At 37.9% G+C, this 72,089-nt stretch overlaps 1 protein-coding gene across 1 annotated transcript; it reads right to left on the bottom strand.

The window, feature by feature from the left end:
* Positions 1 to 38,447: 38,447 nt before the first annotated feature.
* Positions 38,448 to 60,946, bottom strand: LOC145991456 (methyl farnesoate epoxidase-like). Its single transcript, XM_083127461.1, has 9 exons — positions 60,876 to 60,946; positions 52,908 to 53,017; positions 49,052 to 49,300; positions 46,928 to 47,346; positions 44,254 to 44,359; positions 42,004 to 42,184; positions 41,243 to 41,357; positions 40,281 to 40,419; positions 38,448 to 38,641 (listed from the first exon to the last, which is right to left on the bottom strand). The coding sequence occupies exons 2-9, from the start codon at positions 52,990 to 52,992 to the stop codon at positions 38,460 to 38,462; spliced, it is 1,476 nt and encodes a 491-aa protein (XP_082983587.1). The 5' UTR covers positions 52,993 to 53,017; positions 60,876 to 60,946; the 3' UTR covers positions 38,448 to 38,459.
* Positions 60,947 to 72,089: the final 11,143 nt, after the last annotated feature.

The raw sequence follows: 72,089 nt of genomic DNA, 5'->3' as shown, positions 1-72,089 counted from the left end.
ACCTTCAGAGAGTAGTGCTTATCATTAAAACTTTTGAAGTGGCGTTCCGTCGCAATATACTCCGTGGTGCAGTTTTTAGCATACACTGTTGCCAAGATTTCACTGCGTGCTTTCTAACGATATGATCAATGCAAGTTCTTGAAAGAGTCAAAATCAAACCAAGCTACCAAAGGATATCGAATTCCGTACAGATACGAGAACAAGGGAACAAATATTCCACGGAGGATGTTAAAAATCTGAACAAGCTCGAAGGTAAGTCTTATTATTTAATGTAATTGCTTGTTGCTTAATATTATTTATCAAAGGCAAAACGTTTGAAATATAGGCAAAATGTATAATTTATTTACATGTTGAAGAAATATCTTCTGATGTAATATCAGTGAGAATATCGCTTGACACTCCATGACTTTTTTAACTTCCAAACGAAGTTGATAATTCTTTGTAAATGTAAAATCAGAATAGAATGTTATATTTTATGTTAGGCATAATCCTAATAACTACCGTTTTGAGATCATTGCTATAGCATAAAATATACGTAGCTTAATATAGATTATATCTGATATCATTAAATCAATATTGCATAAAATGCTCTATTTTCATTCCTGTAAGTTAATTTCCAAACCTACGAAACTCGTGCTATTCACATGTACAACATCGGAATGTTTATTACAAATCAGTAGTTTGTTTAAATGTTTTTTACTTTGCCCTTGTACATGGTTGAAACGAATACTTGCTGACCTATTTTCTACAAGAGTTTTTATCTTTCTATTTTTGAAGCAGCTCGCAAACATTCATATGTATTAAGCAGGTCAGGCTAAGTTAGGTTTGATTCGAATAGATGTAATGTGAGATCCCTGAATGTTTGCAAGTTTCGGACACAGTTCTGTTATCTTCCTTTCCAGAAACACGTCAGAAAACCGGTTTTGTAAACTGTATTAAGCTCTTCTGTTTTCTTGTCCTTTTATAATTTAGGACGGCTCATAATGAGAGTGCATTTCGTCCAATAACTTCATGCTGTATATATTTAAAGTGTAAAAGTACACCTTAACAGTTATGAGACTAAAATCTTACTGTCTATCGAACACAAGTCTGTATGTTTACTGAGAATTTCCAAAAGAGTACCGGTATAGATAAATGTTCCCATACTTGCAAGTACAAGGGCAATAATTTAATTGTGGATGACACAGAGCTTCATAGAAATCATAATTTGTCCTGATTATGCTACGTATATTTGGTTCAATATCAGATTGGATTTCAGTAGCCGTTTGTACTGAATAGTTTACTTCGAATACCAGTGAGTTTGACGCTTGACTAGTTTTCCTCTCAGACCTATGACTGATTGATTTTGCATGGATGCCTATTATTAACATTCCATGCAGATAAAAGATGTTTTTAAGTTTTTTGCTTCTTGGCTGGTCTACTATAATGATTCAAATAAAAATATAGTAGGAACTGAATTTCCATTTCATAATATATTTCTGTTATTCTACCTCCAACTTCTGCTCCTTGGAACAATGATGATGAATAATGATTTGATAAAATGGATGATTGGAGCAAAGATAATGATTAAATACATACATGAAACCAGAATTCGAACCTGGAGGAACCTCACTTCATATAGCGTTGCAATCATCACTCTACTATGAAAATATTTCTAACAATTATTTTGCCAATTTCTGTTTTAGGCTCATCATATTTAATATTCATTATAAAGTTATATCATTAAAGTGAGCTCATATCGTGAACCAAACTGCCCTTTAATAACATGACGATATCGTTAAGCATTATAGTGCCAATTGGATCCATTATTTTCAAATCCATTTACTCAACATCTGTAAGTTCCATTATTAACTCAACTTGTCTAAGGTTGTAACAATGTAATATCAATATTTTTTAAACATATTTTGTAAGTTTATAGTCTCATATATATAAATGTTAAAACTATTTTTATTTGTTCCTTTTGCAGATGAGCATTTGAGAAACTAATCGAAGTGTCTCCTACCAATAGTAAAGAGCACTCTTGAAATTTGTTCAAAAGGACAATGGGTTTGACCGACAATAGGAGTTGCGTACCATGGCAGTTGGTGTATACGCTTCTACAGAATATACTGTAAATCAACAAAGTGGACTGTTTGAACTTTACAGGGAAGAGTACATACATTTTTGCTTGCTAGCGTAGACACTTGATTGAATGGTGATGATTTACTAGAAATCAAGAGTCCAAAATATGCTCAAGAAATTATGTTTCAAGCCTTAATAATATCTGAAAGCAAGTGGTCATCAATTGTAAATTGTATATTAGGAGAAACAGGAGAAGAAAAAAAGAGTTCCAGGGGTGTGACTTACTTGTCATGACTGTCAAGCATTGGTACGCATTCATTGATATTCTTGCCAGTTTAAATTTTTAGAGGTATTTTCAAAAATCCTAAGAAAATAAATTTCTTCCTGAATACGATGATGATTTGCAGAAAGCATATCTCTCAGACAGTGGCGGCAATTATGGGGAGGGCAGATGGGCCCACTTTTACACCAATACTAAACAAAACATCATCTACCAATGGAAATTAAAGTGTCCTTGCCCTCTCCCAGTTTTGGAACCCAATCACCAACACTGCTCTCAGAGAACGCAATAATGTTTTGCAGGGTACGATAAAGAAAAATAATAAATATGCATTGAAACAACAAGGTAAATATGATTTTATATATATCCCGAAAATCTAGTTTTAGTAGTCCCTGTAAACAATTATTTTGTAAGCTATGGGACTTCTATTCTAATGGTATTTATTACTGTATTGTATCTTCCCTCGAAATACGTTCTTTAAATCTTCTTTACACACAGAAAGGCTAATTGGGACTGGGCCTACAGTTTAAAGTGGGATCCAAACCACTATATACAGTCACCAGCAATAAAAATGGGACACCTATATACACCTGAAATACCTGCATCCCTGCAATGCGTTATGCGTGTTGCCTAACTCAACGGCAGTGACAGAAATTGCCATTGAAAATTTGCTATTACAATTCACTCATCGCCGTAGATTTAGACAACACACATGACGCATTGCAGAGAAGGGAGAATTTCAGGATCTAGTTGTCCCATTTTTATTTGACGATCTCTGTACACTCACCGTCTATCGAACCTGGGACTCCTGTATTACAGGGCGATTACGTTACCACTTTGCCAAGGGGGAGGCTCAACTTCCCTCGCAATTCATACCAATATGTTGCTGAACTCGATGATTATCAGCAGTGTTTGAATAGTTACTCTTTAAAAGTAACTCCGAGTTAATCACTTGAGAAAGTAATTCGCATATAATTACTGTTATTACTATTCTTTAGAAAGTACTTGACATAGTTATTATTACAGTTACTTTACTCTAGATTTGTTTCATTTCGTAAGACGTTGTTCGGATCATGAGTTGCAAGCGCGATGTCCTTTTAACCACCGATGACCACTAAATGCTAAGCATTAAGTTTCATGAAATTATAACTTATTTCTTACATTTCATTTACAAACATTGAGGCAATAAAATTCACAGTAAACTTCTGTTACAAAGCAATGACCATTAACATTTCGTTTCATTTTGTTGAGCAAACCAAAAATTTTCAGAATTTTTGTTGAACTATAAAATTACTGTGTCAATGAGAATTGTTGGAGATTATGTCTGTAATCTTATATGGTAAGTGTTCTAATACAAATAAACTTGGGATACATTCTGGCTCTTGACGAAAAAAATACAAAATTGTCCTAGTCTCGAGATTTTAATAATCATCAATTGATTGATTGATTGATTTGCTTTATTTTACTTCGCCTTTTGTGCCACTTTTGGCTAGTTTACGATGATGGAGATGAGTGGATATGATGAAATTGATGAATGGACACACACGAACATCCATGCCCAGGCCAGGATTCGAACCCGGGACCCCTGGAGTCGTAGCGCGATGTGCCAACCACTCTATTTTTTATTGTCTCATTCTGATATATAAGTTTGGAATTACATTGTTTTTGACATAAGTGTATTACTGCTATTACAATTTGTATTTCTATCTGGTTAACCTTTACATTTTTGTTTGACCTAAATTAAGTATAAAGCATTAATAAGAAATTTGCATACCATTCCTTCCTTGCTTGGAGGGGAATTTTTTCGTATTGTTCTTGCAAGAAGATACTGAACTGTTTCTGAAAACTGCTGTCGTCATTGTGAAATATATATAATAAGTATTCTGTTATCAACCATTGTACTGCTCGTTGTTTTGTTGGTGGAAAAAAAATTGAAATCAGGAAAAACTATATCTGTATCCGTAAACTTTGTAAATGAGGAGCGGCATGTACGACTGAGCATTGTTCGCAATTTGTTCCATGCCGTGGAGGAGTTTCGACACTTCGTTATCCTGTGGGCTAAAGAGTCAGGCACGTTGCATGATATACAGTTAGGAGAGTCACTGATTCCATATTGAAATGTCCTATCTCTTGTCACTATAACACGATGAATCACTTTGTACCATATTGATTGGCCAGCTTTTGAAAGGTGTTTGGCGGAGACATTTTCCCATATTTGTGGCCAATTATGTGTATTGAAATCCCTGACTATTCGTGGTACGGCGTGCTTGAAACTATTGATTTCTCTATATAACTTTTTAACAGATGGTGTAATAGTCTCATGTCGTAATAACTGGTAGCATACCTGTAAAGCGATGTCCTTATAAAACAAAAACCTTTTGGGGATACTTTGGATATCGATGGGAGCTTCTAATGGAATGTTTCGTATTATCGTCTGTATACATGCTTGGGTCGTTGACTCGTGCAGTGAGAAAGCTGTTTGAAGGCCAGTCTGTACAAACAATGATCTTGCCTGTGTGTTCACGTGTATTAGTCCCAACCCACCTGTCTTCTCTGATAACGTGACCTTATTTATTGCCACCCGGAAAATTGTATCGTGCCACAAAAAGCAGCCAACAGCTTTGTTGACCTTGGCTAAGTGCTGTGGTTTGAAGGGCAGGATTTTTGCTACATACCAAAGTTTAGAGAGAGCAAAAACGTTGATAAATCTTACTCGTGCTTTTAAACTCAGAGAGCGCGTCTTGTTCACTCTGAGGACGTAGATTGCCCTTTCGCACGTGAGTTTACTATTGGCTTCGATCGTTTCATCGATATTTGCATAGAAGTTTATACCTAAAACTTTTATTTTCTTGTCTACAGGGATCTCTGTATTGTTTGTGAAAGGATTCTCCTTGCCAAGGGGCATCAGGAATGACTTTCGATTGTTTGGTTTTGCTCCTGATGTGAGCTCAAAAGTATGTATTTGGCTTTTAACACTGTACAGATCTCTTTCATCCTTGAGAAAAATCGTGACGTCGTCCATGAAACTGCCAACTTGTATAGTGGTGGAAGCCATAGAAATACCCTGTAAATGATGCTGGATACTAAACAAACAGGGGGGCTATTGTGAGGACGTACAATGTGCTACTCAAGGGACTACCTTGTAGTACACCCCGTCGCATTTTAAAAATTTGTCAAGAAACCATTTATTTTGAGTTTTAGCAGCATATGATTATATAATGTTTTTATCCAATTCATAAAAGTGTCTCCGAAGCCATATGCTTCTAAGACTTTGTACAGATATTCGTGACTCACTCTGTCATATGCTTGGGAAAAGTCTAAAGATAGAATTGCCTCTGACGCATTCTTATTTTGTTTGGTAATAATTACGTCTCTTATTGTTTGCAGCAAGTGATGTATACTTTGAGACGTATTACAAGCGAACTGTAAATTGCCAATAAGTTTAACCATATATTTTTTTAGACGCTGATTTATGCACCTACTTATAAGTTTGATGTCACTACTCAATATTGAAATTGGCCTAAAATATGTAACGAATTTTGGATTTGCCTTTTTGGGAACTAACACTATAACTCCCGTGCTACTGGTCTTCCCTATTGTCCCTGTTGTCAACACTTCGTTGACCCATTCTGTTAATTCGTCTCCTATTAGATCCCAGAAACATTGATAGAATTCTGATGGTAGTCCATCTTCGGCTTTAGTTTTATTCCTCGGAGCTTTGAATACTGCATCATGAACCTCCTTTTTACTAAGCGGTTGTGTGAGCTCAGTTCTTTCATTTTCCATCAGTGATGCAGGGAGGTAGTTCAAAAAATTACATTGCGTTTCTGTGGGATTGAAGGCTTGACCAAGAAGATTTTTATAGTATTGCAAAAACCTGTCGTGTATACTATGAGGGCTGGTGACAACTTCACCGGAATCTAAAGTTAATTTATGAATAACGTGATTCCTGGCGTGTTTATGTTTTTGAAGAATGTGACTTAGTGTGGCTTGCTCGTCAGGGTCTATAGGAAGAATCTTGCTCTTTATTATTGCTGCAGATTTTCGTTTCCTATGTAGGGTAACTTCGGTGAATAACGCCAGGCGGGAAATAACGCCATTTCAAAGTTTCAACTCTGAAAACATGGACGCATGTAAAGTTAAGGTGTGACTCACCGTTGTGCCATAAACAATGATGCCTGGTAGCATTGCTGATAAGAACGGTTGCCATTGTCGAGCCTTCATTTAAGAGAAACACTTTGAACAGTGTAGACGTTTGAGTGGAGTTTCGAGGAAAAAGGGTCCACATTTTCATCGCGCCGACAAAGGTGAGTGTTTTTCTATTGTAGGATTAGATTTTAAATGTTAACAATGCTGTACGTACACAATACGTTTATTACGTAAGTGAATGATGTGTGTACGGTTTTCATGGTCAGTGTCGTAAGTTTAGAACAGTTGGTTAAACTACAGTCTGTTGTTTCGGGAAATAACGCCATCATCGTGTCGGGGTATAACGCCACTCAATTTAAACTCAGATTTGAGGAAATATTGATTTTGAAAATAGGTTTATCCTTGCTCAGTTACTTTCGAGGCGTACAGATATTTATTCTCGGCTAATTTCCTCTTTCAGATGGCGAGGAAATGTAGAAATATTCGGGCCAAATGGTCAGTGGATGACTTGAGGCAAGCTATGGCGGCCATCAAACAAGGGATAGAAGATAGCATGTGCAGCACGTTCCTCGCTGAACTTTGAGGGACTGAGTATCGCAAAAAGACAAAAAAATACTTTTTTTTCTAATAACTTACTACAGTAATTATTTTTCCTAGTACAGTTTAGTAAAGAAAATGTGAATGTTTTACTTGTAATTAGGATAATGTGAATGTTTTACTTGTAATTATGAACATGGCGTTATTACCCGACAGGTCTGGAAATAACGCCATTTTGCATTAACACAGAATTTAGAATTTTATTGCTTTCATTATAACAGTGCAATCAATATTTTATTATTACACAATAGAGGAAAGTTCATTCTCCTATACATGTAAGTTTCATGTTCCTAACAATAAAAATGTATGAGTTCTAGAACGAAATGACCAATTGGTGGCGTTAATCACCGAAGTTACCCTATAGCAAGTAATTGCGCTTTTATTTCATTTGCATGGGGACGATCGAAATTACCTTGCAGTGCTAAACGATGGAGATCATTCAAGACTGCATACAAAAAATTATATTTGTTTCTTTGATCTCTACTAACCTCTGCACTGAAGAATTTACTGACCTGACGAAATTTAGGCTTAACTCGAGTTTCCCACCACTCGATTACGGTCTTTTGCTCTGGCCGAGAGGCCTTGAGTTCGTTCCACGTTTCCATGATTTGCTGGACATAACTACCATTGCGTAATAATGTGCTATTTAAAAGCCAGTATCCCCTACCTTGTCGGGGTTTGACCAAATCAAAATTTATTTTGAGAATTGGGACACTATGGTCACTAAAGCAAACTGGAAAATTTTGAACACAAATTATATATTCCTTAAATCTTGGTGCGACATAAAACCTATCGATCCTTGATGCACTATTGGAGGTGATATGTGTGTAACCTTGACTTTCGCCGTTGGCGTGTATCCAAGCGTCACGCAGTTGTAACCCCTGCGTTAATTCATAAAGCGCACGTGAGAAGTTGTATCCTGGATTTTGATCTTGTGAACGAATTACGCAGTTAAAATCTCCCACTAGTATAGTGTCTAGTGTGTGGGATGTCTACTCTGGCCCTACAACTGTTGAAAAAAAATTTCTCTTTCCCGTCTGTTTTGGCTTCCTCACGGAGCATACACATTACAGAGAAACACTGAGCCTAATTTGGCACTTATTTGTCTGCCCGTGAGATGGGGCACTACATTACGTAAATCCAAGTGTCGCCTACATGCTATGGCAGTCCCTTGTGCAAAGGGAGTAAAATTGTTGTATACTTTAAACATGCTCAGTACAGAAAATTCGTCTATGGCGACCTCTTGTAAGAGGGGCACATCAATAGACGATTTAATGAGAATGTCATTGAGAGCAATTATTTTGGTCTTACTTTGCATTTGATTCAAATTTATAGATGCCAAGGTAAATGTTTGCATGATTATAACTCTCCACAAAAGAAAATTAAACTTACTTACATTCTTCAACATTACTGATCTCTAATTTCTGCCTATATTGCATTAACTATGTTTTCCACTAAATATATCTGGGGTAAGTTTGTTACTCGTCGAAGGTTTCTCTTTAGTTACATTTGCTGAGTTACTTGCTAAATTAACCTTTGAAACATCTTGGTTTGGGGTACCAGGTTCTACTCTAAATTCGTTATGAACTATTGTGGAACTTAACAGTTACGCATTTATTATTTTTCTTCTTCTTTCTACGTAGCACCATGGACTCTTCCGCCACTGACCGTAACCTTGATACAGATCTTGACCGTGATTTTCTAGGAGAGGTAACTACGGGGAATTCTGCCTCCGCGAACAAAGCACTTGGGGGTGGGGGCGGGGGTATGTGATGCATCTCCTCTGAAGTGGTCAATGTTGGCTGCTCCATCTCTTCCCTTCCTGTTGGTGCATTCTTCACACTAACTTCGTGTCTGGTACCTGTCTCCTCGTCGGTGATTCTGGGGCGATCCGTGTTCCCTCCATTGTTATCTCCTGACGCAAGGATTTCTGCAACTAATGGAGCTGAATCTTTTGGTTTAGTCCGTACGGGTAGCACAGTTGGTTCATATACCATCGGTACATTGTCAGCGGGTATATTAACCGACCCCCTGCGGGGCTGGTTCCCTGAGGATCGACGCTTAGGGCACTGAGCAACTACATGATCCTCCCCCGAACACGCGAGGCACGTACGCACCTGCCCAGGGTATGTTACCCAATAAGAGTCTCCATTCATTGTTACATATGAGGGTATGGGTTTACGTAGTATCATTTTAATCAAGACACGTCCAGTTCGAGTAGGGTAAATGTGATCTGCAGAGTATGTCTCGTCTTCAATTTTTAACACTTCCCCATAAGACCTCATGACACGACTTATCACTTCTGCACTTAATTCAATTGGGACTACACGGATTCTGACGATTACATGCCGCTGGTGGGCCCATTCTACTTCAACTTTATGATCACCATCTACGTCACTGTAGATTACCTCAGCACCAAAATCATTTAGTAACCTTTCTCCTACCACTTTTGTCGCAAATTTCACGTACAAACACTTACGAAAGTAATCTATTTCAAAACTGAGCACTTGGTTCGTAGGCACTTGGTAGACATCATGAAACCATCGATGAAAATCCAATGACGTAGGTCGCGTTTTGACCTCACGGAAAACAAATTTCAAGGTGTTTTCTCTTTGTGTATTCATCGTGAACTATTTCATCGTATCTTCACTGCCTCACGGTAATTGTAGTCAAAACCTCGCTTGCACTCCAAAGGAAAAAAGAACTAACACAACACTAGCAAACCGTATACGGCCCTAGCTAACTCGGACAGTTCGATCACTAAGCCTTCTCAAGCGAAGAGCGGAGCTCGCTACGAACTGCTTCCTGCACAAGCTGCAGGCAGACTGAACCACTCCGCCACGGGGGCCGGCTTTAATAATCGTCAATTTACCCATTCTTTGAGGAGAACATTTGGTCCAAGTTAATATTTCTTTCCATGCAGTAAAGTAATTGATCCAACTTACTAATTAGGTGGAAAAATAACTGAGTTACAATTACTAATTTCATAACGTAAGTGGCCGCGGTGGCTCAGTCGGTAACGCGTCTGACTACCATGCTAAAGGTAACGGGTTGGATCCCCGGCCGGTTAAAATCCGGGAACTTTTCTAACGATGGAAGCGGCCCCGACGCCCACCCAGCGTCGAATAACATGGGTACCTGGGGGAAACCCTGGGGGGTAAAGGCGGTCAGGGGCGTGATGCTGATCACATCGCACCCACTTACGACCGGATCAAGAAAGTGTGGAGCATTACCCCCACACCCCCTATACGCCTTCATGGCGTGGTGCTATGCACAGGGGAGTACTTTATCTTTTAAGTAGTTTACAGTGACTGTTACTTGAAAATGTTACTGATACTTCCAAAGAGTCTACATCAGCTGCAGAACTGAAACCCAGAATAGACCAAATTCGTAGAGAACTATGAAACAGGACATTGTGTGGTGACATGACATGCAAATAAATTAGATGCGCTACAAACTGTATTTAATATTGAACTATTATAAAAATAATAAAATATGTCTTCTATTGTGTATCCAGGATTCTTCTGACATTTTTCTTTCAAAATCGCGATATTAAAACTCAGTAAAAATAAGGGTGCAGAATTACATGTTCATTCACTTGAAGGATAAAAGATTGAGGATCGTTAGAAAGCGCTAATATTTATAAATATTTACAAGATGATCACTGAAATTCTGCAAATTTATGAAGAAAATCTGCTAACGTCACCGATAAAAGATATAAATATGTTCAAGTACTGTCATATAAAGTGAATTCTACAGTCAATGCAGCATTCGCTTCAAACGTAATTGCAAAATGTTTTCTATTATTTCAATTACTCTTCTTACTTTATGCATTTCGTGTTTGATTTAACTACAGCTATCTTTGTATGTTCTCTTCTGCTTTCGAAATATTAAAAAAGAAAAATACATAATACAATACTAGGGATTTTATATTACTATTACGACTATTACTATCTTGTATTGCTGATAAATTGTTGTATTTTTTTTCAATAAGAACATACAACTAAAATCTCATGATAAACAATTACGTTGCTCCACATCTACTTAGATTTTTCAATAAAATCTGCTAACCAACGTGACGTCATATCCCATCAAGGAGTACCCTAATCGACCAACCTGTATGTATCTACCTTGATTACGCGGAGATCTGGCAACATGGCCCTCGGTTGCCATGGCAAACGGTGCTGCCATCTGTTATCGATAAATTACCACAAAATTGCCTTTAGTACGGCCTTAACTTACAAATAAAGAGATAAAAGTCATTATTAAAATAAAAAGTGCTTCCTTCATTCTGTATTGTACTCGGCTTTTATTACACTTATGACATCACCCTAGATTTTGGTACGAGAAGTGCATCAACAGGTCTTGTAATATGTTTAAATATGGCAAAATTTCTCAACAGTAGAGACGAAAATCTGCCAACACGATTTCGTTATTGTAAGATCATCGATGTTAAAGACTTTATACGTTACATCTTCTGATATGTTTTAATATGATGGAAGATGCAGTTAAAGAATAAATAATAAATAACTTGTAATAACCCATCTTCCATATTGAGTAGAAGTAACCAACAAAATGCAATTGAAAAATATCTTTCTGCACTTTCGATGCCTCCAGTATCTAGACACTCGCAGTATTTTGCCTGCTATGAGAATCATCGTTGTTTTCAGTTCCTAACAATTACAGTCCCTTCACTAGCACATGTGATATTCAAGCCAAATAACTTTCTTCATTTCTACTTCGGTGTTGGCACGGAAATTAAGCTATTGCATGTTATGACCAGCGGCTGTAAAATCAACAACCCTGCTACAATCTGCCAACAATTATGTAAATAACATCACACAGCACTTTATTCTTTTGTTTCCACGTAGGCCAGATCTGTGGAACTCGATTTAGTTGGGAAAACCGCTCTTCTATGCTCGCGTGTAATTCAGAGAGAATAAGCGTTGGAAGAGAGGCGGAGAGGAGGGAGCAGTGTTGCCAGAGACTTAAGAACGAAATACACGTAAGAAAATATTTTTTGGCCACAAAAAAGCATTCATGGGCAAATTTGTGGAAATCTTGAAACTGAAGAAATGACGTGGTTTTGGAATTGATAGTTTATATGGCCCTTGCGAGATATTAAACAATTGCTGATTACTAGGGCTCGAAATTTGAGCACCTATAAATTGCCAAAAAAACAACTATAAAAACACTTTAAAATATCCAACAAAGAACCTAAAAACGGAAAAAGGACGTATAAATGTGATCCAAATTAATTAATAACTTCAGTTTTAATTACATATTTAATGCATAAAAATATACAAAATTCTGGTGGTATGGAACACACAATGCGAAAAAACAATATGAATGAAATGCATCTTCTTTCAGACATTATATATTTTTTAGATTAACATAATTTGAAAAATCATATTTGAAGAATCATATTTGGCCTAACGACACTAGGGTTACAGAAATAGGACTTCGGAAACATTACCTTAGTTGGGTAAATATATATATTATTTCTTTACTACAGAAAGAATGTTTAAGAGGTGATGAACTGATGATGATTCGAATTGAGAATGGGCAGTAAAAACGTAGTCGATAGAAGGTGAAGTTGCAAAAAAAGGCCGTTAAGACCTAACAAAAGGCTAAAAAAGGACCAATAAGACAAAAAAACGCCGAAAAGGCAAAAAGGGACAAATAAATCCCACCCTTTTCTGGTCTACAATGACCCAAAATTAACATATATTATGTTGGGCCTCGTCTTCGGAAACAAGGAAAAAAAAGATATTTCCTCAACTTCCGAGACCTACTGATTGCTAAATAAGCTTTTGTTCATTTGTTCGAAGATAATGTACTTCCGTGTGTTACAATCTTACTATACACTCTGTCCCAGTATTTCTGGAGCAGGCGAACAAAAATAAGTCTCTGCGCAAGTAACGATGCGAAAGGGCTCCACCAATGAACACTTGAGAGGAACAAGGTTCCGTGAACGGGGAAAGGGGGGAGTGACTGCAGTTACCAGTCCCCCCAGCAGCGTGTACTGCTTCGCTCTGTCCACTCGATTTCCACCCTTCTCTGCCGCTATGCGCGGCCTTGCTTCAGAGATACCTGAGATAGAGTATACGAATTGTCCAACTGGAATTTTGGAAGATGTTTTGATTCGAAATTAAAACTAGAGTACCCTTATTTTATTATTGAACTATGAATTTAGAAAGTGCGTATAGTTCAAGTTCAGTACACGACAATAGCAACCTAGTTAAATGTACATCAGACAAACTTTCCTTTTACCCTCGATACGATAATATCACTAAATGCATGGCGCATTGAGATATAACCGTGATTTCACTGATGATAGTAACTGAATGCAAGTCAAGCATCAGAACTAAGGACTACTTTTAAAAGAGTAAGAGAAATGTGAAAGTTTTTGGTCGTTTGCAACGCTCAGGGGCTACGCAGAGCCCTACACAAGGAGCTACACCTTACAAGATGGGGGGAGCGAGGCAAAAGTCTACCCATAAGTGCAAACTTCTTTCCAGTCGGAGAACACAGATTCTGGATATCTCAGGGCTTGCTGGGTGTAACGTGAATAACCGTGAAGCTCGAAATGAAAAACATGAATATCCTTCTTGAGTGTGAGCAATGGTCATTTATATTTTACCCCAAAAAGTGAATACAAGGTATTTACAGAAATGTTGTGTTAAATGATAATCAGTTCTACCCCCGGGTAAAGCATTGACCCGTTAACAAACTTATTACGTGACAAAATAATTTACCTTATATTTACTCTGGTGGTTGCATACAATTTTATCCCTGATAGATTAGAGTTAATTACCGTACCAGTTGGATCCAAATAGCCAGAGTTTATTTCAGTTAGGGACCTCCCGTTTTCATGCCACGTGACAGTTTTATTCAACTTAGGCACCAATAATAATAATAATAATAATAATACAAACCTTAGCCTCATGGGAACAACACACTACTCTACTTTATCCCACTTGATACAAATACGCGAGTTCCGTAATGTACTAATAATTATCCGGGGCCACGTGACTAATTAACAAAAAACAATTAACAGTAAAAAGGGTCCCACGTGATTACATAAAAGAAAACCCCACGTGACCAAAAGAAACGCCCTCTATCAAAATTGCCAACTGGGGGGGGGGGATAGAAATAGAAGTTAGAGAAACAGGATGCACAGGGTCCGCGGGTACCTTCTTTTGGGCGTGAGCCCGGTGACAAGCGTCGGTACCTCCCAACGAATCAGGACGGACGGTGTGCGAGAACCTGGTCGGGGACTCGTCCGAGGTTTGAACCTGGAACCAGGATCTACGGGGAGAACCGGTCGGGGGCTGTCCAAGGTATGCACCTAGGAACCGGTTCGTGGGGGACTCATCCATTTCAGTTCCTTGGTCGGAGACCTTCCCGGGGTTTGCACCTGGGAACCAAGGTACTGTTGAAGAAAGGACCCGGTCGGGGGCTTGTCCGAGGTTTGAACCTGGAACCGGATCAGTAAGGGGGAAACATCAGTTAGGGAAGATCTGGCCGGGGACTTGTCCTAGACCGAAGTCTTGGGACCAGATCTTCCGATTCTTCCGCAGTTGGCATCTGGCAGTCAACTGAGCTCTCGGCCCGTCTGCGCTGCTTTTATAACGTTTGGGGGTGGCGCATGGGCGGCGAAAATCCTAACTATGAGTACGCGTTGCCAACTCACTTTAATCAGAGATACAAACCGTACGTTCAAAATTCTCTCAATCCTACTCGGTAAAAATCCCTAAACATAAAAATAACTAAAAGCACATTGCATTGTACCGATTCTATACAGAAGAAAATAGACAATTCTTTATCAGTTCCAAACCAACAACAATGGGAAGAGCACATTCTTTGACCGAAAGAGAGATAACATAAATCAATAGCATCCTTCTTACAAAACTAACATGTGAGCCATCGACAGTGTGTCGGCAGAATGTTTTTAAATATATATACATCATTATACCAAACCATGCCACACTTTACCATACCACCATGTATCGGTGGGCACGTTACACGTTTTAGTGAAATTGTGTGGCACAGAAGTAACATCAGGTCAGTTACTCCGTAGCATCTCCGAGAGGTATTTGAGGTTACCGGCGGTACTCATGGCAGCGCAATTGATGTAAAATATCAGTGCATTTCAATTTACAATTACTAGTTGCAAAGTTTCTTAGAATCGCCGGAGGAAAGCGAACTGCAGTTTTATCAACAGGCTTAGTCTCTCTCTCTCTCTCCACAATTTGTCATTATGTTAAAATAAACTACAAATAAATTCACACATGTGTCTCTTCAATTTATATGTGTAACACTAGGATTGAATGTTTCTCAACGATAAAAAGTTATTGCTGGTGTCTATGGAGTTACTTGCCTTAACGCGCTACCACTATTGAGGCAAGAGCTTTAGGTTCGAATATGGGTAAAGTATGTATCATTAGCCCCATCCAGTTATAAACGAAAGGTGGGGGTTCAAATCAAGTTTTAGGCAGGCATGGATGTTTGTTACACAAAAGAAAATCTGAAAATAAATTTATCAAAAACAACTACGAACATGAGGGTGCATTGTTGTCGTTTTTCCGGCCTAGAGGTCGGCCAAAGGATAAGGACGATAAAATTCCTTATTCGTTGGTCTTCGATCAAAATCCAGTGTAAGTAATGATTGTTACAAATGAAAGAATAAGGACACTGGTTTGATCCTAAGACAAGAAATTGACTACATTTAATACTTACGACATCTCGCCGCACAGAACATACATCACCCGCATTACAACCAATGAGCAGCGTTGAGCGCTGATAAACCCAGTCACTACTAGGTGACGAAAATTGAATATAACAAAAAGAAACACTAGTTCGTTGCGGAGTACCTGAAACAAATTGTTGAAGCACGAAGAATGAAGACTGTTTTCATTTTATCTATCGGAGCAATGGACTGTTTTTCTCTTGCGAGAAAGAAAATTATTCCCAACTAATGGGTCGAAGCACTGCACGGGAACTGATCTTCGGGCACCGTATTCGGTATTATTATAAACGAATTACTGCTGACAAAAAGAGGCCAATTGGCATACTTTATTTTCAATTATATTACGCATCTTTTGCTGGTTTAGACATCATAACTTACTTGGCAGAGTCTACTAACCCACAGGCATATGCAGACTTCATAGCGTTTCTTTTTATTATAGTGTTAAGATTTTGTCTATACTCTGTCCCAGCTAATTGTAGAGCAGACAAACGAAATCAAGTCTCTGCGCAAGTAGTGATTCGAGAGAGTTCGACCAATTAACATGAGAAAGAAAAGAAGTGCATAAAGGGAGCAACGAGCTATGGCTACCAGCAGTTTTCAGCAGCGCGCACTGCTTCGTTACGCCCACTCATATTATCCCCTTCTCTACCGTTGTACGTGCCGTTGTTTTACAGACTCCTGTGATATAGTAATAGACTCGAAGATTTCATCAGAAGTTTTCGCGACGAACTACAATCATCCGGGTAAACTGCCCAAGAGACAGTCTGGGGTGTCAGTACGTATTGCTGAAATTACCCACTAGTCCTGGCAGAAAGTGTCGTAGAATCTAGATTGATGACTAGTGCTCCTTTTCTATCCAGATTTTCTGACTCGTAGGTACAGTCACCGGCAATAAAAATGGGACACGTAGATCCTGAAATACTCTCCGTTATGTGTGTTGCCTAACTCTACGGCGATAGCTGGATTTTAATAGCAACTTGTCAATGACAACTTCTATCACCGCCGCGGATTTAGGAAACATACATAATGTCTTGCAGAGAAGCGAGTGTTTCTGGGTATAGCTGTCCCATTTTTTTTGCCGGTCACTGTACTTCATATTTCCATAATTGGAAGGATCTTTTTGGAAGACACCCAAATGTCAACTTCTCTTCAACGTATTACACTCTGGATTACATTTTGGAAACTCTGGCGTCTGGACTCACAGCCAGTATGTAGGGCTTCTATTTTATTCTGTTCAAGTGTGATTTTGATTATCCTTTCATTTATTTCATCTCGTCACCATTCATCCTTATCTTCGAGATTAGGCAAAAGTAGCAGAAAAATTCAAGTAAAATATCAAATGAAATACAACATTTACGTAATTAAAGGCTAGCTGTTAAAGAGCCAGACTAAGAAGCAACCAAACGGTCAACGGTTACAAAGGCGGAAGAAGATGGATGGTCATCTCAACGGCTGAGGAGACGGAGGAACCTATAGGGGTAATACCTCTATACAAAACCTTGGTCCATCTGGCTCCGGATGGCAGCACCTTGTAAGGGCCCCTTGCCAGGGTTACGGTGAAGACCTCAACGGCATCTGTGGCGGAGAAGGAGATCTTCGGAATGGCAGAGATGGCGGAAGAGGCAACCCACCCTCTTGGGAGAAGAGGGAAACCACTGCCTTGTGGAGACGGGGAACTTCAAAGGCTAAGGGAGTAAACCCCGAAAGAAATTCCTAGTCCCCAAGGTTGGGGGTTGGAGTGAGAGACATTAACACTACCCCTAAAACGTAGAGGAGAACAGCTAAGCTATGCTCACTGCAAGCCAAGAGGCAGAAAGGAGGCAGCCCCTCCACTGGGCTAAAATGCTGTAGGCCAATCCCCTGCACATTTAAACCTACAATGATTCAAAGAAGAACCAGAGAGCAAGCCGGACAGATCACGATGACGACGAATTGGCGAGGATATGGCTCAGTGAATGTTGGAACATGGAATGTAAGGGGTCTAAATGGGAAAGAATGTGAATTAGTAAGAGAGATAAAGGAAACAAAAGTGAAATTACCTTGCAGTTACAGAAACAAAAAAGAAAGGTAATGGAATTGAAGAACTTGATGAAAACTTTCTTCTATTCTACATTGGAGTATCAAAACAAGGTAGTGCAAGATCAGGAGTGGCATTCTTGATACATAAAGATAGAAAGGAAAATATCAAGGCATGGAAATTTATAAATGAGAGAATAATGACAGTAGACATTTTAGAGCAGAAAGAATTAACACTAGTGATTGTATATGCCCCTAACGAGAATGAAACTTCAAACAACAAAGATCAGTTTTATGAAATACTATAAAGAACTATTGAAGACATAGATAAACAAGTTATTATCCTAGGAGATATGAATGCCAGAGTGGGAAATAAAAGTGATCGATGGGGAAAACTAATAGGAAAGTATGGAGAAGAAGTTATAAATAACTATTGTAACTCTGCATAATAAATGATCTGATTATCACCAACACTATGTATATACATAGAGACATACACAAATATACTAGAGAAGAACCAAGCAGAAATGAAAAATCTATAATAGATTGCATCATTGTGCGGAGAGAGATGAAAAAGTTCATAAGAGATGCAAGAGTTAAAAGAGGGCCAGAAGTAAACACTGATCATAAACTTCTCATATTAGATATGACCATAGGGGTTAAAAGTAAGATATCAAGGATGAATGGAGGAAAGAAAACGATAAATTACAACATAAGAGAGAAGATAAAGGTATACAAGTTGAAAGAGAAAAATGTTCAAAAAGAATTTAGAAAGAAAGTGAAAGAAGAACTAGCGGATGAGCAAGTAGAAGAAAGAGAAGAGAACTTAAAAAACTCTGGAGTAAATGGAAAGGGGCAATAATATCTGCAGCTGAACAAGTGTGTGGATCATCTAGAGTAGGACGTAAGAAGAAGATAACAAATTGGTGGAATCCAGAAATAGAAGCATAGGTAAAAGAAAATAAAGAAAAAATGGAAGAAATACCTGTCCGTGGGTACTCTGGAGGCATTTGAAGAATATAGAAAGCAGAGGGATAAAGTAAAGAAAGTGGTTCAAGAGGCAAAGGATGAAATGTAGGAACAATTTAGGAGAAATATGGAGCAAAATCATAAAGAAAATCAAAAACTTTTTACGAAGTTTTGAAGAACATGATGAAACAAAAAGATTGCCCTTTAAAATTTATATATGATGAAAATATGAAAATATTAACAAATTCTGAAGAAATAATGAAAAGATGAAAAATAAGCCTTGGCTGGGTTACCTTTCCAGAGGCAGAGCTGAATGCCACCAGGCGCGTCCCCAGGTTTCGGATAGGAGGACGGCCAGGAGATATGTTTGCTAGCTGGAAACAGTCGCGGACAAGCAGCAGCAGGATTGGAAGAGGCAGTGAGATGTGGAGTGGCAACTGCATCTTGGTAAATATTGCAAGGCTCCGAAGAAAATCCTGCGATGTGGCGAGGAGAGCCGCCACTAAATAATGTCAGCTACTGCTGCCTTGCAGTAAGGGGAGGGATTCCAAAAGGCTAAGGGAAGGAAACCCTGACAGAAAACCGAGGGGCAGGAAGGACGCCGAAGGCACGCTAATGCCAACCTACCTAGGGGAGAAAACCCTATACAAATTGCGGTCCTCCAGGTTACAGGTTGGGCGTGGGGCCGACAACCCCACCCTGCAAAAAAATAAAACCGTTGTGAAACCAATGCAACAGCCTCGGATGATGGATGATGGATGAATATAATGGAATTCGAACCTGGCGATCTTTACGGACTAATGATTTATCACTTGCAACATGGAATGTCAGGACTTCGTTAAGACCTGTGAAAATGAATGAAGTGTCAAATGAGATATTAAAATTTAGGTATGATCTGTTTGTACTTCAGGAAATTAGATGGCAGGGACAAGGAAGAATTGATAAGCCAGGGTACACATTACTTTATAGTGGACCAGAGAGGAGGACCGGACAATCCGGTGTAGGCTTTATAATAACCAAAAAGATGAGGAAAAGTCTTATGGAATTTGAGACAATTAATGAAAGGATGTGTAGAATACGGTTGGAAGGAAGATTTAGAAATATAACAATTATAAATGCACATTCGCCTACAGAAGAGAAAGATGAGAAGAGTTCTATGACAATCTGGAACAAGCATGTGGAAAGATCAAAAAGTATGACACGGTAACCGTATTGGGCGACTTTAATGCTCATATAGGAAAGGACAAGAAACAACAAGGGGTTGCAGGCCGGTATACTTTACATGCAGAAAACAATGAGAATGGGAACCTTCTTTGCCAGTTTGCTATCAGGAACAACATGATCATAACAAGTATCTGTTTCGAACATAAAATAATTCACTTAGGAACATGGAAGGCACCTAACGGAACAATAAGCCAGATCGATCATATACTGGTTAATGCACTTCATGCCTCATCAGTTATTGATGTGAGAAGCTGCAGAGGACGCAATTGTGATAGCGACCACTACCTGGTAAAAGTAGTAATGAGGGAAAATTGATAGCGGTGCAAACAAACGAGATGGCCAAGAGAAAGAAGTGGAATATGAAAAAAATGAAAGACGAAGAAGTTATTATTGAATATGTAAGTTATGGTACTGAGTAAACTAAAGGAGAAAAAGAATAACAGACTTTGAGTGGTTGAGGAAGAATGGGAAATAATAGGAGTGATAAAGGAGGTAGCACAAGAAACTTTTGGAGAAGATAAAACTAAAAGGAATGAGTGGTTTGATGAAGAGTGCAGACAGGTTATAGGTGAGAAAAATAAAGTTAGGGAGAGAATGCTACAGAGGAAAACTCGAAGTAATGCTGAGAGGTATAATAAATTAAGAAGGAAAGCACATAGGGTATGCAATGAAAAGAAGAAAAGATTCAAGAAATAGAAGAACTAAATCAGTAAAGTGAAATAAGAAAATTGTATAGAGCAATAAATAGAATGAGGATGGGATTTGAGCCAAAAATAGAAGTATGTAAGGATAAGAATGGGGAAGTAATTGTAGAAGAGAATCAGATACTCAACAGATGGGCAGAGCACTTTAAAGAGATTTTTAATAAAGTGGAAGACGAAGAAAAAGAGAAGTATAATAGGAACATAGGAAATAGGGATGGTCATGAGGTACAAGTACCTAGTATTGAAGAAGTTGAATTTGTAACGAAGAAAATTAGTAATAATAGAGTTCCAGGTGAGGATAAAGTGATAATAGAACTTATTAAACTTGGTGGTAACGCATTGTTAGCAGCAATACATAAATTGATTGTAATGACATGGGAAAATGAAACAATGCCCCATAAATGGAAGTCTGGAATAATATGACCAATTTATAAGATAGGTGATCAATTAATATGTTGAAATTACAGAGGCATCACACTTCTTAGTGTGGTCTATAAGATTCTGTCAGTATTGCTCAGTGAGAGAATAAAATGTTACACAGAAGATATACTGGGAGAGTACCAATGTGGATTTCGCCCTGGCAGAAGAACTACTAATCAGATTTTTATAATTAGACAGATGATGGAAAAGTTTTATGAAGATGATGTGGATTTGCATTTTTTATTTGTTGACTTCAGGCAGGCTTTTGACATTGTTAATCGAAATGAACTGTTTAAGGTACTTGAAGAGTATAGTATACCCCTCAAAATTATCAGACTAATAAGAATGACTATGAGTGGTACTACGGCACGAGTGAAAGTTTGTAGTAATCTGAGCGAAGAGTTTAAATTCAACACAGTAGTGAAACAAGGGGATGGCCTTTCAGCAGTATTATTTATTCTAGCATTGCACAAAGTACTGAATGTAGTTGACCAAGAGGAAACCATATTTAGAAAGTCCAGTCAAATATGCAGATGATGTTACAATCATTTCTAGAACAATGCGTACTCTTAAACAAATCTATGAGCAAATGGAAAGAGAAGCAATAAAAATAGGGCTCACTGTAAATGAAAAAGTACATGAGAATGTCTAAACCCGAGATCAGGAGAGCACCTCAAGATCTGACAATTGGAGATGATACGTTTGAGGGAGTTACTTGTTTTAAATGTTTGGGGACAATGGTATATAGTGATAATGATATGAGTAAAGTAATAAAGGAAAGAATACAGGCAGGCAATCGTGCATATTTTGCAAATAAGCAGTTGCTTAGAAATAGACTGATCACAAGAAATACAAAGCTTAAAATTTATGAGACTCTGGTACGACCAGTTGTCACTTATGGATCAGATAATTGGACTTTGAAACTGTCAGTTGAAAATACCCTCAGAATATTTGAGAGAAGAATATTAAGAAAGCTATATGGACCTGTCAAGGAAGATAACGACTGGAGAATAAGATATAATGCAGAACTAGATTATTTAATAAAAGGCCAAGATATAGTGAGATTGGTCAAAGCCCAGAGAATAAAGTGGTTGGGGCATGTGGAGAGAATGATCGAAGACCGGATGCCAAGAAGATTGTTGAAAGAAAAGCTTCACCACGCAAGAAGAAAGGACTTCGATACATAGACGACGTAGCTGCAAACTTGCGGACAATGAAAATTAAAGGATGGAGGAGAAGAATTGATGATATATGGAGATGGAGGCTGATTGTGGAGGAGGCCAATGCCCACCAAGGGCTGTAGAGCCAGAAAGAGAGAGAGGTGAAAATAAGAAAATATTAACAAATTCTGAAGAAATAATAAAAAGATGGAAAAACTACTTCCAAAAATTATTAAGTAAAAATGAAAGAAGAAACGTACCAAATGAAGAGGAGGAGGAGGAGGAGGAGAGAAGGCCGGAAGAACCAGATATCCTAGATGTAGAGCAAGAAGTAATTACACGGGAAGAATTAAAGAAAGCTATTAGTAGAATGAAACCAGGAAAGGCAGCTGGTGATGATGGCATTGCACCAGAAATGATCAAGTATATGGGAAAGGAAGGCGAAGATCTGTTGATCAGAATAATAAATGTGGCATGGATGAAAAAGAAGATAGTGAAGGATTGGGAAATATCAATACTAATGCCAATATAATATAAGAAATGAGATAACAGGGAATGTGGAAATCACAGAGGTATTTCAATACTCAGTGTGCCTGGCAAAGTCTATTAAAGCATTTTGGACACTAGACTAAGACACGAAATAGAGGATACATGAGAGGAGACACAAAGTGGATTCAGACCAGGTAGAGGTGTCCAGGATCATATATTTACAATAAGGCAAATAATAGAGAAAGTTATAGAATACAATAGAGAATTATACCTATGCTTTATTGACTTGGAAAAGGCTTTTGATAAGGTGCCATGGCAATGGCTATGGAAAACCCTAAAGAAAAACAATATAAACAAAAAAAATAGTAGAAGCAATACAAAGTTTCTACAAAACCAATAGATGCTATGTCAGAACTGGGAATAACGGATCAGAGGAATTCATAACAACAACAGGAGTAAGACAAGGTGATATTTTATCCCCATACTTGTATATCATTCTGATGGATGATGTACTGAAAGAAATAAAACCAAAATTCAAAGTAGGAAATTGGAAACTGAAAACTGTAACTGTATATGAACTTTTATATGCAGATGATATTGTATTGTTTGCAAATTCACAAGCAAACCTACAAAGAAATTTAGAAATAATAAATGGTAATATACCGCGTGAGGCCTAAAAGTACCACCTGAAATAGCGAAGAACCCAGAAACAGTAGCGATGTGAGGTTTGCGGGAAACAATAATATCAAATGGGGCTCGTAAATCGGAGGTATGGGGTGGGTCGAAAAATATCGACAAATGGGGCATCTGGAGCAAAGTCACATTTTTTAAAATGGAACGATATACAATAACATGCATAATATAAAAGAGCACACGCAGAGAAACGCAACGCCGTTGGTCTCATGCATCTACTGCACGTAGGAACGAAGATATAGCCATGTGAAAATATGTAAACAAACTAACAAGTGGCCCACTTGACCGTCAGTACCACGGCATGTAAGACTTCTCAGGTGCCTGACAGAACTGCCTTTACGCAGAGCAAGTTTTGATATCAGGTCCACGAGATCGTGTTAGTTCATAGCAAGAAGTCGTAGTGATAAGAGCGAAAATTATGGTGTTCACAAACATAGAAAAAGCGGACATGATCCTGATTTATGGGGAATGCCGAAAGAATGCCTCAGAAGCCTACCGTGTGTACGCAGAGAGATATCCGGACAGACGACAGCCATCTCGACGTCTGTTTGGTAAGTTATTTATTAAATTAAGAGACACCAGAAGTGTAACACCACGAGCACGTGTGCGGAACAAGCCAACTACAGGTGAGGCAGGTGCAACAAATGTTCTCGCCGCACGTTAGCTCACGTGAAATTGCCAGGGATGCTGGGATGAGTCAGCGAAGTGTATTGCGCATTCTGCACACACACAAGTTTCACCCATATCATATCTCCCTCCATCAGGAACTTTACGGCAATGATTTTGTGGACCGTCTTCGGTTTTGCACATGGATGTTACGACACGACACACCCGATTTGTCACGTATCCTCTTCACTGACGAGGCAACTTTTACCAATCATTGAAATGTCAACCTAAGGAACATGCACTATTGGTCGGTGACAAATCCACATTGGCTTCGCCAAGTGGAACGCCGGAGCCCATGGAGTGTGAACGTGTGGTGTGGTATAGTGGGTGAACATCTCATTGGCCCTTTTTTTATACAAGGGACACTGAATGCTGACCAATACATACAGTTTTTACAACATGAACTGCCTGTACTATTGGAGGACATACCACTTCAGACAAGGAGGGAAATGTGGTACCAACATGACGGGTGCCCAGCTCACAGTGCAAGACGCGCTACAGCATGTGTGGAAAATACATTTCCAAATCGTTGGATTGGACGTGGAGGGCCTGTCAAATGGCAAGCTCGTTCCCCAGATTTGTCACCGTTAGACTTTTTCCTGTGGGGAAAGCTGAAGGACATTGTCTACCGGGATGTGCCAACAACTCCAGAGGATATGCAACACCGCATTACTGCGACCTGTAGGGACATTCCATACGAGATGCTACATTCTGTGCAACGATCTTTGCGTGGGCGCCTCGTTGCCTGTATCGCAGCTGACGGCCACCACTTTGAACACACACTTTGACAGGTTTTCGCTTCTTACACAGTGGTTCTTCGACATTCTGTCATGGTCATTTTCATTATGCTGTAACACTGTCAAATACATGGTGCTGACGATGTCTACTGTATTTTTTCTTCCTTTAACACGTTCTGTCTTCATCTTGTCCAATGCTTCCGACATCTCATACTTGTACATGCCGTGGTACTGACGGTCAAGTGGGCCACTTGTTAGTTTGTTTACATATTTTCACATGGCCATATCTTCGTTCCTATGTGCAGTAGATGCATGAGACCAACGGCGTTGCTCTTTTATATTATGCATGTTATTGTATATCGTTCCATTTAAAAAATATGACTTTGCTCCAGATGCCCCATTTGTCGATATTTTTCGACCCACCCCATACCTCCGATTTACGAGCCCCATTTGATATTATTGTTTCCCGCAAACCTCACATCGCTACTGTTTCTGGTTTCTTCGCTATTTCAGGTGGTACTTTTAGGTGCCTCACGCGGTATGTCAAAGAAATATACGAAAATAAACAAAGATAAAACAACTGTTTTAAGGATAGGGAGAATAGAAAATCCCTGCATAATAAGCCTTGAAGATTCAGAGCTAAAACAAGTTCAAAGTTTTAAGTATCTAGGTGTTACAATCAATAGTAATGGAAAAACAGATGAAGAATTAAACACTCGAATAAAGAATACAAACAGATTATATTTTGCCATAAACAAATAATTTTTAGGGAAAAGGGAAAGCCAAAAAATAAAAATGATTGTGTATAATTTAATGATTGTGAGTGAATCCTGTGTAATTAATGAAAAACAAAAAGAAAACTTACAAACAGAAGAAATGAAATATTTGAGGAGAACAGTGGAAAAGACCAGAAGGGACAAAATCAGAAATCAAAGAATCAGAATAACATTAAACACAAAACGAATATATCAGGATGTTGAGCAAGCACAACGCAGTTGGTTTGGACACCTCAGCAGAATGCCTGAACATGGAATACCTAAACACGTATAGGATGCAAGAATGGGAGGATTGGATGCAAAGAGACCGAAAGGAAGACCACGTAGGACATGGCATGAGGGAATGAAGGATATCCTGAGCAGGAGGAACATCTCGTGGAGTGAAGGAAGGAAGTTGGCAGAAGAGCGTGACAGATGGCGAGTTCTCTACAAAACCTCGACACCAATCGGTAGAAGAGGATCGGAATAAGTAAGTAAGTAATTAATTTTATAATATTCTAAATAGTCTACATTATACATCAAGTAGGCCTCTTTTTACTTTCTCCACATTTAAACCATTTTTACGAATTCATAGTCTAGTGTCTATAACAAAATTTACACAAGCATAGTAATCCTGAAATATTTCATAAAGTTCTTAGGTTAATTGAAATATGTTACTGCAACGCATAATACAAATGCATTTACTAGGGACAGAGAAATAACTCTTTTGTCGAATTTGAAAAAAGGACAGTGCACAAAATATGCATTAACACAGGAAATTTCTACTCGGTTACTTCACTCCTCCAGTCTTCTTCACTTCGCACAGGGAAACTTTCCATGGCCATACATAGACTCAGTCAATGGGCATTGATAGAGGACGTTTACTGTTCCATGGATATCACCCACAGCATGATCGTTTTCTCGTAAGTGCCACTGTCTCCGTTTCAACGTCTAGTTTCACTTCCTTAGTATTTACTCGTAAACAAAATTTAAATAAACACTCTTAAAATGCTCATTATAGAGCATTTAAAGAAAAAAAAATATTTCTTATGTACCTTCGTTATTGTGTATACAATCAATTACTTTTTCATCACAGAGACGTTGATATCCTGTAAATAAAAGGAAGTCCTGAATTTGATTTATGTCATTAGATTGATTGATTGGTTGATTTAGTTTATTTTACTTTGCGTTTTGTGCCTCTTGGCTAATTTGCGAAGTTGGGGATCAGTGATGAAATGATGAAATTGATGAATGGACATTCACAAACAACCAAGCCCGAGCGGGATTCGAACCCGGGACCCTTGGCGTCGCAGCGCTATGTGCTAACCACTCGGCCAGAGGTTCCGGGTTATATCATTAGAAAAAGTCATGGTTAGGGACAATATACAGTATTAGTCAAAGTATTGGTTGATTGATAGATTGATTTAAAATTGTTGGGTGCGTCGGCACATCAGGCCATTTTACACCCTTCAGTGAATGCGTCGAAGATCCCTTATCTAAAACCCTTACCTCAAGTTTAAAAATATGAACAAAAGGGTGTAAAAAGCTTCTCGGTAGAATTGGAATTAGATAAAACCTATTTTATTGCTTTTTATTTGACATTAATGGTTTTTTTATTCAGTATCGAGGGGTGACGCTATTGTTAATTAATCAAGAGGAAAGTGTAGAGGGAGGGGAGGGAAATGAGTCATGGATGACTCATGCGCACGTGGGGGCTTGGATTTATTGATTTTCAATTAGTGCACAATAGTAACTATTATGTATCCCGTTTTTACCCTAACCTAACCCTATTGTACTTTATATATGAGTTACAGCAGGATATGAGTCACGGATGATTCATGCTGGCGTGCTAGCTTGGAATTAATGGTTTTCCATTAGTGCACAAAATATACTATTATGTAGTCCGTTTTCGGCCTTTTGCATCCCTATTTATGCGTTTTGTATATGTGTTACGCTCGGATTTGAGTCATGGATGATTTTTACTGCCGTGGGAGCTTGGAATTAATGGTTTTCCATTAATGTATAATAGATACTATTATCGAACCTGGTTCCGACCTATTCTTACCCAAGGAACCCGGTTCCGGCCTATTCTAAGGCAGTTTATGCTTTTCTTATACGCAAGGATGAGTCAAGGCTGATTCATGCAGTCGTGGGAACTTGAAGTTAATGCGTTTTATTCACTAACGAGGAGACAGTTCTGGCCTATTCTAAACCAATTTTTGGCGTCATCCGTGGTTTGCACTTGGTGATGACGTCATGAGCCGCCATTTTGGCGTCGGTGGTGAATCATATTTGGTATAATTGAGGAGCTCGAAGGGACCTGGGTAGAGGCTAGAAAATATTAACCAATGAGAGAAGGTTTTAATAAATGAATCAACCAATCAGAGAAGAGCAATGAATCTATAAATAATGAGCGGAAAACGATGCAATCCAAGAGAGTTCTCGTTTGGCTTGAAAGACGTGCTGACATTTCTGTGTCTGTGATGTTGCAGTGTAACTAAATTCTTTTTAACTTAGTATATTTTTTGTGTACTATATTTTATTTTAAGTTGCTTTTTACTGTCACAGTAACAAAGTTAACCGTTTTACATTATATTTGAAAATATTGTACAAAGAACAGTAGAATATAACACTAACAATATGTATTGTTAATGTTCCAGGTTCTCTCTCTGAATTTCGACCTAAGAAGAATGGCTTCCAACTCCAGTGCCAGAAACACTGCGGTGAGTACTGCCGAATACATTTTAACCCATTTTACCCTGGGATTTTACACTTCTCCAGCTTAAATTGCTAATGCATATTACAACCTTTGCGAGAGGGTAGTTTTCTTCGACCTTGTTTTGTAAGACTGCTCACAATATACTGTATACTGTATCAAATTGTGGCGGGGAACCTAATTTTTTGGTGGTTGGTGAAATGAACAGATATTTCAGGCGCTTTGCCATGCTAGGGCGGAAGGTTTCCATTAATATCCCAACGCAGGTAGTCGGGGACCCACAATCTTTTGGCAGTCCGATGTTTTTTAAAAATATATTATACAAAAAATATTAGAAAATAACACTAACAATATGTATTGTTATTGTTGCAGGTTCTTTCTGAGAAGCAGTTGTGGAGTACTCTGCAAAGAACTGAAAGGGCTGATAGTTATTTGATTGTAAGAAACGAATAGTGAAAACTGACGTTTTTGAGCTGGTCACCAGGGAGATGTCTGATATGGTGCTTATATGTCCATGTTTCTTCGATTATATCGATAATGTTTCCTAGCTGGAGGCTTTTAAAAAGTATACTCCTTACAAGTACATTACATGCTGGGGCTGTTATTCAAATGAAGGCAACCAACTAGCCCATGATTGCGTTATTAAACATTTTTACGAGTTCGAGGATGTGTGCAATAAAGAAGAAGTTCAACTCTCCGATTGTTTTATAATTTACCAAAGAGGAATGCGGAGTAACTGAATGGCAGAATTGTGTAGAGTGGATGTTCGAGAGAATCCAGTGTTATTTGCAGGATCTGGACAATACAAGCCATATTTGTTATTTTTATCTTGCTAGCCATGAAGATGTAGCTGATGCTTTGAAGGCACAGGAGGAATCGACAGGATACATAGACTTTTACAGGGTGTTGTGTGAAATTTCAAATGATTTCGAACTACTATAAACTCTTATAGCGCCTATACGTGAAGCGGAGCTTGTCCAGGTTTAACAAACAATTTTTGTAAATATCTAAAGTGAAAATGGTGTAATATATTATTGATGCGCAAGGTTTAAGTACAATAATTAATGTATATTGCGTGAGATATGTGTTAGTTCTACAAATTTGGATACTGTGTAATATGATATTGTAAGTATGCCAGAATGTTTCAAAGACAATAATGAATCCCAATGGGTGAAAGAAAATATTCAGTGAAGTGTACTATGTTCGTAGCGTAATTAGAAATTTGAACTCTCAAGGTGCAACTTTCTATTGCAAGGGAGAAGATAAATCCAAACTTCTCAAAGATTTGTTCAATATTTATAATATTGTAGATTTGCAAAGTGCAAACTGTCGTCCTTCGCTTAGACATTTGTATATGTTTCAAGGAAGATTACGCAAGTATCATTCTGATACTTCGCCTCCATCTGAACAAGGTTGTGCATACAGAAATGTACAAAGACTTGTATCTTGGTACAATATTAAAATTACCAATGTGTAATGTATTTTAGTGCAAATAATAAAAGATTTGTGAAAACAATTGTTTTCCATGTTGTTATTTAGCCTTATAGGCCTTTTTTCAAGTATTTCTGGATTTCTTGAGTGTTTGATAAGTGAAATTTAGAAAACAACTCGGACGACAACTATTGAGGATTTGACGAATTAGGATGGAGATCGCTCAAAGGTGCATTCGTATGACATGTATCGTGACTTTCCGCAACCAAATCAAATTTTCATTCTTCTGTATACAGGGTGACTTGTAATTAGATGTATTCCCTGAAAGGGGTTAAAGTAGAGACAATTTGCAATAAATTTGATCATATGATACCCCGTCCGAAAATTAGTAGTTTTCGAGATAATCGAATTTCTAATGTTTCTTTTTAAATTACAATTTTCCACATAAAAAAGATGAATTGAGAAAAAACTGCTCATTGTATGGCACTTATTTCAGCGTTTTCTGATAGCTAACAAATAAGAGGGTTGTTAAAAAAAGTTTTTCCCAAGTAACAATCACATGTAAGTAAACTAAGTCTTTCATGTGCTCCAAATTTAGAAGTCGCAAAGCGTTAAATCGGGGGATCGAGCCGGCCAGGAAATCTGGTCGCTTCGGCCAATCCATTTCTTTGGGTAATTTTCATCCAGCCACTGTCGCACGACCAGGCAGAAGTATGCATGGGTGTTATCAACAATCATTTGATCGAGCCATTTTTCCTGACCCATATCTTAAATGGTATCACTTATGAACGTTTTTTGAGGAACGGGATGGCAATGTTGTTGAAGGGTGTACCTCTAGCTACAAGACGTGACATGATTTGCCAGCATGATGACTGCCCAGCTCGATCCCCAGATCGATTTGACGCCTTGCGACTTTTACATTTGGAGCCAAATGAAAGGCTTAGTTTACAAGGCACTTGTAAACTCGCAAGAAGAGCTCAGGGAGAGGATCTTAACAGCTGGTCAACACATCAAGGACACCATCACATCACGAGTAAAGAGACCAAATGTCCGTAAAAACCTGTGTGCTTGCATTCGTAACGAAGGTGCCACTTTGAGGAAGACGTGTAATATTCTTTAATTGTATTGTTCATTGATTCCATTCACATGAAAATGAATCAAGTGTTATTTCTTGTACATAATTGTGAATGTTAGCAACATTTGTACCTTGTTGGATATCAGATGACACAAGGAAGTAATTTAAGTAATTTGTACGCTTCGTGTCATACCATTTTTGTTATTAATAGGTTACCAAGTAAACTAGGAGTGCATTTTTTTATCGTCACTTGTACGTTTACACCCACCCACTATTTACATGTGATTGTTATTTGGGAAAAAACTTTTTTTAACGAACCACTTATTTGTTAGCTATCAGAAAACGCTGAAATAAGAGCCATACAATGAGCAGTTTTTTCTCAATTCATCTTTTTATATCGAAAATTGTCATTAAAAAAACAATACAAATTCGATTATCTCGAAAACTACTAATTTTGGGACGGTATATCATATGATCAAATGTATTGCAATTTGTCTCTACTGTAACCCCTTTCAGGGAATACATCTAAATACAAGTCACCCTGTATACTGTATATACCAATGTATATTGTGCTGCAAACGAGAGGTTCTGATTGCGTGCAGATAGAGTTCGAATCAAAAGTTTGAGTATTATCGGCTCATTAACATTTCATAAAGGCTTAACGTGAGCTTGTGCACCGAAAGTATATGTGTAAAATGACAATACTTGCATGTTCCCTGTTCTGTCGTAATGTTTGCCTTGCTCTGAATTTTATTTGCTTCTGAATACTAGGAATCGTTCTGCAGGCGATGGTACGAACTTATTTTCCTATCTATGTTCGAGTTCATCGATCTCGTAGTTATTTGTTAACACTGCATTTGACTATCGGTTAGTAAAATGTTTGAAATGTTTGTTGGAGTATATATGATGATTTGCCATCTTGAGGTCTTATACTAACATCAAATTTTATGTAGCATTTCTGAATCATGTGCATAACTTTTGTATATTCGACACGAGAAAAAACTACTATATAGTGTTGGTATCAAATTTAATATCAGCAAAGAAATTCTTTGAACTTCATAATTTGTACTAGGACAGGACTGTTTGTACTCTGTCCCGCTTATCTCTGGAGCAAGGTCGCGCATATCGGCAAAGAAGGGGGGGCTTATCGGGTGGGCAGAGCGAAGCAGTACGTACGTAAACACTGCTCGAAGGCTGGTAACTGCAGTCCCTTTCCGCCCCTTTAACGCAAAACCATTCCCTCTCGCGTGTTCATTGGTGGAGCCGTCTGCCGTCACTACTTGCGCAGAGACTTGTTTTCGTTCGCTTCCTCAAGAGATAAAGGAGACATCGTATGGTAGTCCCTGATTAACTGGTATGTATCGATTGCTTTCGATTGTTCAATGTAACAATGCAATGAAATAAATCGATATTATTTATGTTTTAAACTATACCTCTTGTTTAGTCTTACGGCGGATGGTCTACATGCTGACAATGGAAGTGAGGAGCTGGGAATACGCCGCAGCCCAACCAGACAACAGCGGTGTAGCCTAGAGTTACGTCATTGCCGCAAGAGGTGCTGCACGCAACTCGTTCTACAAGCTGCTGTTTCTTATCGTGCTGGATTGGTAGCTTCTCCGCACCCCACTTCTCTTGCCAGCATGTAGGCCGCCCGCCGTAAGACCAGAAATGAGCTTTAGTATATTTTACCCCATTTGATAATAGCATTATTTTCATAAAGGCAAAAGAACATGACATCCATGCATGATATGAATAAACTGGGAAATAAAACTTATATCGATAAAGACCATTTCCAGCTAGGAAACAGTATATACCCAGACTTCTCATTAGAGACTCCACTTACCACGGAAATGCCTGTCAAGTCACTTATTTTTGTGAAGTAAATTTATGAAGGATATGAAAATAATAGTTTTCTGGTACTGTACATTCTCTTACATAAAATATTTACGGGTAATCGTAATAGGGTACACAAGAACATTTACAACCGCCTTTCGGGGCTGAACTCCTACCATAACTGGGTCCATAAGAGGTCCCCAATACTCGGTCGAACAGTAACTCGATTTGCAGTAGTCAAAATTGGAGTAACACACAACTCATGATAACTACACATTTATTCAAATTAATCAGTGGCTTAGTTACATATTGTTGGTTTAGTTACTGAATATACTATTTCACATGGTCACCCATTCAGTGGGAGCGTGCATGAGAGAGAGACAGTAGTTCCTTTCTTGAAAATGGTAATATGAAAATTAAATTAAATTAAACTTCTTTTGGAATGATCACATAATCAATTAGCAATTTATACACTTATGCACGCAGAAAGAAGTAAAGATCAAACCAATAATACTTAACTGAAAACTAGACTGGGGATTGAAGACAAGGCGACTCTCTCTCCCCCATGGCTTCCGATAGACAAGAGCCGTTATCTTCCTGCAGGCACTCCTCCACTCTTCCACCAATCAGCGCCCTTCAATGACGTCACTATTGACGTACATCCACTGTTGCCAAGCTTATTCTTCATAATCGCACACTTACACAAATCAAAAAATAAGATGATGTGATCGAGAGGTTATACATTACAATCATCATATTTTGGAGCAAAGATTGATTTTCAATTTGGGAACCTAGAGTTTGGGTTTCGAATCCGCTAGAGGCACATTAAGGTTCGGATCCCACATTCATATTTCAATTGTAATTTCTATAAATCTTTCTAAAATAGCATAATTCGGTTTAAAAATGTGCGTAACTTTTGTTTTAAAAAATGCAATTTTCAGAACCTCTTTATCAAAGGAAGGGTTTAGTTAATTCGTAAATCTCTTCCTTACGTCATATTATTCTAAAAAGTGCGCTTCATTTTTGTTAAATAAAATGCTATTTCCAGATCCTCTTTATCATTGGATGGGGTTAGTTTTTAGGATTATAATTTTTTATATACAAAAGAGCACATCTTCTAGTGATATTATTTGTACAGCGTGTACACAAAAACATTCCGTGCTTATAAACAACCACAAATTTTAATTATGTATATTACAAAATTTATACCGATACAATTTGAAAGAACAGCTCAAAGAATTTTAGCGGATGTGTAATTGTTGGCCTTAACTACAACAATAGAGGGTATAACAATAAAAGAATGAAAAAAGGAAATAAATCTTTCGAATGTTAATCTGTTGTTGTAAATGGCATAGTTGTTAGAAGCAAATTGTGTTACTGTTGAGGGTTGACTGGATGTTTAGGTGTGCATTCCGGTCCATTGTGAATTCTGTAGCGTTTCGAGATTTATGGCGAACCCACGAACTCACAGGAACTTAGTTGGTGTGTACTGGAATACCATAACACACGGAGTGTAGTTACAGTTCAGCGTGCCTTCCGACGACCTTCAGACATGCGGCACCTACTGACAAGACGAGTTACTGCAGTTACTGCAAAAGTCGAAAACTGATGACAGTGAAAAACGACTTGCTTTCTGAGAACATTTTTTAACACTTCTAACAACAATGCAATTTACAATAACACATTAACAATCGAATGAAAGGCTAAAATCCTACAAATGTGTAATTTTAATTTTTCCTTTCTTCATTATTTTATTGTTATGCCATCTATTGTTGTAGTTAAGGCCAACAATTACACATCCGCTAAAATTCTTTTAGCTGTTCTTTCGAATAGTATCGGTATAAATTTCGTAATATACATAATTAAAATTTGTGGTCCTTTATAAGCACGGAATGTTTTTGTGTACACGCTGTACAATAATATCACTAGAAGATGTGCTCTTTTGTATATAAAAAATTATAATCCTGAAAACTAATTGTATTTATGTGATCTGAGGTGGATTTTCCCTCTCTCAAACCAATTCGGTAGTCACCTATTATTTTATTTACACATGGGGAAAGTCTTTTGAACTCTTTGTAGACGATCTCCTTTCTTACGTATGGGATATATGATACCTTCCTCCCACTCCCATTGTGATGGGATTTCTTCATCCTTGCATATTCTATCTAGTAGCTTTGCGTGCTTCACATGAAATCTCTTCCATAAAGTTTCATCATCTCAGCTGTTATTTTGTCAGATCCTGGCGCTCTGTTGTTGTTCAGCTTTTCAATGCACTCCTAACTTCTTCAAGGCTAGGCCATCTTTTTCCCGTTCATTCATTTGGAGGTTCGTGGTATTCTGATTTTCTTCCCTATCCTGGTTCTGTCCTTGCTCCCTTTCATTCTCATTCTGGTCATTCAATAGTTCATTAAAATTTTCCTGCCATCTGGTTAAAATATCCTGGTCATTACTTAGCAGTCGTCCATCCTTACCCTTACATATATATGCTCCTGTTTGAAATCCTACCCTCATTTCAGTGACATTTTTACAGAATCTTCTACTTTCTCGTTTTTCATCAAATCCTTCCAGTTGCTTCACTTTATTTTTCTCATATTCTCTCTTCTTCCTTTTATGTAATTTATTTTCCTTAATTCTCAATGTAGTTCTAATTTTGTTCTTGTAAAGTAGCTTTCTATCATATTTCGATAAGTTTCATTTTTCTGCCTGGTTATCTCCTCCCACTCCTCATCAAACCATTCACTATGGTTTTGTTTCTTCATTTCCCCTATTTCTTCATCAGCTTCTTTTATTTTTATGTCTCTCATGTTGCTCCACCCCTCATTGCTACCACCTTCCAATTTCCTCAGCCTGTCAGCAATCTTATGCTCATACGTTTTCCTTCAGTCTTTTTCCATCAATTTATTTATGTCATGCCTTGTAATTTCACTTCGTTGCCTCCCTTTTGAATAAGATATTCGGTTCTTAATCTTAGCCATTACCAGGTAGTGGTCTGTATCCATACTAGTTCCAACATAACTACGTACATCTAAAATGTTGGATTTGTTTTTACTATCTAAAATTACATGGTCTATCTGGTTAATTGATCTCTCATCCGGAGTTCTAACTGCTCCTTTATGTATATCTTTATGGGGATAAAATATGCCTGCTATGATAATTTAATGCCTATTCGCAAAATCAATCAGTTTTATTCCGTTATCATTACTTTCATGGTGCAGGCTTTGCTTTCCAATCACTGGTCTAGGCCAGGTTTCCTGACCTATCTTTGCATTAAGATCTCCGAGGATTATTTTAATATATCGAGAGCATGAATCATAGGACCTCTCCAACTTATCATAATATGCATCCTTTTCATTCTCAGGTGTATCCTCCGTTGGTATGTGGGTTGTTATCGAGCTGTATTATGTAATTTTCCCGAACTCTTAAAATACAGGTTCTGTCATCTATTCCCATAAAATATATTACAAGATTTTTCAACCTCTTCTTTATTAAAAACCCTGTCCCAAATTCATGTTTCTCTCCACAGCTATAATATACGTATTACTTTGTCTTTCTGCTCCAACACATCCTCCCAGTACACGTTACTTCCTGCAATGCAAGAATCAAGCGATCAGGCAAGAGCAAAAAGCAGCTAGCCACAAATTCATGCAGTGCAGTGCATGCGGTCAGGTGTTACAATTTAATTACAATCATTCTAGATCGTCTAATTGAGAAGTTTGTTTTTAGTTTTCCCTACAAAACAGTATGTGTTTGTGTGTGCACACGTGCTTCGAAATTTTAATATAAAAATAGAAAAGGAAACATCATTCTCATTTTTCATTATTAGTATTATTATATCAAAGGGGTTGAGGGGGTTGGAAACCTTCAAAATCCATTCCTCGTCACTCCCTGTTTCATGCCACACAATTGCTGTAAGAATGATTGATTGCGCTTTTCCTGCTTTTCTTCGTTTCGTTCAGTTTACAAGGTCATCTGCTGTACTGATCGTGTGTGAATATAGTTGTCAAAAAATAGTTTCCGTTCCTTACTCCAGTCAGGAAAAAATGCCGAGATAAAAATTAATGGAGAAGGTCATGGTCACCAGACTTCCTTCATAAGTAGAAGTACGTAAATAAACAAGCAGAGAAGACAACATAACGATATGACTATTACATGCTTGTAACTATGAGAAGTCGCTGTAATAACCTTGGAGCTCCTATTGTTAAACTTGTCTGAAGTGCAGATTTTCCTCTTCTTCCAAGAAATGTGTTTTATTATCCAATCTCAGGAAATTCCTACAAGGTAAACAATTCTCAGGTCTGCTTAACGCCTACGTTAAGGGGTATAATTTTCTACAATATAAGTATGCCCATGTAAGTTTACCTGAAAAACACTTCCATTTCCAATATCGCATGTAGCCGTCTTTCGTGAAAGTAAATAAATGAAAATATAATAAAAGTTTTTCAAGATTAATCGGGACTGGACCTACAGTTTAAACACTGTGCAATGTGCCTCCATCGGGATCGAACCCGTGACCGCTTGATTACAAGACAACAGCGTTGTCTGTACACTGTCGTGGAGGCTCCCCGTTCTGGTCTAGTGTTAGAGTTAAGGAGAAATCCTGAGTTAGAATCTCTGATAGAACTTAGAAATGTTCTTGCATATCTTCTAGATGTGTCTACTTCATCAGTACTTAATCCATTCCTACCGTTGATTTAACGTAGGGAAATTAAGCTGGGAGGGGTTGATAATTGTGGCTGTATAATCGGCGAAATATTTAGGCTGATATGTAGCTACACTTGATGGCTATTTAAGATATCCAGCTTCTATTACGAATTTGTCAACGTAATGCATTGTGCAGGTTCCAAGTTCAAGGTGTTCTCTCTCGATATCCGGAGAAGGCACTTAGTGGTTCGTATGCCGCTTTAAACTGTAGGTGCAGTCCAAATTAGCCTATCTGTGCAGAACATTGGGCTTCAAACAAACTCATTACAAATTGTTGGTGTTTTATTTTTCGATCCTATACCTCATTCTAAAGGTACGCGATTACTCAAATAGGAAAAACACCCTGAAATAACCAATATGCATATACAAATTATGGTGGAGGCACGTTGCACGGTAGTTCGAATCCCACATTAAACTGTAGGTCTAGTTCCAAATATCCTAAATAAGCATAGAGTAGACATTGAAAAACTTTGACAAATCATGATAAAGCACTCTAAAAAATACAATCAATTGACTTCGGATGGAATTACGATTCCTTCATATTTACCGGCCTCCGTCTCCCGGATAGATTAATGGATAATGTCATTGGACTGTAATTAAAGTAACTCAGTTTTGACTCCTTGTGAAAGAGCATTGAGAAAAGTCCGTGATAATCTCACTTAGGTAGTACGTCCACTCTTCAATAGTTTGTCTGAGCGAACTTTAACAAATCCAGTTCATCTCTTGAGCGCAAGACAAGTGTATGACAACTTTCTGAGCCTATTAGCCACGCATTAGCGTTGATACTGGTGGACACGTAATAAAACCACTCATCCTAAATCCTGGATAAAAGACGGGGTAATTTTTTTAATGAACGCCCTGTATAAGAAATTTCATAAGTGATAGTAACTAATATAAAATTTGAGATGAAGCGAAAACACGAAGAAAATTCCGAGGAATAGGTTCAATGACTCAACGTTTTTAAAAAAATAATACAAATTTATTAAACAACAATTAACGATAAATTAAATTGCGGCAAGAATGCAGGAACCTTATATCCTCTCCTTGATGATCACCCTGTATGGCCTTGGTTTCACAGCTACCCCGTCAAGAGCTTCAATAGAAGGTGGTGATTCGGGGGTTGCGTTCCTGAAGGTGAATTTCAGAAGGAGTGTGCTGAAGTAGAGGAAAACGCTCATCTTCCCTAGGAACTCCCCTAAGCAGCGTCTGCGACCTGGAAAAATTTCGCAAATAATTATCAAGACGAACAAAGCGGTTACTCTATTTAAGTTTTATATCCTGATATGGTGTGTAATCCTGCATACATTTGGTCTAACCTAGTTTGTCAATTCACTTTTGAGGATGGTTAAGAAGTTCAGAGCACGAAATCAGCTCATGAATTTCTTAGTGTATTTCATAACATGCTTTATTTGTTTATTTGTATTAATTGCTGCGATATTTTCTCATATTATTCACACGTAGAAATCATTAATTTGTTATACATTACCTATCCCAGCCTGGATGAGATGCTATTACACAGCGTAACGAGGTTAGTGGTCAGTAGAAGTCTACATATCTTGACTTCATAACAGCAAGCTTAGGATGATATTTTTTGCTGCTACCTTTACCTAATCAATTTGACCGATTTACATTCTACCAAAATACTGCCTGTAGACTGTTAGTTGCAAACAAAATGCTTTTCGATACTTGAAAATGTATACCAGGTAAATTGGACAAGAATGCTTTTGTTTGCAAGAAGTATAATTCTTCGGTTATGCATGCGACAATAAGCGCAGCCATCCACGTCTCATATACAAAGTCGAGCATAAGTTGACTAGGAAAATGCTTGAATTCATGCAACTTTTATGTAAGTCTTATGTAATTTGAGCACATCAAAAGTATGTACATTTAGTTCTCATAAACATACATTAATTGTTTGCGTTTTTTTATTTACTTTATTTTACTTCTCTTCTTGTGCAACTTTCGGCTAATTTTCGAAGATGGGGATGAGTGATGATATGATGAAGTCGATGAATGGACACTCATAAACATCCATGCCCAGGCCGGGATTCGAACCCGGAACCCCTGGCTCGTACCGCGATGTGCTAACCACTCCACCACGGTAAATAATGACTTGTTTCTATGATTTACACATGGGGTGGGATATATATATGTTCTAGGTTGATTTGAATATATCAATAATACAATCAATGTGTGTCCTTAGGGAACTCCAATACATGATTCTATGTCGCAGTCGGCATGAAATCAACAATCACGTAAAAATACAGTGATTTGAAGTGCCTGATGTATTATTGTAGAGATTGTGTCATTGATAAGTTGCTATTAAATGTTAGCAACGTGGAGATAGGTGAATGTTCAAACGTACAAGCCTGAAGTTAGTTTTCACGACTATTTTCATATGTAGGTAATTTACTGCATTAGGTGGTTATACTAGGTGGTTATACTCACTTCATACTTGTAGGATTAACGAAACTTAATTCACAAATCAAAATGTCATACACCGACTGAGACAGTTATTATTTCATAATTGACTTAACAAACATAATCCACATAATTATTTTGATATCCTCGATTTACATGTGTGACACTAATATTATTATGAACATTGTTAGGCAAGTATTTACAACACTTGAAACAACATAAGTGCTTTCTCGCTTTGTTTTCAAGGAGTCGTAGGTTCGATCCCCGCTGGAGCCACACCGTTGTTCGGATCCCACTTTAAGCTGTACCTCTAGTCCCGATTAGCCTATCTGTGCACAAGGTGGACTGAAGACAAAAACTCGTAATTGCTTTCTTCAAGTATGGAAGTTTTTTTTTTAAGAATTATAAATTAAAATGTGACCTTAACTTACCGGCGCCAAAAAAGAGCAACCAATCATCTTTTATCAATTCTCCATTTTGAAGAAATCGTTCGGGTCGGAAATTTTCAGGATCTTTCCAGTGTTCTTTATCCATATTGACACTGTAAATGCTGCCCCAAACAATAACTCCCTGAAAGTAGATGAAGATATTTATTTAATACACAAAACATTAAACTCGACGTGAAATGTATTCATATCTTTTACAATTTCCACACTTCTTATATACAGGGTGTCTGGTAATTGAGTCCCTATTTTAAAAGTGTTACAAGTTTCTTATCTTCTAACTAAATTTTTTGAAACTAGTGGTATATAATTACGTGGTACTTCATTGCTTGAGGTTTATATGACGTATGCAATATTTTAAATTAAATTCTAAATCTCCACATGCACTTCTGCATTCTTGATGTAGATTTACATATGCGAAAAGTGGCACGGACGTCCTTATGCCTTTTCATGGCTGTTGTGGCAATGAACAAAGCCGCATTTCAGAAACACCAAAGCATAAGAAATATTACTCAAGGTTTTCTGCTCTCGGCAGTCGTGAATATACGTACAGTCACGGACAATTCTGGGTTATAACAATCTCATTGTCACCCAATGCAATCGTTACAACCCAGAAATGTCCGTGACTGTACAACTTCCTATGGAAAAAAAGTCAAGAATGTTGGACCAGATGCTAAGTTTTGAAATTAAATTTAAAAATAATTCGTATCATACCATATGAACCTCAAGGAATGGAGCATGCAAGAACATAAATTGTGTAGAAAACAGCTAGTATAACACCTGTTTTTTTTATATATATATATATATATATATATATATATATATATATATATATATTATATATATATATATGTGTTATATATAATATAGGTGAATAAAGGAGTGACAGAAAAATTATGTATGTACGTGTAATCTAATATTTTTTTAAGTGGAAATCTCTGAATATTCACCTTTGGTATTTTGTATCCCATTATTTCGAAATCTTCCAGTGCCAATCGTGGCATTGTGTGTAGCACACTGGCGAACCTCTGAATTTCGAGAATTGTTGCAGAAGTATATGGTAACCTGGAATGAAATAATATCCACTTCATGTTCCAAATCAATGACACAAAAACTTAAAACAATGCACAACATACATGTAAAATTAAGATAAATATCACGGGAATAAATTCAAAAGTTTTGGGTATACCAATTACGGATTTAGTGTAAATAATTATGTCTGTAACACCGGTTTATTTTTAACCTAGTATTTCTAAATTTCGTTAATAGCTTTTAACGGATTTTCAATGTTATGCTTAATTCTTTAATGCAATTTATTACATAAGTGAATTAGCATTCTTGATATATGTGCAAAAGAACAGAAATCATCTCAAAACAACAAAGCGACAAGGATTGTTAAGTACGAATGAAAAATGTATTATATTTTTGGGATCACCTAAATCATGCGTGAGTAATGCATTGATCGATTGAGTTACTACTATTGAGTTACTAATAGCCTACTTTATACACAGTAAGGCTAATCGGAACTGGACCTACAGTGTAAAGTGGGATCCAAACCACTATGTGCATCCACCGGGTATCGAACCCGGCACCCCTTGATTACAAGGCGACGACGCTATCACTGCGCCATCGGGGAGGCACTATACATGAGTAATACTGTAGCTCTTGCCCTGATATGATGTCCGAAACAGAAATCGAAATAATCTGATACCTTTTGGCATCTTGGAAGGAAGGAAGCGAGTCTCTGCCAATCACATCGTCAAGTTCCTGCTGGACTTTATCCTGTACTTCAGGATGTAAAATCATGTACAGGAAGGCAAAACTCAAAATATTGCTGGCAGTATCAAGACCTCCGAAGAACAAATCCATGCATATGTCGATTATGTTGTCTTCTGGAAAAGAGAAGCAATATAATTTTATAAAAACATTAATGCAAGTTGAAGGAAGTTTCAAAACTATTAATTTATTTATATAATAACTTTATGCTGTTTGACTTACTACATTTTTATCATTCATTGTTATAAAATTGATCTGATCAGCAAATTGAGAATTTATATGCAAAGGTATGTAATTGAAAAGTCATATATGAAATATAAATATTTTCTTATGCATTTTGACAAAAATGTCAGTAAATGAAATTATATTTATGTTGCATTTTTGTAATTTTTGCAACACTTGTATATTTTGCATATAAAGTGCAATTTTGAGAATTTGTGAATTTTTATTTCCTTTAAATAATATAAGATTTTTCACATAGGTAAATGGTTTGTGCAACTTTTCAAAGGCGCGCCTCCCAATTAACCCGTAGCAACCTTCACGTGGAACTCTAGCTCAGAGAGTTACTCTCGTCTAGAGAAAGTAGGAGAGTGGAGTGGAGGAATGCCTCTTGCTGGATGATGCAATCCCTTTTAATGGACACTTAGATGTGTATTTAGATGTAATATTGGATGTAAAACGTAAGTTAAAGGTATTTTAGTCTATTGGGGAAACTGTCCAATGGAGGAATGAATGTCCAATACTCGTGTTGATGGATACTGGCAGAAGTTGGCTGGGTCTTCTAGCGCGTTATGTGGTTGACTTCTGGTACCACCAAGTTCCCTTGTTCGAATCCCGGCCTGGCCTGGGTTAACTTATCATCGCTCATCCTCATCACGAGATTTGCTAAAAGTGCCAGAAAGAGACTTTAAATAAGTAGTTGGAGAAGTGTTATCGATGGGCAAGTCGTATTTTCTAATGTTTCTTGGAAGGAGGTAACAATACTTATTTACCTCATTCTCCAGCCGAAATAAAGGAACCATACCTGAAGATCGCAACATGTAATTCGCTACGATTACGTCATGTAATTTTAGTGATCTCACTCATCCCATAGACTAGTGCCTACGGATACATGTAGCTTATAAATCTTTTGAAAATAATCTTAGTTGAATCACAGATAAGGATATTATCTGTGGTTGAATATTGCAACATTTTAAGTAGTTGTCATTGTATAAATGGATTACGTTACATATTCTACCTTGTCTGTGGGAATTTTTACTTTTGTTCCTATTGTGTAGGATTACAGTAGGTCTAGAATTATATTTGTACGAGTAATTGCGTTTCCTGTTCATTTTTCATATTTATAGAACATTTTTACGTTTGTGCTGCATATTTGTATGTATATTTTGCTAGTTTTTGGTGTTTACAAATCCTTAATTTACTGATTTGTAGGTAACACGATAAAAAGGGTAGAAATTTATAATACAGACGATAGATGAATTCTGAAGAAGAATCCCGAGATATTGAGGGCTAACTTCACTCTCATCTTCAGCGATCGCAGTGAGAAAGACAGAGTTTTCTTAGTAAAATGAATAGCTCGAAATCTTAGAATCTCCTCTAGAACCTTCTATGTCAATAACTCTAGAGAATCTATTCATGAGTTCAGTTCCCGAATATGGGATTTAAAACGAAAGAACCTCTCATTATTTGTCTGTAGGAAAGTTTCAACTTACACAAATCATAGCTGACATATCATTTTTATTTTCTAGTCGCTTCTCAGTATTATTGAACTTATTAATATCAGCATTAATAAAAGCATATTGTCTACGGATTGCTTCGAAGTTTTGTGATTGATCCATTACATAGATTTGTTTTGGATTTACACTATCTAGAACAGCCAAAGGCGAAGTAATAGGGGGCGCATTGTCTGTCTGTCACAAGGTTCATTGACTCTGTTTCCCACAATATGTAAGATAATGAATTGCTCAGAAACATGAATATTTTAAAGATACTTTCCACTTTTTGCATAACTTGATTGAAAATATGTGGATAGTAAACCCATCTGTTTACTCGTTCGTCATATTACGACATACATTTTATTTCTTCATCGTATTGCAGTCACAATCTACTACAGCGAACGTAATTGAATACAAGAGCTTGATGTAATATAATATGTAGCTATAAAGGATAAGAAAAGTACTCTTACCTTTTAATTCAATGTTTTTGTTATCTTCCATCTCTCTGAACAATCCATCGACGAAATCTCGAACTTTGTCCTTGTCATATGCTTTCTTGTGTTCATCTACCATTTTCTGGAAGCAAAATAGTCCATATGTAAGACATGTAGTACAAAATATTTCACGGAGTTCTTTTTTGCACCATGAGGGCAATTTTACAACTTTACGTTTTTGGGTCAGACAAATTTGTACCTGTTAACATCGATAAGAGGAATTTGAATCAAACCTTAGATTATGTTATGGATGCACTGGACCTTTCCAAGCCATTTTCAAAAAATTGTCGTTTCGAAAAAAACACTTCCAAATTCTAAAATATTACATTACATCTGCTTAGAATTCATTCCTGTGAATGTTATTATGATTTCCTTTGGTTCTTGTCTAGAGATTTGCAGTTGCTTCGTGACTACGTAAACCTATTTTCCTTCCTTGTAATCAAGGGGTCCCGGGTTCGATACCCGGTGGAGGAACATAGTGGTTCGGATCCCAATTTAAACTGTAGGTTCAATCCCGATTAGCCTTACTGTGCATAAAGTGGACTTAAAACACCAAATCAATCAATCAATCAATCAAACCTATTTTCCTTAAGGGTATCTATACAACCTCGAAAGCAAGCCAGTCGAAAATTCACATAAATGTTGTAGAAGAAATTCTAAAGATTTGTAATTTTTCAGAAGAGATAAATTATATAATATATTAGTCGAGTTTGGAATACCTGAGAAGCTTGTTAGTATGATAAAAGTATGCACCAGTGAAACAGAAAGTAAAATTCGTGTGGGTATTAATATTTCTGACAAATTTACAATTCATGATGGGTTAAAAAAAGGAGATGCATTATCTCCATTGCTCTTTAATTTTGCCTTAGAATATGTTGTTAGGAAGGTAAAAGAAACTAAAGGTCTAAAATTAAATGGTGTGACTCAGTTGTTAGCATATGCAGATGATGTAGACTTATTGGGGGATGATATAAATACAATTAAGAATAATGCTAAAATATTTTTCAAAACTGCTAAAGAGATAGGTTTGGAAGTTAACAAAGAGAAAACTAAATATATGCTTACAAACCGAAACCAAGTGTTAGGTAATAATCAAAATCTAATTATTGATAACAACTCGTTTGAACCAGTTTCCAAATTCAAATACTTAGAAGTAATATTAACAAATGAAAATTTTATTAAAGAGGAAATAAAAAGTAGGCTTAATTCAGGAAATGCATGTTACTTCTCTCTCCATAAACTTTTGTCTTCTCCTTTGATATCTAAGAAACTAAAAGTTAAAATATACAAAACAGTAATTTTGTCTGTAGTATTATATGGATGTGAAACTTGGTCCTTACATTGTAAGAGGAACATAAATTGAGAGTATTTGAAAATAAGATCCTTAGGAAAATCTTTGGACCTAAAAGGGATGAGGAGACAGGTGAGTGGAGAAGGTTACATAATTTAGAACTACATAATTTGTATTAATGTCCAGATATTATTAGAATAATTAAATGAAGAAGACTTAGGTGGGCAGGCCATGTGGCACGAATGGGAGAGGAAAGAGGAGTTTACAGGATTCTTGTTGGGAAACCTGGTGGTAAGAGACCTGTAGGAAGGCCAAGACGAAGATGGAGGGCAACGTTGAGATGGACCTAAAGGAAGTCTGTAGGGATGGAAAAGAGTATATAGATCTTGCTCAAGATAGGGACAGATGGAAGGCCTGTGTTGCTGCAGTGATGAACCTTTGGGTTTAAGAAGGCTAGAGAGTTAGTTAATTAGTTTTGTAGTTTTTCAGAATTTGGAATTTCATAGCGATTTTTCGAAAGCAGAGAAATTTTGGGAAACGGCTTGGCTGGCGTCGGCCAAAGAAATAGAAACATATTTGTTTCTGTAAGAACACAAATGTTTGGATTAAAAAGTGTATATAAGAAATATAAATGCTTAAGGAGTATGAAAGTATGCTGTGAAGAGAGATAGAAATAAAGTTAACTTCATTACAATGAGATATTTAATGTTATTCATAATATATATCATTATAATCATAGACGGATATAGAGTTATACTATTCACATCGAGACAGTAAAAGGTAAAAGTAAAGTGCTCCCCTGTGCTTTACACCACGCCATTAAGGCGTATAGGGTTACAAGGGTTAATTTAAGTCCAAATTTTGGCCAGATAAACTAATCGGAAATAGACCTTAAAAGTTGAATCCGAACCACTGTACAATATATATCTAATCCAGGACCAATTTATTATGTGATTTAATAGATTTTCGTGAAATATAATTAGTTCTAAGTTACTTGTTTGTATTGACAATGATTACAGAAAGCGACAATCCTGAGAATTAATTCCCTGAGGTGCAACTGTCACAAACATGTGAAATATTACAACTAGAATACACTCGCTTTGTGTCCATGACTGAAGGTTATTGCACTCCATTGCATTAATGAATTTGTGATAAATTTTGTTTTATTATTTTACTGTCTGGAAATGATTGCTTGAACATTTTTTTGTTCGTTGTAATATACTAGGTAGTGTTGTCAGTAATCAGTCATCTCCTTTGGAGGAACACGTGCCACCGTGCCCCTCTCCCTAAAGACGCCAATGATCATAATGTTTAACGTCGAAAGTAAAGATTTTTTTTTTTTAAAAGCAAATACTTTACCTCTAGATAATCCCACAGGAATCGGGAGCCCACCATCAGCGCTCTGTATCCTGTGTAGTCTGGTGCAATATGTCCAAGAGCAGGGAATGCATTTAATAATAAACCGGAGCTGGTAAGTGCTTCTTGGTGCTTCTCCAAAAGCTTGATGCAAGTCATGAGGAAATTGTCATCGTACTTGAATCTTGCCCCGACCATCATCAACCACAGGCCATTGATGATGGGTGCGTGGAAGGCTCGTTGCATAAGGACACCGGAAGGACCCGATGACAGACTCTTGTTCTTCAGCGACGATACGAAACAGAGGACTTCCTCCTGAATCAAGGGCTCCATACTCATCTTGCCGAAGCCGAACTCCTTCAACACCTTCATGGACAGAGTCCGGTTCTTGTTCCAGAGTTCGCCGTTTGTGAAGATTATAGCTGAAATATAAAAGTGAAGTAATGTTACATACACAAGTGGACATAATTACGCTGAAGACATACCTGCAAAATAATTGAAATAGAGGAGGTCTAAATATGGGCGAAGGTTTAAATATGGGTTTTGGAGTTATCAGCGTTCCCGGGTGCTGCACCCTGGCAGAGGCTATTGGAACTGATTATCTGTCAAGGACAAAGATGGCGGCGTCAATTCGCAAGAGAAAGTGGTGGTTAGTTTCGGCCTTTGGACGCTGTTATAGAATTGCGACCTCCGAAAACTTTTTGCCAGTGTTTTCTGAATTCTCATCTGCTTTGTTTAGGTTATGATATTAGCGGCACATAAAACAAATGTGGGCTTTTATAATGTCATGATTTGTTTCTGAAATATGTACAACAGAGATCGATAATGAATTGAAGAAGGAAAATAGCGTGATGACCTAAATATTGGTTATGACAATGTCTAATGTTCAGATCACAATTTCAATTTTTCCCAACAAGGTCACTGTACACACCACACTGTACGTAACTAAAATGTAGAGTATAGAATTCTCTAAGCTCTTTAATGGCTGAGTGCATTGATTGGTCGTTCCGCGGTTTCACAAGAGATTGTTACGGGTTTGAGCCCCGCCTCAGGTTTATATGTTTGTTAGTTAGTGTGCTTGACAAACTAAGAAATATACGGTGTTCCTATGTTGTGAATTAGTTCCTTTATTTCGTAAACACTTGAATTTGTTTACCATTTTTTAACCTGGCAGTGTGTGATCAACAGGCTTATGAAAAACTTTGAACTGGAATGTTTGGAACAAAAATAAGACAATGCACTATAAAGTGAAACGTTATTAGAACTAATACAGTGCATTAGAAACAAAATTTGGAAGAGATTCGAAACCGTAGTAAAGGAGTAGTGAGAAGATAAGCATTGTGTCATGGTAAACGGATTTCCAAGCTTTATGCTAAACCCAGAAACACATAAAGGGACTCTGTCCCATCTTCCCTTACGAAGCTCTCGAATACTGGTAGCGCGTAGCAGTCGCGACACCATCTCTTACGAGACAATTAGCAAAGGGAAAGAAAAGTCGGAAAATTAGTGCCTTCAAGATTCCAGAACTTATTTTATTTGTGTGTGACGTACTGTATCTCCTTCTTCAACAGTAAATCTCTCCATTGGAACGTTCCATGTAGCAAAAAATATATATCGACATTTATATTTTGCAAGATAGTTTACCTTATTTTCCTAACTGGCATAGAGATGTGATAAAAGGCGAATAAAACATATCCAAAGGTCTATGCCTATCTATAATAATAATAGAAATTCCCTGAGATCAGACAATTTTTTATAAAGAAGGGCTGCAGCCGAAGGAGTAGATGTGAATTTGATTATCGGACAAGAACAAAGTTATATCCTAACAGCGGACTTGAAACCTTTGGCTTTGTGGCGCGTTGCATTACCCACGAAGGAATTGCCGTTCTTTGTGATTGTACCTTAGTAAATTTCATCATATCATTATTCATCCTCATCTCTTCGATTAGCCAAAAGTGACAGAAAAGGGTAGAAAAATAAATCAAATCAATCCATCAATCGAAAACCAGATATTGTCTGCTTTCTCAAAAATGTGGTGTAATCAGGTTAATGCACTCCGGTTAAGACAATAAAGAACTAGTATTACGTGGTATGTTCAACACACAAACCCTACGTCATTAGGCTTACCTCCTTCGTCCTTGTACCCTAGTTGAAAGATGGGCATCGGAGGACGTCCCTCTGTGGCTTTGTTGGTGAACACTTCCTTCACGGCCTCCTTACCGCAGGCGAACACTTGAAGAACTCCTCCCAGCTTGAATGTGATCAGGGGGCCGTACTCTTCGGACAGGTGGGAAATGACGAGACGCCAGGAACGGAAGTGCGCCCAGTGGTACATGAAGTGGTGGACATTTCCAATGATCGGTAACACTCTTGGACCTGTTGAAGAAATAGCGCTTGCGTAAACAACAAAATAGGAATCTACATTTTTCACTTGAAAAGAAAGTAACGGGTAAGTGAGTTATCGAGTGAAAGAGAGACGGGGAGAGATAGAAATAGGCGCAATGTGAGAAAGAAAAACAGGGAAGCAAGAGAGAAATTGATAGAATGCTAAAACTAAATGTCTTGTTTATTGCTGCAGCAATCTAAGTATTCCATGTGGCCTGCTTCTGGGCAAAGTGAATCCACAACTATCTTAATATTGTAATCACAGCTTCGTCCTTGCCTACAGTCTCTTATCACCACCACTATACTGATCGCAACTCCAACTGGCGCTTGACCTTGATGGCTATTTCTGGCGCATTCTTTCCCCCTATCATTTTCGGTGGCGTGTGGTCCGATGGGTGCCGGACCCTGTGGCCGAGTGGTTAGCACATCGCGCTGCGACACCAAGGGTCCCGGGTTCGAATCCCGCTAGGGCTTGGTTGTTTGTGAATGTCCATTCATCAATTTCATCATTTCATCACTCATCCCCATCTTCGCAAATTAGCCAAGAGGCACAAAACACGAAGTAAAATAAACTAAATCAATCAATGGTCCGATGGGTGTCAGCAAACTCAGTTGCGAAGTAAAAGCTGAAGGGATCACATCGCTCCCCCTAAGCAACGTTGACAACTGTGCGTCCTGCTGCATTCCGGCCTGTGGGAGGTCGTTCCGGAAACTTTATCGTTCAGGTCCCCGTGTACAGTTGTACCAGAGCGTATAGAAGAGGAAGTGTGCGCACTTCGGTTTCTTCCCGTAAGCCAAGTGAATAGAGCGGTGCCCCACCGACACACTGGCAGCACCTTCGCTTGCGACGAGCGTCTTCTGCTTGCAGTGCGGCCGCGCATTATGTAGAGCGTTGTGTTGTGTTGTGCTAGAATAACATTGTGTACTTTTATTAATGACAACGTTGTTACGTTATTCAGTTTAGTTTCGTTAGATTTGTGATTGATCCGTTGTGACTAGTTTGTGTTGTGTTCAACGCATTATTATTGTGTTTGATACAGCAGCGAGCGAAAACTACAAGATGCCTACGTGTTTCGTACCCGGCTGTAGATCTGGATATGACTCCTGCACAGGCAATATATAAAGGATCAGAAGCACATACAACTTTAATAAAATGGAATGCTGTCCTTAGAGATAATCGAAATTCATTCGCTTCAGAAAATAAACGCTAGAGTCCTAAAGAGTGACTTTAGAAAGTACTTTAGAAGTGTCCGAATATTTGTGGAAGAACAATTACAAGTACGTTTTGACAGGAAAATTTAATCAAGATCCTCTAGAACGCCATTTTGGTATATTGCGGTCGTTCACTTGTGGTGATCATCCCTCCACTGTGGATTTTCTGCACTTACATATGTGCAATCAATTTACGTACCAGCAAAACTTGCTTTATTTTCGGGCGGAAACTGTGAATACAGTGTCCTCTGACGTCTTTTGTTAATGAAATGCGAACTCCGGCAAGAGCAACCGAAAATAAAAATCTTTCGGTGAAGAAGCAACCTGAAAATAAAATAAGGGAAAAAATTTCCATTGTTGAAGATGAAATTCAAATACCGGACTGGGAAAGCAACATACCGTACTTAAATGAACAAAGTGTTGGTAAAGAATACTTGGTGTATCATTTGGCAGGATACACAGTGCGGTATATTTCAAAAGTGACGCATTGTAAACTGTGTACAACTTTTCTGCACGGGGAACCAACTAACGTACCTGCCTCACTTACGCTAATCCAAGACCATAGGCGCCGACTCCATGGGGCTTAATTGTGCCCCATGAACTTGACTTTAAATTCACATTTGAAATGTTCTAGACCATCAACTTTGGGGGGCTGAGACCGCTAAACCATCAACTTTGGGGGGGGGGCTATGACCAGAGACAGCAAAACACATGACTTATTATTATATACTAAGTATGTAATTATGAGTATTGTTAAAATTGATATTTTTGAGAAATTCATGGGCTTTTATGAGATTCCGAACACTGAGGCCAAAACTTAAAAAAGGGAGAGTGATTCATTCATTAGTTTATTTCAGTGATCAGAGCCCCCCCCCAATAATTTTGACAAGTCGGCGACCCTGTCCAAGACTATGGTTCGGGTGACGGCTGTAAATACCTTACCTATGCATCGAAAAGTGTTTATGATGTGCTGTTACGAGTGGAAGATGTTGTTGCAGAGAAATTATCATGTGCTAATAGTTTATGGGGGGATATATTTTTTGAGTGTTTGGACAATTTAAATATAATTGCTGTAAAAACTTCGCAATTAGGATGCTGTGAAGATCATGTGCTGCGTACGCTACCTAGACTCGTATTTCACTATCTGAAATGTCGATTTTTCTTCCGCACCAAGGAGATAAGAAAGGAATTAAGTGCCTCGAAGACAGCAAAATCATCTCCGAAATTCTTCAAACTATCCAGCTGCTGAGCTCTTCTCCAAACGTAAGTAACATGCATTTTTGTTTCTTATGTAGTTAGCTATGTAAGCAACGCGAGCATCTTCCGCGCAGTCTCAAACGTCACCACTGCCATCCAGGCGGTGGACCACGGCAACTCAGGGAGTGCACACACTATTCCTTCTATACGCTCTCGTTGTACCATTAACGTACCCTGATTTCTGGTGCTGACAATACCGTTGCCCGAGAAGATACTTTCTTGCTTGCTTTACAGTACGTTTGGGGGCCTCCACCATGGCGCAGTGGTTGCGTCATTGCCTTGTAATCAAGGTGTCCCGGGTTCAATACCCGGTGGAGGCACAAGTGGTTCGGATCCCACTTTAAACTGTAGTTGCGATTAGCCTTACTGTGCATAAAGTGGACTTAAAACAGCAACTCAAACCAAACAGTACGTTTGGCAACATGTGGTGTACCCAACGCTCATTTGTTTCGTCCCGCGAACAGCGTTCGGTACCTTATGACTCGAAAATGCCCGATCTCAGTCGAAGAAAATTCAACTGATCGCTGATTCGCTGTATCCCAGCCGCCAGTTGGAGTTGCGTTCAGTATAGGTTGCAGGGAAGATTATACAGTTCAGCATTATGTGGTCTGAGTGAGAGAAATGAAGAAAACATTTAAGAAAGAAAGAGATATAGGATAGGAAGAATGATAGAAAGCAAGAATACCAAAAGCCTAATTATAAAATTGAGAAGATCGAAAGTTGGAGAAGATGGGGGACCGAGACAACAGAACACACACACACACACACACACACACACACACACACACACACACATATATATATATATATATATATATATATATGTATGTATGTATGTATGTATGTATGTATGTATGTATGTATGTATGTATGTGTGTGTGTGTATATATATATATATATATATATATATACCCAAATAGGAAGAGATCAAAAAAGTGAAAAAGAAGTAGAGAAACAGAGAATGATAGAGAGAATAATTAAGAATGAGGAAATAAAGACAGACAAAGAGGGAACATTAGAAAAAAAAGAAAAGGAAATTTGGAAGGAAATGATAAAAAATACGGTGAGAGCGAGGGATAGAATACTTGAATAACTTGCATGAAACAGTACTTAATACTTGTTAACTCACCTGGTGGAAAGTCTTTAGGCAGTCTTGTGTCTTGGTAACAGTATATGAACAGGATAACTAGGAAAACAATCCATAACCACAGCATTTTGGGAACGCCTTGTATTCGACAACTGCAATGAAAGGAAAGATAAATAAATGTATGGTTTGTCAAAGGCAGCTGCTGAATTATTTTCAGAAGAGCCAACTTCAAATAAATTTTAGCAAAGAAAGAACTTTCTTATATGACAATTATATTGTACAACTTTATGGGGTTTAGCCCCCCCCACGCTTCCTAACAAGCTAGCGGCCAGTTGTGTTCAGGCATGGCAGTGTTGGCGTCATCGCCTTGTAACCAAGGGGTCCCGGGTTTGATACCGGGTGGAGGCACATAGTGGTTTGGATCCCATTTTAGCCTTACTGTGCATAAAGTGGACTTAAAAGCACCAACTCAATCCAAAGTTGTGTCCAGGATTTTCACTTATGAAATATAGGAACGATAGTTGAACCCCCCCTTACTTGAGCTATATATACACCCGTACCTAGAGGTTGCGAGAAATGGAACAGAAGATAAAACATTTTTTGTAATAATTATTATTCTCGATAAATGTGTATATATAAAACAGAACTTTCCGAAGCTTTCATTATTAGAGTGTTCCTGTTTTAATTTAACTTAATGTTCCTGAAAAGATAAAAACCTTGACTTCATATTGTCCTTACTCAGATAATACTAGTTAACATGTTTGGTATTGTGGTAGTGTGGTTGGGATTGTCTTGTGTAGTAGTTGTGCTGTCTAGTGTGTTTATGTTTATCTTATGTAGTAGTTATGCTGTCTAATGTATTTCTGTTTGTCTTGTGTAGTATCGGTGATGTGTATGTATGTGTCTTGTGTTGTAGTTGTGCTGTCTAGCATGTTTGTGCAGTAGTTGTGCTGTCTAGTATGTTTGTTTTGTCTTGCGTAGTAGTTTGTTCTGTTTAATTTGTTTGTGTTTGTGTTTGTCTTGTGTAGTAGTTGTGGTGTGTAGTTTATGTTTATATTGTGTAGTAGTTGTGGTGTGTAGTTTATGTTTATATTGTGTAGTAGTTGTGGTGTGTTTGTGTTTATATTGTGTTATAGTTGTGATGTGTTTGTGTGTGTCTTGTGTAGTACCGTGCGTTCATTTCGATCTGCAGCCGAGAGATCGGGAGAAGCGTGGCGGGCGGCGCTGACGGAGATGCCGACATTTGCGGCCTGTAATGCCCGCTTATTTTTATAGACATATGCAGACATTTATATAAATATTGCAAAACGATCACTAACCTGTGTTATAACACGCAAAAGTTCTTCTGTAATTCATCCAAGTTCTGCTCTTATATACACAAAAAAATACGCTTTAGAAACGATGTTAAGAGCCACAGATAATAAAACATTTTAATCATAATTTTCACCAGTAACGTCCTGCTTAAGTTTATATCCTTGAAAGAGTTTTGTGCCGATGGGGATCGTTTGGAGGTTTTGAATGTGCAACACTGTATCAAGATTACGCTGTAGAAGAAACCGTTAAAAGTCAATAGTGTTCGTGAGCTTCCTTGCAATCCGAAATCTCCGAGCTCGAGTTTTTTGTTCCTTCGCGACTAGATGAAGACAGAGTTGTAAATATAGTGGCGAGTAATGTAAACCTAGAGCGTGTTAATTTCGTAATGTGCGCAAGAGTGTTATTCTTGGTTACTTGCAGTTACTTGTTTGTGTTATTGTAGTGTGTATGTGTGACGTGTCAGTGAGACGATTGGAATGCCAGCCGCAAGATTCACGTTAGAACAAAGATTTTTTTATGTATGACACGTACCTACGTCAAAAGAAACTCGTGTCGAGACGTGTGTAGGTAATTTGTACAGAAATTCCCATGCGTTTCAACTCCACACAGAGATACGGTTAGACATCTTGTCCTTAAATTACGAGAAACTGTATAGTTAAATTTTAAAACACCTAAGCAAAAACGACGGATTCTAACCGAAGCAAAACTCGAAGATATTGGTGCAGCGTTAGAACGTTCTCCAAACAAACCTCTACGCCGTGTTTCACAAGAGGTGGGCGTGTCAAAATCATCGGCACATACAGTCACTAAGCTAGTAAAATTAAAACCATACTCTTATAACACAGGTTAGTGCTCGTTTTGCAATATTTATATAAATGTCTGCATATGTCCATAAAAATAAGCGGGCATTTCAGGCCGCAAATGTCGGCATCTCCGTCAGTGCCGCCCGCCACGCTTCTCCCGATCTCTCGGCTGCAGATCGAAATGGACGCACGGTAGTTGTGCTGTCTAATGTGTTTGTGTTTGTCTTGTGTAGTAGTTCCTCCATTCATATTGGGGGTTAGGCGTAGAGCTGACAACTCTGCACTGTAAAAAAAAATGTCAAGAAACAGCAATATAAGGCCATGGATGTTCCCAAGGTAAAATATTCCGGAGGTAAAATAGTCCCCCGTTCGGATCTCCGGGTGGGGACTACTTTGGGAGGTCCCTGGACTAAGGATAAGATCTACATTAGGAATAAGGATATTAAATTAGACACCTGGAATATTCTGAGCCTTTACCGGCCTGGAGCATTTCAGTGTACAGTTAATGAGATAGTTAAGTATAAATTAGATGTAGTAGCTGTCCAGGAAGTTAGGTGGCCAGGAGAAGGGAATTGTAAAACTAAAAATTATACTTTTTTCTATGGTGATACTGAAAATCATAATTTTGGAACAGGCTTTTTCATAAATAACAGAATTATCTCGGCTCTTAAAACAGTAGAATTTATTAATGATAGGATATCATATGCAGTTTTACAGGGTAGGTGGTGTACAATTATTTTAATAAACATACATGCACCAACGGAAGATAAAGATGATAATACTAAAGATGATTTTTATACAGAGTTAGAACAGGTCTTTGATAAATTTTCTCAGTATATGAAAATTCTGTTAGGTGACTGTAATGCACAGATTGGCAAAGAAGAGACATTTAAACCCACGATTGGTAAAGAAAGTCTTCACGAATTAAGTAATGATAATGGTATAAGATTGATTACCTTTGCAACCTTAAAAAATTTAATTGTGAAAAGTACCACTTTTAAACATAAAGATATCCATAAATATACCTGGTCTTCTCCAGATGGTAAAACTCATAATCAGATAGATCATATTCTCATTGATAAGAGAAGGCATACTAGTATAATTGACGTTCGTACACATAGAGGTGCTGACTGTGCCACTGACAATTATTTAGTAATTGCTAAATTAAGAGAAAGACTCTCAGTGATAAATCATAAACAACAACATCTAAAAGTTCTAAAATTTGATACAGGAAAGTTTACTGATGAAAGAATTAAGAAAGAATACCAAATTAAACTGTCAAATAGATTTGATGTTTTGCAGGATTTAAATGATGATGAAAATATAAATGAAACAGACTTAAATAAGTATTGGGAGCACATACGTAATGCAATAGAATCAGCAGCTAAAGAAAGTATAGGATACCATAAACCGAGAAAAAGTAAGCCATGGTTTTGATAATGAATGTCATAATCTAATAGAAATAAGAAATCAGGCTAGACTTAGGTGGTTAAATAATTCTGATGATACAAATCTAAACAATCATAATAGAATAAAGCGAGAAGTTAACCGCACGTTTAGACGTAAAAAAAGAGATTACTTGAAAATTAAAATTAACGAAATTGAAACAAACAGCAAAAATAAAAATATCAGAGATTTATATAAAGGTGTAAATGAGTTTAGAAAGGGGTGGCAACCTAAAGTAAACTTGATAAAAGATAAAGACGGTTATTTTCTAGCTGACCCAAGCGATATTCTAAATAGATGGAAGAACTACTTTAATGACTTTTAAATGTCCATGTAGGAGATAAATCAGAAGTAAATGAAGTCCACACAGCAGAACCTTTAGTTCCAGAACCTAACTTGACTGAAGTTAAAGATGCTATTAAAAGGCTAAAGAATAACAATGCACCTGGCATTGATTTAATACCAGCTCAGTTAATTAAATATGGTGGAAATTCATTAATATGTCAAATTCATAAATTAATTTGTTTAATATGGAATGAAGAAGAAATACCTCAACAGTGGAAAGAATTCATAATTGTTCCCGTGTTTAAAAAAGGTGATAAAATGAACTGCAATAATTACCGTGGAATTTCTCTACTCTCAACAACATATAAAATATTATCTAACATTCTTTTAACAAGACTAACCCCATATGCTAAAGAAATTATAGGTGATTATCAATGTGGATTTAAACGTAACAGATCAACTACAGATCAAATTTTTCACATCAGACAGACACTTGAAAAAAGTGGGAATATAATCAAAATATCCATCAGCTATTCATTGATTTCAAAAAAGCATATGATTCGCTCAAAAGAGAGAAATTATATAATATATTAGTAGAGTTTGGAATACCTAAGAAGCTTGTTAGTATGATAAAAATATGCACCAGTGAAACAGAAAGTAAAATTCGTGTGGGTATTAATATGTCTGACAAATTTACAATTCATGATGGGTTGAAACAAGGAGATGCATTATCTCCATTGCTCTTTAATTTTGCCTTAGAATATGCTGTAAGGAAGGTAAAAGAAACTAAAGGTCTAAAATTAAATGGTGTGACTCAGTTGTTAGCATATGCAGATGATGTAGACTTACTGGGGGATGACGTGAATACAATTAAGAATAATGTTAAAATATTTTTCAAAACTGCTAAAGAGATAGGTTTGGAAGTTAACAAAGAGAAAACTAAATATATGCTTACAGGCCGAATCCAAGTGTTGGTAATAATCAAAATCTAATTATTGATAACAAATCGTTTGAACCAGTTTCCAACTTCAAATATTTAGGAGTAGTATTAACAAATGAAAATTATATTAAAGAGGAAATAAAAAGTAGGCTTAATTCAGGAAATGCATGTTACTTCTCTCTTCATAAACTTTTGTCTTCTCGTTTAATATCTAAGAAACTAAAAGTTAAAATATACAAAACAGTAATTTTGTCTGTAGTATTATATGGATGTGAAACTTGGTCCCTTACATTGAAAGAGGAACATAAATTGAGAGTATTTGAAAATAAGATCCTTATTAAAATCTTTGGATCTAAAAGGGATGAGGAGACAGGTGAGAGGAGAAGGTTACATAATTTAGAACTACATAATTTGTATTCATTTCCAGATATTATTAGAATAATTAAATCAAGCAGACTTAGGTGGGCAGGCCATGTGGCACGAATGGGAGAGGAAAGAGGAGTTTACAGGATTCTTGTTGGGAAACCTGATGGTAAGAGACCTGTAGGAAGGCCAAGACGAAGATGGAGGGACAACGTTGAGATGGACCTAAGGGAAATCGGTAGGGATGACAGGCCTTCCATCTTTCCCTATCTTGAGCAAGTTCTATATACTTATAGAACTTGCTCAAGATAGGGAAAGATGGAAGGTCTGTGTTGCTGCAGCCATGAACCTTCGGGTTTAAGGAGGCTAGGGAGTTAGTTAGTTAGTTAGTTAGATTGACGTAAGTGAAAGTTACTACATATTCGTGAATATGTATAACATCTGCCTTTCTTGAGCAGTTTCAGATGGGCAAAATGTGTTTCGCACCTTTGAAAGCCTATGTCCATGTTGCCTTTATCTAAACGTGTACTGTGATCGAATTCAGAACCGTATATTAAATAACCAAAGCGGATATCACTAGGTATGAGTGTACTTGTTATCTACTGCACAGTGGTGTGTCTTTTGCTTGTGTATAAGTTCTGAACAATCGTATCTCAAATTCTTTGACTTTTTACACTCCCAAAAAAATCTTACCATTGCAGTAAGTTCAGAGAAGTGAGGATTACTGTTAGGGAAAATACATACAGTACATGGCAATAATATGTGTACAATTAAACTTACGGTGTTCAGAGTGGTACAGAACAGCCTCTAATGAGCGTAGAAGTCTGAAACTTCGTAGATATGCTAATGAAGCAATGCGCTCGCGAATTGCAAAAAATAATAATAATAATAAATAGTTCCAATTCTCGCCACCAGGTTAAAATTTGGCGCTGTAAGCAGTCAGAATGTGGTATGGGTACAGACAACAGGCAGGAATGATCAAACACATAATAACGGTGGTTCTGGCATGTTTATTAGGAACTATGGATACAAGAACTATTCAATATGGCCTCCCAACTCAGCAACATGCTGCATCCGTAACAAGGCATGATCGACAGTTGCTCGCAGCATGTCTGGTGAAATCTGAGCGACATTTCGTTGTATGCTAGCCTTCAGATCAGGCAGAGACCGGATATGTCCCTGATAGATACGATCTTTTAAATATCCCCACAACCAGAAATCACATGGATTTAGGTCGGGGGACCTGGAAGGCCGCGCGTCTGGAAATTGGCTAGAGATGATGCGGTCTTTGAAGGTTTCTAGCAGAAAATGTTTCACTTGGCGAGCGACATGTGGTGTTGCCCCATTTTGCATGAAAATGGTGGTGTGGTCACAGTTCCCTTCTTGCAAAGCTGGAATCACGTGTTGCACAAGAGGTCCCTATAACATGCACCTATAAGGCCCTCGAGGTGTCATCTCCTCAAAGAAAAATGGACCAAGAATGAAGGAGCTACTGAACCCACACCAAACAGTCACGTAAACTGAGTTCAATGGTTGTTCCTGCACAACATGTAGATGAGTGGAACCCCATATGGGACAGTTCTGTGTATTCACTGCACCGTCCAGAGTAAAATGCTCCTCGTCAGTCCACATAATATTCCCCGGCCACATGTCATCCACTTCCATGCGTGACGAAAACCACAGTTGCCCGTCTTATTGATAGTTCCCTGCATGTTACTGTCATAGTGGCATTTTAATTGTTTCATTCCAATTTATACTTCATCAACATAATAAGAAATTTGATTTGACGTACACCGTAAATTTTACAATACGCTGCCGTTAAAACTTAACAGTCTGTCTGTAAATTTACAAAAGAACAGGACGAAAGTGCTATATTTGCGTAATCACAGGCGAATTCATATCGTCACCTCTCTGTGTCGTAGTTAAAATGGAAAATACACATGGCGTCAGTCTACACTAAACCCTGCATGTTATGTAATATAGGTTCATAGTACAGCGTTGTAAAATAAAAGAAAAACTGTCAACTTTAAACGTAAATATTATCTCTTGCTTGTAGATAGATGATGGTTATAAATTGTAGTTGGTTACACAAAGAAATGTATTTTTTTAAAAATATACAATTCAAATTTCAATTATTAAGTTTGTAATGCCCGTTAATATTTTGGAAGTAAGTCATGGTCATTGTTTTAATGGTAGCTGTAAGGCGGCGGAAACTGGCTGTTTTAGACCATCATTTCTGATGAACTTTGTACATTGTTGCCTTGATTTATTTTACGTTGCACTTCTGCTACTTTTGTCTTATCGCGAATATGATGATGAGTGATGATATGCTGAAATTGATGAAGGCTCACTCACAAAGAATACCCATGCCCAGGCCGGGATTCGAACCCGGGATCCTTGGCGTCGTAGCGCGCTATGCTAACCACTTTTTTTTTTTTTAGAAATACCCCTACGCGGTGGTATCCCCCGTCATTCACACTTTTTTAACTTTTACATTTTTCAATTTTTACAGTATTCTCATTTTTTCACTTTTGGATAAACACAAATACCCATGCCTTACCAGGGACTCGAACCCGGAACCCCTGGCGTTGCAGCGCGCTGTGCTAACCACTCCGCCACTGAGGTCGGCTGTTGCGTTAGGCGTGTGAGGTCCCCTACGTCCACTTGTTCACTTTCCCCGCGTCAATGAACAGAGGCTGAAGGCCACAAACAATATTGCACATTGATACATACTCGTTTCGCAGGCGTCCACACCAAGAGCTGCTATCTGTAGTTGTCCAGTACTGTACTATGTCATGTAGTATAAGACACTCCCTTGCATATGAATCACTGCTACAGGAAACACCAGTGTTCATTCACCAGTAGAACTAAGGCAAGCTTTTGATCCAAAAAGCTTCTCTTTACTCAGGAAGGAATATATATAATAGCCCAGTACGAGAATTGCAATATGACACTATGGAAGGGGATATTATACTTAACGGAAGACGTGGAAAACAGAAACCCACCAATTAAAAAATAATATGGGAAGTTTGCCTCCTCCTTCCCCCTCTTCTTGCTAAAAGGTAATGACTTCCTGGCAGCCATTTTGTTTGTAAAAGGAGAGAAAATTGTGCGCAATTAGTTATCTTTCGTTCATTTCATGTAAAGTACCTGTGCGATCTAAGGAACAGCAAGATTTTTCCTTTCTTTTTGAACTCGTGTGACTTCTTGCAGCACGTGCAAGTTACAATGCCTTCTCTCCCACGATTTTAGTAGAGAGTTTTGCGCGCCTGTGTGTATGTGTGTTGTAGAAACATAAACCTAAAAGGAAAAATTAAAATTAGAAATCTGTCGAATAGAAAAAGTACAAAGATGCTCCCCATTTCAATTGTGTACCATGATCATCACAAAAATTTCACTCATTAAAACTGAGTGTACATACATGTATTAAAATCTGATTTTTTTTGCCTGTAGTGTGAGATAACACATTTACGGGCTCGTAAAAAGTGGATAGAAGTGTGTACTTTGGAAATAATATGAAAACACGCTTCTCTTCCAAGTTATACCACGAAGGAATGAAGAGAAGGTCAAGAGTTGCAGCCTTTTTTATTTTAAAGAGTCACAATGCTATTTCAGTTTCATGAGCAATGTGAAAGACTGGAAAAAATTGAAAAAAAGTCAAATATTGTAATTTTTATGATTTAATATATTTCACCCCAAATTACGAGAAAATATATTGAATTAAGTATGTATTTTGCATACTCTAGGATTCTATTATGCATTAGCATTAGTACTTACATGATTACTTCTATTATTGTTCCTAACAATAACCCTAACAAAATATATGACGCCAAAATTTGCAAGCATACATTTTTCATACTTTCTGAAATGGGGATATCCAAAAGAGACTAACATCTATTTTTTTTTTTAATATAGGGAATAATATTACATCACTGTCCCTAATAACTTTGTTATCTCACACTACAGGCAAAAATATTTCAGCTTTTAATGCATGTTTGTACACCTTATCGTAGAGATTTCAATTTTGCAGATACCGTGGTATACTACATGGAATTGAGTCTGACATTTCGGTGCCTTCGCGAAAGGTCAAACATTGCGCCCTGAGGCTGAAAGTTGATTACGTGAAATTGATGAAGATATACCCACACCAGGACTCGAACCTAGGCCAGTCAATTAAGAAATCGTGAGTCCAAATCATTTAGGTTGAGAATTGATTTGGAATCGCAGGTCTGTTGTTATTTCACACTAATAAGTCCTACTTCTTCAAGTGCAGTTGCTGTCCTTGCGTTTCTGCAATATGTATTTTTTTTATAAATATATTTTAAATTGTAAGTTTGTACTTCAAAATTTATTCTCCTGCCATGAACGTCCCCCTCTGCCCGTCCCTAGCTAAGACTTTGGCTGTAACCGCCATAAAGCGACCCCCCACCGTGTACGCCACTGTCTGCTATGGTTGTAGACTGCATTAATGTATGCTTGATTGATTGATTTACTTTATTTTACTTCGCTTTTTGTGCCACTTTTGGCTAATTTGCAAAGATGGGGATGAGTGAGGACATGATGAAATTGATGAATAGACACTCACAAACATCCATGCCCAGGCCGGGGTTCGAACCCAGGACCTCACGCGTCGTAGCGCGATGTGAACCACTCCGCCACGGGGGCGGCTGCATTAATGTATGCATTGAAAAAATCAATGTCTTTATGCTACACACGAAAAGAAGTTTGACCACTAATATTCTCCTAAACGCACGACCATGAAATTAGGCGGGTGACAGAAGTTCGCGCTGTTGCCACGTCGGAGCACAACCCTGTGTGTTCGGAGGTTTAAGAGAATGGAAGATCTCGTTGAACTGTAGAGTTGGTCTTTGTAAACCATGTGATACAAACTGACAGTATTTGCTCGAAAGGCCAGGGAAGACGTCCGGGAGATAGGTCGGTCTGACGCTCGAACTAGGCATCGCAGCCTGGTTGACGTTGCCACACAGTGCGCTGGAACCATCGACTTTCGTCCCGCTCTCGCTTTGCTTTTCCCAAATTTGGCACCAGCGCAATTCTGCCTAGCCGCCTATTTTCATGACCGTGCGTTTAGTACATTGATACTACATTTCTGCATCATATGTGTGAATGTAGATTTTCAACGCAAAAAGTGGGTTTTCGCCCTCCTCACCGACATTAGCACTCGCACTCTTTATACTTGTTGAGTAAAAAAAATATGGTAAAGATTGCAATAAGAACTAAACAGATGAAAATATCGGTGTCTGAAATTTTGGAGCCCGCTAAGACACTCAAACATTTTATGCCGAAGTTTTAGCACACATAGGACTCCTGCGTAGGCTAAACAGTAAGCACTCTCGCCTTTGGTGCGAGCTGTCCCGGGTTCAATTCCACGAGGGAGCCTTCAAAATTTCGGCTCATGAGGACAATTGGGGAGCTGTATGAAAAAAGAGGTAGCGGGCCCCGTATCTCGAAAACCAGGCAACGCCGGCGACGAGAGTCGATGCGTTGACCACGCGTCACCAAGTGAAAAAGCAGCGTGGTAGACCATTGTCTTTAGAGGGCTGTTGCACCATGAAGGTAGTTAGTTTTAGCACATAATGCAATTATTTAGTCCCACATGCCTTTGAAATTCGAATTTTGGGGGATCCACCATGACAGGGTGCGAAATCACTGCAGATTGGTGGGGGAAGGAGCAGATATACATATAATGTCATTAAATATATGTAAAGTACTAAATAATCAAATTATATTATAAAATATACAATATATTATATCGACTGTCTTTCATTCAAAATGTACTTGCAAATTGAAGAGTTTGATGTACTGATGCTATGAACAATGATTTGCGTAAGAGAGGAGGGACAAAAATTAATAGCTAGACATAATAAGAACATAATAGTTTCCTGCATAAAATTCACATATAAGTGCTATTACGTGTTTTACTAATATATTTATATACTTCGTGGTTGCTAACAAAAGGCGATGAGAAATGGAGAAGAAATAAGTCGGTCTAATTTCTGTGTTCTGGGGATTGCTGGATTCAGTGTCCTAAGATATGAGGCTCTTTGTTGTCCGTTCTTTTTGTATGTTATCGATATTATTCCAGTCAAGTATATTCGAAACCCAAACTAATTGTTTATGTTCGTTGTTAAAACAAATACTCCCCCCCGGAAGATTTTGGTGGGGTGGAAATTTCAGGTCAAGATTGTTGGTGGGGGGAATCCCCCCGTCCCCCCCGGATTTCGCGCCCTGCACCATGAACCTTGTTGCTTCACTCAGTGGTTGGTTGCAGTGGCTACCGAAGTTAACATTGATTGATTGATTGATTGAGTTAGTTTATTTTACTTCGCGTTTTGTGCCTCTTGGCTAATTTGCGAAGATGGGGATGAGTGATGAAATGATGAAATTGATGAATGGACATTCACAAACAACCAAGCCCGACCGGGATTCGAACCCGGGACCCTTGGCGTCGCAGCGCGATGTGCTAACCACTCGGCCACAGGGTCGGGCTACCGAAGTTAACAGAACACACCAATGAGATGCACATAAAACATAAATACTTGTTTCGCGTATATTAATGCCTCGCCGCGTTTTCGTCCTTGAAACCCGAAAACCGGTGTCGTTTGAGAAAAAAATTGTTGCGAAGGCCATCTGCCATTGTTAAAAGGTGAAGCAAATTTTCCCACGGCAGGCAAATCTCGAGAAGCAGAAAGACTTGCGGGGAAGCACCCGCGTCATCTTTCTTGACCCAGAAAGTCAAGCTGCCTTGTTGAGTGCATTGACTCACTAGAACGAGATCCATCTCTTCCGCGATTTCATTTCTAGCTTCAGGCGATTGGGAGTTGCCGGACTGGAATACTATGGCAGAAAGGGAAGGTTTTCACAACGGTAACGACACGTGCCTGATCCTTCTCTGCGGTCTGACACATCGTACGTGGTAGCTCTGGGTCATTGGCGTCGGCAAAGAAATTCTTTCGGATAGACAGACGCTAGGGTGGTCGAATTCTCACCTCAGAAAGATTCTGCCTCGCGTTCATAGCACTCTCCTTCTTCCCTGATCTCTTTTTTTCTTTCTTCTATTTCTTTTTTTACAATTTTTCTTTCTATATATTTCTCGCAATCTCTCTGTCTTTCTTCCTATCATTTTATCCACTGTTTTCATAGGCAGAGCTAGATTTTTTTTTCTGGGAGGTGCACAGGTTACGTTGTAAGCATATGATACACGTCGTAGCACTATAAATATAATGTGCAAATTTTCTACATATTAACACAGCCTCAAACACATACATACTTGTACATACATATATACATACATACGTGTGTAAATATTCACTTCAAGATAATAAGAAGGGTTTGTTTTATGTTCAATTTATGGACGAATAGGGACTGGACCTTCAAAATGGAATCTGAACCATTATACATTATATCTCCACCAGAAAGCATACACAGAACCCTTTGATTATAATGTGATGATAACATTAGATTTCTGGGAAACATAATTAGTTCTATAACCATGACAAATCACGTGAAACGCGTCAGAAATTGAAAATTGCAAAACAGCTGGTTCAGAGTTCAAAATCACAGTAGTTCATCATCATCCAATTCATTTATTCAACAAAGATATTCATTGAGGCGAGTTCCGGGTTCCATTCCCGGTGAAAGCACATTGCGCAATGAGAGTTTAGGGTACTAAATTTGTGTCGTCTCAATTTTCCAGACGACACTCAGACTTGTATCGCCTCAGTACCATCTCTAAGCCGCAAGATTTCATTCTAAGATCTCTCAAATATTATCATATTATGAAATATTAATAAATCACAGTAAGGCGTGTCCATACATATACTGTCATACTTTAAAGTGGTATTACGTCGCTTTGGATAATCGTATTTAAATGAAATTGATGACATTTGAAAGAAAAACTCAAATATTTTATTTTACAACTCATAGACAATGAATGTGGCCCCCACGAGTGGCCCTGCAGACATCAAGGCGATATTCCCATTCATGCCACACACGCTCCAACATATCCACAGGGATGGACTGGATTGCAGAAGTGATGCGAATTTTCAGTTCTTGCAGATTTTGAGGCAATGGGGGTACATAGACATAATCTTTTATGTAACCCCATAAAAAAAGTCACAGACCGTTAAGTCAGGTGACCTCGGCGGCCAATTGTAGAAGACATTATCATCATTTCCGGCACGTCCAATCCATCTTCCTGGAAGCCGCTCATTCAGATGTTTCCGAACATGTAAATGCCAGTGAGAAGGTGCTCCATCTTGTTGAAAAATAAATTCATTGCCTTCATTTTCTTCCAATTGTGCAAATAACCATTCAGTGAGCATGTCAAGATAAGCTGGACCTTTCACAGTGGCCTTTCGAAATAATAATGGGCCATAGACTTGACGTTTCGATACGGCACAAAAGACATTCACTTCAGGGGAGTCTCTTTCAACTTCCAAAATTGCCTGTGGATTCTCACTCCCCCAAATCGTTACATTATGTCTGTTCACTTTTCCACCAATGTGGAATGTTGCCTCATCACTGAAAATTATTTTTCCTGACAGATTTACGTTATCCTCCATTAGCAACATAAAATGTTCAGAGAAATCTAACCGTTTTACAGGGTCATTAGGTTTCAACTTGTGCACTAATTGCAGTTTGTAGGGGTGAAACTTCAGTCGCGTACGCAGGATCTTAGATACGGTGGATTTAGGGATGTTCAACTGCTGACTAGCTCTACGTACAGACTTCTTAGGACTACGAACAAATGCCTCCCGCACTTGTTCCACAATTCCCGCATTGACAGATGGTCTCCCTGAATGGCCTTTCCTTTGATGACATATGCAACCACGATCCACAAAATCTCGGTACCACTTCAAAATTGACGTGTGTGAAGGAGCCTGATTTTGAAACCTTTGCCTATAAGCACGCTGAACCTTCACCAAACTCTGCGTGGAATGATAAAACACACCAACACGTTCACCAAACTCTGCGTGTAATGATATTCTAAAACACAAACTACGTTCTTAAATCTTCTGTAATAACAACACAATTTTAAAGGAAAACATTCACATGTAACCTGCCTGCCTGCTAAATATCCAACAATGAACTCGCATCGTCCATTGCTGTCAGGAGTGAATTTATTTCAGTTTCTATGTTTGATCTCGTTCATTGTTGTCCATTGCTGATATTGGTGTCCATTGTTGACATGCACAAAAATATTTGAGTTTTTCTTTCAAATGTCACCAATTTAATTTAAATACGATTATCCAAAATTACGTAATAGTACTTTAAAGTATGACAGTACATTTATGGACACGGTGTATAACACATTTCCCTTTTTCAAAACATTTGTTTAGTTTTAAAGATATTCGTACGCTTAAATAATTTTTAGACGAATAGGATATAAATTAGCAATTCATGCGTAATCAGTAAATCGAACTCATGATATTTCGTTTGCTGACCAGTGGCGTAACGAGACTTATCGGGTCCCCTGGCCAGACTACTCAAGCCCCCCCCCTCCCCGGTTACTGCTGTTATAGTGGTTGGACATACGAATACAAAATATGCGTAATTTTAGCATATGGAGTGATACAAATATTAATTCTCTTTATTATAACTAAAGATGTGTTTGTTTTTGATAAATGCTAGAGAGGAATTGTACAAAATTACTAATAGAACATATACTGTGAAATACATTCTATACTCATTAACAAATTAAGGTTAATGATTTATTACAATGCTTACACTATAGATTAATTTATTAGACCCTATTATTTACGAGAAAGCATGGATTACTTTGTTAAACTTGATTTTTTGGATGTGATTTTCAGTTGCAAGCCAGGCCACTAAGACTATCTTGATTCATAGTACTGCGTAAATCAAAAAAGTAAAGATGTAAGTTCTCCCCTGTGCTTTGCACCACGCCATGAAAGCGTATAGGAGTGTGGAGTTATGGCTCCACACTTTCTTCATTACGGCCGAAGGTGGGGGTGATGTGATCAGCACCACACCCATGGTCGCCTTTACCCCCTCGAGTTTCCTCCTGGTACCGAATTTATAATACGACGCTGGGTGGGCGCCTAAGCCGCTTGAACAGGTGGACAAAATCCAGGTTCTCCCCTGCCGGGAATCGAATCCGGGTCTCTCGCATGGTAGTCCGACGCCTAAACGACTGAACTACCTCGGCTAGAAGTAGTACTGCGTAAATAGTCTTTTTTAAATTATAAATTTAGGAAACTATCTCTCTGCCTTTACTACTGTGAGAGAAACAGTAAGCTATACTTGAAACAAGCCGTGAGCACATCAGGATAACTGGAAGTCAATGAACTCCTGTATGTTGTATCACAAAGAGATGAACAAGTCTCACTCGTGTCCTTCATCTTGTGTTCGAAAGAACTTCTGATAATATTTGTGACTGAAATAAAGGTTTGGAAATGTTTTTTCCAATTCTTTGAGGTTCCTTGCGAATTCTAATGTACGTATATAGATCTTGACAAAACGAAGATTATATAATTTTCTGTGTGTCTACAACTGCTTTCATTAATTTAAAACGATTGCCAATTATGAGCATCTTATGTCTATCATCGGGTAATAATATATTGATACGTTGAACCAGCTCTCTCGGTTGGCAAGTCTTTGGACAGAGTTCGTCAAAGTGCTTCTCTTTCTTTTTGATTCTTTTGTCAGATAATTCTCTTGAAGTCCTCCTTCTTGGCACATATTTTCAACATTTCAACAAGTAATACAAATGATCCCCTAAGCTCACTCGTTTCTAAGATATCAAGTAAGTCTGCTAGTAATGACTTAGAAGTGATATTCATATGCTCCAAAATTTTACATTGAACAGTCAATAATAAAATAAAACTGAAACATTCTTTCATTTGGCTTCCAGCTTGTTAATATTATGCAAGAAGAAACATTCAAAACATCAAGATGCTTCCCTTTAATAGCATACACAACTTCTGCCGGTCGTGTTCGATTAAGTGCTTTGAGAGTAGGATTCGGTTTATTTCTTGTTCAAGATTTTAACTCTTGCCATCGCAGAATACTGTTACCAAAATAATTATAGACATTCTGAATGGTTACTACTACTACTACTACTACTACTACTACAAAAAAGTATCTTTCCCGATTACCTTCGACAGAATTGAGAACCAAATTTAAATTATGACTAACGCAATTTTGAGGTGCAAGTTGTTCGGGTACTTTTTTGTACGTACACCGATTTCCCGGCCAGCGTTGTAATCCTTACTTAATTGTGTTAAAACCTCCATAATTTTACCCCTCTATAGCATTATTTGCTTAGCATAGTGCGAAATTGTGGCCTAATTACTGCAGACGTGCAACTATACGAAACCATCAGCTTTGGGCCTAACACGTCACTATAATCTGCCTGCAGATGTCCAGTCCAACAAAAACATCAGTCATGGGAATCCATTAGTCTTCCGGCCTTTCGGGGCCCCCGGAGCACCGCCCCGACTGCCCCAACCTAGTAACGTAACTGTTGCTGACCCAATGGATATTGTTCCTCTTTCCGAAAAAAGAAAATGGTGAAACGGTAATATCTAATAAATTCTTGACTAATTGTGAATATTTGAAATAACTAGGGTTGATTCACTTTGCAACTGCATTTTCATACATTATTTGTATGCAAATCACAACTTTAAGATGAGGTCTGACGGTCGACCAACGTTCTTCATAACGCTCCAAAGGCCAGTCTAACCCACCAATAACCAACGAAGCCAGTGTTAGCAGTGGAGAATCACTGAGGAGGAATTACGCAAGCCATCCCCCCAACTGTCCTCATATTGAAAACATACAAGCATCTCATAATTCCATGAATGTTAGCAATATTAACTGGGCATTATTAATTCAATCAAATGCATAGAATCCAATAGAACAACGTGATAGTGCTTTACAAAGAACAAAATTGGAAACTGAGAAAAATCAAATAAATGTCTTCATAGTGATGGCCCAAAATCCTAATCCCAGTGTAGAATTGAAGCAAAAATTTCCGTTAAGTTAAATGGAGCAACAAGTTGTACAGAATTTGGAGAGGCGCCATGGAGGGAGTACTTGGTTAGCGAACTGGATTTGTTTTCACTTTTTTTTACAGGTCTGTAATAGGTTCAATCCCCACCATCACAATAAGAAGTTGTTCACGTCAAGTTTCAGGAAACGTTGTGTCTAAGTATGGACAGCAGAACAATGGATAATATCCAGTTCGTATTGAATGGTAATATGAGCATCACTTCAGTTAGCCTCAACACTCAACATCTCTCTCCCTAACAATTCAATTGCAAGTGATGATCGAAGCATATCCCTACCGTCTCACAGAATATGTCTATTTTTGTTCCCACTTAACGAAATATCAAAGATTTGTCTATTTTTGTTCTCACCTAACCAAGTATCAAAGATTTGAATTAAGAGCCATTATTTTGAGTTTGGTTTGAGTTGGTGTTTTAAGTACACATTATGCACAGTAAGGCTAATCGGGACTGGACCTACAGTTCAAAGTGGGATCCGAACCACTTGTGCCTCTGCCATTATTTTGAAATTCGAACAAAGTAAGATAATTGTATTTTTTGATTGAATTGATTTTTTTATATGTTGAAGCAGGTCATGAGAAATCAATGTTGTGCAATTTTGAGACCTTGAAAAGTTTTTCCCTCCCCCGTAGAAAATGTCAAGGTCAGACCTCCCAGTTTTCATGAAAAGTGAAACATGGGTAAGTTCGGAGTGCTGTATCTTTGGAAATCAACAACATCCCAAACTTTTGTTTTTATATACTGTTAATACAAGACTGTTTGCTTATATACATTCAATTGTTTTGATGGGACATTGTTGCTTTCCATTGTTATGCGGCAACAAAAAGGGTCCAAAATGCAGTTTCTTTCCTGTTTTCGGTCCTTAATATCTTGGTTAAGCAACAGTACCCCAAAGATTTGATAACTGGTCATTGAAGCATAGTATTAGGACAAGCTACCTGATATAGCACATTACTTGGATATTGATGCTGTTAGCAGATATAATAACCCTTTGAATACTCAAAAATTGCGAAATCCGCAACTTTAGAATTAGACTTATCTCAAAACAGCATCAAGCCAAAAATAAATTGAGTATGCCATCTTGTAGCTGAATATATGTATTAACACATGGAAATGAAAAAAACGTTGGGGTCTCGTCCCATTTTCGAGGAAACAGAAATTGAAATGCTAAGAAATGTCAATGTAAATTATCACGCTTCCTCCCCTATCAAAAAGTGGAACAGCCCTTTCTCCTACTATTCTTTGTTACAAATGGAACAGCACATGTCTAGACACGTTGTGGGACAGTTTCCGTTTTTCTTTCTTTGATGGGTAGCGTAGTGGTAACGTTGCATCCTTGTAATCAACGGGTCCCGGGTTTGATGCAAGGTTAAAGTACAAGTTGCTCGGATTCCACTTTAAATTTCAAGTCCCCAGTCCCGATTAACCTTCCTGTTAATAAACTGGGCTTAAAAACAATGCTCTACTAAGCTCTATATACAGTGGCGTGCCAAAGACTTTAAAAATTTGATGGGGAACTATACATTTTCTTAGTAGGCAGTCATCTTTTGCCATCCTTTCCTGCCTTTGACATTCATTTTACTGGGACAAAATGGGGGATATTATCCGCACCAACCCCCCTCCCTTTTAGGCATGCCACTATATATTGCGAGAAGAATACGTTTGCATAATATTCTGTATTATTGTCCCAAAGAAAACTTAAATTTCTTGTAAAAGTCTGTACACGTAGCACTATGTTGTGTATCCGAGCTTCCCAAAATAGACCGATTTCAATTCAGATAGGCCTAAGAGCGGATCTTCGTGGTGGAGTGGTTACCACATCACGCCACGACGCCAGCGGACCCGGGTTCGAATCCTGATCTGATAATGATTGATTGTTCTTTGTGAGTGTCGCTTCATCAATTTCATATCATCACTCACCCTCATTGCCGCGATTAGTCAAAAGTGACAGAAAAACTTCGTAAAATAAACCAATATCAATCTCAAATAGGCCTAGGAAAAGCATGCTATCCATCAAAGA

Source organism: Lepisma saccharinum, chromosome 8 (genome assembly GCF_977018435.1).
Source record: "Lepisma saccharinum chromosome 8, izLepSacc3.1, whole genome shotgun sequence".
Lineage (NCBI taxonomy): Eukaryota > Metazoa > Arthropoda > Insecta > Zygentoma > Lepismatidae > Lepisma > Lepisma saccharinum.
This window is presented reverse-complemented; position numbering and strand designations above follow the sequence as displayed.

Bases quoted from the DNA above. Each gene is read 5' to 3' on its own strand.
- LOC145991456 (XM_083127461.1), bottom strand. From the start codon at position 52,992: ATGCTGTGGTTATGGATTGTTTTCCTAGTTATCCTGTTCATATACTGT. The intron at 44,360-46,927 runs GTAAAGTATTTG...TTTTGCTTCCAG, and splicing joins TCCTGTGGGATTATCTAGAG to AAAATGGTAGATGAACACAA. The intron at 40,420-41,242 runs GTGAATATTCAG...ATCTACTTTCAG, and splicing joins TGGGATACAAAATACCAAAG to GGAGTTATTGTTTGGGGCAG.